At 38.4% G+C, this 72,089-nt stretch overlaps 1 non-coding gene across 1 annotated transcript; it reads right to left on the bottom strand.

Annotated features, from left to right (window-relative positions):
- Positions 1-40,749: 40,749 nt before the first annotated feature.
- On the bottom strand, positions 40,750-40,931 carry LOC149285902 (U2 spliceosomal RNA). Its single transcript, XR_016277748.1, has one exon. It is a non-coding gene; the product is annotated as a U2 spliceosomal RNA (small nuclear RNA).
- Positions 40,932-72,089: the final 31,158 nt, after the last annotated feature.

Raw genomic sequence — 72,089 nt, 5'->3', positions numbered from 1 at the left:
ATAACTAGGATGGAAGCTCGCTGTTTTCCCTACAATTATATTTCAAATCCCCGTGGCCCATTTATGAGCTGAAAATTAACTTGGATCAAAATGTCACTATTCTTGAAATATATTTATTCTTCAGGTAAAACAACAAAACCTTTTTTTTATTGCCGTATTACTTCCTAGGATGCGATGTGAAAGGGGAATTAACATTTTAAAACGAAAAGAAAATAAAAAGCCCACCAACCAACTAAATCCACACGCTATTAAATTCCACCCCCTTAGTGCTGCTTCAGTCTGTTCTGTACATACATGAAACATCTTTCTCTAGCCATAATTAATCTCACCGCAGGGGCTACCCTGGACGGACATTAAATAAATACTCGCTTTACAAACACTCTTTAGTTCCCTGCAATCTGAACAATTTGCACATTCTTTGTACTTTAGACTGGAGCAGTGGGCTTTTTTGCTAGAGAACTATTCATTTACTTGCACCATGCAATCACTATTCATAAAGAAAGCAAATGTTGTGACAGGTCCTATAGATTCCAGAGAATTGAACTTCTTCGCTAACCGAGCAAACTATTTGTCTATTAACTCTCTCGTTTCCGGGCGATATGCAGCAGTACATTTCTTCTCCCTGCATTGATGGGGAAAACTAGGTTATTGGTGAAAAAAAGGCTGTAAAATAAAAAAACTATTAGTTATGGGCTACATGTATTTTATTTTTAGTATAATGGAAATCTATACAGTGAGCCATAGCTCAAAGGTCAAAGTTGTAGATTAGATGTTGTATAAAAGGCTTCTTTGATATTTGAACATTTTAAAACATTGTTCATTATTTCCTTTTTTTAAACGTTAGATCATTATTAAATGTTACATAGTTATATAGGCTGACAAAAGACATGCGTCCATCAAGTTCAGCCTTTCCTATATCTGTTAATTTGTTGCTGTTGATCCAAAAGAAGGCAAAAAAACCCCAGTTTGGCTCTTTCCAATTTTGCACTAACCAGGGAAAAAATTCCTTCTTGACCCCAAAATGGCAGTCAGATTTCTCCTTGGATAAATAAGCTGTTTCCCCAGTCTGTTATTAAATGTTAACCTTGTCTGTGTTTGTGGAAGTATTTGTTCTGCAAGCAATTTAGTTAGCACAATGTATGGGTGAAATTTCATATCTAAAGTATAATAGTTTTTTAGAACTAGCATGTCCACGTTGGGTAATTTCCTACTTCTTAAAGGCTTTGGATCACCAACACTAAATTCGGTTACTCATATGGCGGTATATGGTTGTTTTTAATTAAAGCCCACACGTGTCTACAGTATATTTGGAATAGGAACCGCCAGAGAAAGTTTTTTGGATTATGAATGCAGTTAAAATGAAACAGATCTATGTGAGCAGAGAAGTCATAACCAATGAATTTAAATTGGATAGTCCCCAAACCAGATAAAGGTCAGACACAGTTTCAATCTATGTTCTGCAATGATTTTGAATGAGCTCCGTAAATTAAACTTGTTTGACAAGTTGGCCTTTGATCCTATCAAGATTTATAAAGCTCATCCAAGTGAATTTGACTGCTAAGTATTATATCTGTATTTTGTAGCCAACAATATTCTGAAATATTGATTAAGAACCGCAGTACATCTGATTAAACTTCAACATCCAGCTGCTTTTTGTAATAATCTCCACGGCATGCAATGGACTCAATCATATCCCTCACCTTTAAAAGGATTACTTAGTAAATAAAATCTATTTAAGAGTGATGGTAAGGGATGCTAATTATACAGTTGAAGTGAAAAAAGGCACACATTTTTTTTTAAAAAAAAAGATACATTTTGGTCTTGTAGACGTTCTGTATTTCATTTGGTAGATTGGTATGATCATAACATTGGCGTTCAGTGACAAAACGATGAGTTTGCTAGCGAGTTGTATATTTCAACTTGCCGACTTCACCCTTTTGGATGGGCTTCTCTTCCATGAAAGGCTTAAGTGGCCCTGAATAATGTATAGTCAATATCAGAGGATTTCAGTTATGTTTATACAGGGTCAACTCATGTAGAAAATGATCACTGGCTCTGCATAATACGTGGCAAAGTCTGGTAAACGGTTCTCCTTACCCCTACACATCTGGTTACGGAGTAAACGCACCCTCCCAATGAGTAGGGCATCGCGCACCAACCATCACAGAACAGCTTATTGCGGGAAAGACATACTTAGTCTGGCTCGAGACTTTACAACATGTGAAAATTGGTACAACATTACAGATGTTGTTCCTAACAGAGAGATCTTTCAGAGTTCACCTCAAGTATAAAGATCAGTCCAGATGTGAACCCCCTCACTCACTTTCAGGGATACTAACTATGCCTCACTGAGGGTGGGATCAGACTACCTTGAGATGCTCCTGAGTGGGAGTGCAGGATGCCATCTGTCCTTGCTTGAGTTGACTTTTGTGTCTGCTACTGATATATTTGGGATAATCATACTAGAGCTTTCATATAATGTGGTGAACGTTTATTCTGTTAAGTTAGCTGTAGTTTACCTACCTTCTCTGTTAAGCAGCCTGCGGTATACGTTTGATGGATTAAAATAAATATCTTTTAAATGTGATAATTAGATTTACATTTTTGTGATGACGGTCACTACTGTAAGAAGCTTTGAAAATTGTTCGGAATATCATTATTCTTGGGAGGGCAGATCAAATCTCATTTACAATAGAAACATTAATACAAGAACAAAGGGATTACCGCTATGTACACAGCCTTCCCTGCTGGCTTTTACAAATCTTAAATCAATCATTATTTTAATGAAAATACCCTTAAAAAAACTAATCAACATGAACTAGTTTGATAACAGCATATTTACATCGTTAAATGCTCTCTGCAGTCAGGTATATTAGAAAGAATTTCACAAGAAACCACAATAAAATTTCACAAATTGTGGAACCAACTTTTCATACGAAGAGCAAGGATATGGACGGAGCATAAGACCATGTTCAGGAACAGACTAATTAAATATAATTTGAATCATATCCTAAGAGTCTAATTGAGTTTACTTATCCTGTCCAATCTGTCACGTTAAGATTGTGGTGCTACCCAAATTATCGCCCGTATGCTTCCAATCCAAGATGATGTTTTGAAGAAATTGTCAGCCTAGAAAAGGAACCTAACATTTTTTGGATAGTAATAACATCAGTAGGGTTGTCATATCAGCCATTTTGTTTTAATTTTTATGTAATTTTTATATGCTCTTGACCACCAATCAAGTGCTGCCTTGCATTATGGTTGATGTTGATTAAGTGACCAATTCTGTTCTAGGTACTGCAAATGATAGATGTCCTTTAATAAATGGCCAACATGGCAACCATTGGCGAGACCCATGTAAATAGTGAGGCACTTCTATCCACAGCACAGCATTTATTTTATTACGTCAAGTCTGTAAGCTCCGCGGCCTAAGAACATACCCAATATATATATCAAATTTTGTGTAGTTTACCAAATATATCTTCTTCATCTCCACTTTTAATCAATGTCGTCCACACTACCTCACCAAGCAACTCACAGATATTGGACGCCTAATTGAAAAAATATGTAAAACATTACATTGTAATTCTTTATTGATAAGCCAACTATAACCATTTACAGGGGTCTGCGCTTAACCAAAACTGAAAAGGAAAGTGATCATTTTTCTAGACAAAAAGATTGTGAAATGAGTTAAATTTTCTAAGTGAATGTATGCTAAAAATAATACATCAAACCTACAGCATAAACACAAAAAGGTCCCAAAATGACCCTTACATTCCCAGTGATGCCCCCGCACATGACAGGCATATTACTTGAGCATCTGTTTGGATTTTTTTTTTTACGATAAAAACGTTTGTGATATTTCTGCCAAACAGCACAGCCATCTTCTGCCATGTGTTTCTTTTCAGTTAACACAGAAACATTGTTGTGTTGAAGAATGGTAGGATATGTCCGAGGGAAGACGATTAGGGTGAAAGCGTAACAATCTAGAAGAAATGCAGGGTATTATTGCCTTCAGGTGACTTGCGCTCCTCATCTTCGTATGCAGGTTACTTTAGGTATAGGCGGAATTCCCACAGGTACAAGGTCCCCGTCTGCCTTTACCCGTGATTTCTACCCTGCAAATAAAAGTTCTGGCACTGCTGAGATTCACAATAAGGGGCATAGTACTCCAGCTGTGATCAGATCATAACGGCCAGGATTCTCCATCACCTGGCATCACTATTATTAAAAGAGCAGAGCGCCATTTATTACTCCAGAATATGGCTATACTGTTCATTGCGCGGACTACAGACAGCAGCTCTGGATAACTGAAGTCATGAATATTTCATGGACAGATCCTTGCTATATTAAGCTCGCGGAGCTAATGGCCAACCACGTTTGATAGGGCAATTACAAAAGGCACGGGGGTAGCAATAAGCTGGGGTGGGAGATGACAGACCATCTCTTATCTCTGGAGTCTACTTCTGTTTACTGATCGTTAGATCAAACAGCCTCCATTAGAGGCTGCATTTGTTCCCCATTCATAATTTAAAATCGTATTAAAAGCAGCTGTTGCGGAGCAAGGTCAGCGTGTGAAGCCAAAACCGGGATTCAAATATTCAGGGCAAAAACCGCAAGCTCATATACATCTGCTGAAACTGTTACTAATTTAGGACTTTTTAGCTCAGAAGCCAGTGGCTTTGCAGGCATGAAATTAACTAAGAATATAGTGATTTTTGATTTATGTTAATATGCAGCTGTTGTTTTTCCAACTTGAAAGGAATTGTTTAATTTTTTTTCTTACTTTTGCCCCCCCCCCAAAAAAATACATCTTCATTTACATAACATTTTAAAAAATGGAACAATTCAAACTTTCATTTCAATCCAGAATTGTCGAAGGGTGAAATGTAAGAGGCCTTTGCGTATTTCCAGTTGCAGGGGTAAGGTGAGCATCCAGCCGCAGTATATTCCTGCGCCAGGGGTCAGTATACAAGGCTTGTGTTACGGTCCCCATTTATCCATGGAGGCCAATAAAAGACTTTCTTTCAATAAAACATATACTTGTGAATAGGAAGTGTTAGCAGATTATTCTAAGCTCGTTAAGAGTTAAAGGGAACAGTGTCATTACTTATCATAGTGCCTTGTGGTAAATAATGAAATTACTCAGTCTTAATCACCTAGAGGGACCCACATTGATGAGAGTAAAGGGCTACAATAGTATTGCCACAAAAAATCATCTTAGTTTAGGGTTTAAATCAACCAAATTACCCTTTAATATAATGGAGACTTAGAGTTCCCTAGAATGAAATAAAACACACTTTTCTTCAGTGCTAAATGTCATTAGGGTGTATAACACTTTATTAAAGGCTCAAAGAAAAAATATTTATTTTTCCACGAGACTTCCAGTTGAAGTTTTCACTTTTTCCGCACTTCCTATTCGTAATCGTGTCTTTAGCCGAGCATATGTCTTGTTTCCCTCTGAGATTCGGGAAAAACAGATGTGAGCCGCTTGGTTCAGCAGTGATCCCTGACCGCCCTCACTTCTCTCTGTTTCCTTGTGAATCAGCTCTTTCTTTAAAGCAAAAGAACAAAGCTTCATTGACATCTCTTGCTCTTTATATTCCATTTTTTTTCCATAGCATTTAACTTCCCATGATCTCTTTGGGGTCCACCCCAAGTGTAAAGGTGAGTCCAGATGTGGACCCCCTTGGATCCCACTGGTAAGGCCTGTGAAAGAAGAAATGTTTCAAAAGAAACTTGCCTCACATTTCAGTTCTCATGCCCACTCTCACTGAGTTGATCTCAAGCTTTTTTTGTATGGAATAATAATAATAATATTGAGAGTTGGCATCATAGCTTAACCTCTTTGGGGTTAAGAAGTCCATTAGGACATTTTGACTTTGTTGCAGCAGGAAGGAGACCTCCCTGTCAGTACGTGGGAAATCAGGGAGTCTGTTGACACAGATCTTTCACTGGTACATAAAGAATGCCCCTCCGGTAGGCGTCACTGGAGGACAGGGGAGACCCAGCAGGGTAAACAATACAGTGAGCTCATAAGATGTATGAAATATGCTCAATGGGATCTCTATCCATATCGTGCAAAATAAATTAATTTAGGAAAAAAATAAATAAATAAAATTAAAAAGCCCTGACATCCCATTGCCCTAGCACTACATGTAAAAGGTATAACCCCCCGTTCACTACACCCTAACACCTTGAGCCAGAACTAGAGGGCCACAAATAGAAATGAAAACACCTTGTTTCTGATAAAAAATCATGCTGTCTGTGTATATTGCATGAAATCACATAAATCATTTATTAATTAAACCCGAATATGGTAAAAATGGCAAAAAACATTTGATCTTTAGGGTACTAAAAATCTTTGGCACTAAAGGGGTTTTCAGGCAGCTCCCTTGTGTGTATCAGCTTACCTTGGACTTTTCAGACAGGCTACCTTCTTCTGGGTAGTGAGGGTTAGAAACCACTGGGGGGGGCATAGTTACTTGTACAATGAGTGGGACTAGTCACATACAATGGCAGGACTTGCCCCAGATAGCATTAAATGAGTTAGTGGGAGGGAAATTGGATGGTGGGTGGCTATAGCTATACGCCGCTCCCCTGCCCAGAGAAAGAGAAGAGCGACCCGGAGACCCAGGGAACCAGAGCTTCAGCCAGATACTCCAGGTGAAACCCAGAGAGTACTTTCCACCCAAATATGAATAAATTAACATAAAGAGAGCAATAACAATGTGTGAAGGCATAAACAGCACATATCTTACTGAAAAACATAAAAGAAGGGGAACTTAAGACAATTTTAGCTTCCTAGAAAAAAAAAACACTATATGCAGGCCCTGGAAAAATGGAAACAATGACTGCAACATCAGGGATGCAAACTATGTCCTGAATATATGTGGAAGGGTCTTCCTGGAAAGCTATATTAATAATCAATATCTGAACATAATATTAATATTAAAAAGATATTAAAATGCACAACATATATAATTCTGCGTTCAGTACTACTGTTCATAAATATTGCATAGCACTGTGAGCCAAAAAGCTCCAATTTGCCGTCAATGTATTTCTCAACGTGGCAACAAATTTATAGAATTTTAAATAAGGCTAATGCACTAAATATTGTTGAGTAGAACGTAAATGCTGTATTCTTCACCGCAGGTGCAATGAAAGTGCATGAGTTTGACTATACTACCATTAGCCCCCGCCGAGACAGAAACAAACTGGATTATAAAATGAAGTGCCTCATTAAGCAAGCTCATTTTTGTAAATACTGACTACTGGTTTTCATCATATTAATTCCGAAGTCATATTAAGATGTGAAACTGTAACATCACATTTAAAATAAATAAATAAATAAAAAAAGATACACGCTGTACAATGCAGCCTCACCAACAACAAAAAAATCCTTATTTAATTTATTTGCAAGAATTTTAAAATTAAAATGAAAACGGTCGCACCAAAATTAAACCCTTAAGTGAACCCAAGTGACATTTTCTGAAATTAACATTAAAATCCATGGTTAATAATAAATTAATGCAATTTTGGTGCAGATGGTACAAAAACTGCCATTTACACAATGCATACAGTAGGGACAGACATACATTGTGTCACAGTTTGCCTATATTAGAGTGAGTTACTTTTATTTATAACCCCCTACAGCAGCTCGATGGTTAATATATCATAGTTTTCTAAATTTCAATATTTTTCACTTAAGGATGTCATTGTCGCGTTCCTTTTGGACTAATGGGTTTTTTTACATCTGTTTTATAAAAAAAATCCTGATATATCCAAGAAAAACCTTAAGGTGTTACTCTGAGCTTCTCTGACAGCCCAATACACATAGAATTAGGTTATCACCCTTAGAATATTAATTCTACAATATGAAACGAAATATTCTAGAGGCAAGAAGGAGGTGTCACTAAATTGTATGACAGTAATAAATTCCTACCTAATTACAACTGCAGGTTATTTACGACTGTATTTTAATTAAAATTCCATAGAAGAAGGTTAATTAATAAAATTAAAACACTTTTTTATGATTTATTATTGAAAGACTCATGGACATGGTTTGCTGTGAAAGTGAAATATGATGTGACCATAGCAATTCCTGTCTGCCTAGAAAAAAAGGTTAGTTGGGTCTCAGATACACAACTCATCTATTTATTAATTATTCATTAAAGCTCCGTCACTAAAATCATTGTAAGAAAGAAAGTTTCTTCAGTGTGGAAAAAAAGAGTGTTTTATTTACCAATTTATAATACAATCTATAAGTAGCTCACTTTATGGTTCTTGTTTCTGAAATGGCCTCTTGTTTCTTAAATGTTAAATTAGTAGGGGCTACCTGTGCACATACCACAAAATACTATAATCTTCGTAGATCAGGAATTATCACTTTTGCTATAACCATACAGAATCATTGGCTAGAAACCATTCTAAGATTTACTTGCATGAGCCAGAGTAGCGAGGAAACCTTAAAAAATATATCAAAACAGCATTTTGTTCTTTTGGTGAAGATCAAGTGTAGCATCTCCCTTTGAGGGGGATCCTCTGGCTAGAAGCTTAGGGGGGGGTGGAATTTAAGATCCCCCCTAAAGTTTTGCCCTTACCTGATGGGGTGGATTGCGCTGCCATAGGGTAAGTGCGCTGTGAGTTGGTAGGGGAGGTAGGCAGTCATCTTGAGCTCCTACTTCCTACAATTTCAATGGATCACTTCTTTGTAGGAGGATCAAAACGAATCTGCCTTCCGGCAGACCTTTTGGTCTTTTGGAAGGAGTTGCACAGGAGTGTGGCCCAATAATATAAAAAAAATAATTCTTGGGCCATTGTGGCTCCTTATGAAGACTTTGTTTCACCCCCAGCCTTTTCACTTGAAATGAAAGAACTTCATAAGATTAGGCACCCGACCAAAACGTTTTATGACTTTATGTCACTTACCAAATACAGGGCTACCGAAAATATTCCCACAAATCAAGTGGTTTTATAGGCCATCCCAAAATGTATGGTCTATTTAAACAATGCACTACACATTAATTGCACCCTTCAACCTGGATTGAAATAATATGGTAGCTTCAGCTGATTTACAGTTTCTGTCACTCTATATAAACTCTCAAGCACCAAAGCATTATATATATTCCACTGTGTGCTGTCACACTTGAAACAATTATCCTTGACATTCCTAGTGTTGCATTTTACTCCATATCAGTAAATTGTCTGGAACATCATTTTACAGAGTACTTCACAAACAGTTGCAGGCGCAGAGTTTGCATGGAGCGATAAACTTGTCAGATCAATGTCCCCAAAGTGTCCTCAGATTGCCAGTACGATCTAGACAGAGCTAAGCATCAAGACTGCTACAACACAAGTAACATTCACACAAATACAAAAGTTCATTTCCTAGGGAATTGTACATGTCGAGTTTACAAAATATATAGCAGATCACTTTAGCTAAAAAAAAAAATAGCATTTTTAGGTGAGTAATAATGAACGTAACCTTACAAATGCTCTTTGGGCACAAATTTCCATGGACACACTCCAAAATCTCCCGGAAAGCCTTCCCAACTCCATATTAATGCCTTTTTGGAATGGGATGTCTAACAAGCTCATATAGGTGTGATGGTCGGTTGTTAACAAACTTTTAATCATATAGGGTAATTTGTATCCCCTGTGGCGTATTTACCCATAGGTAAAAACGAGGTCGGTGCTGCTACAGTTATACCTGCTCCTGCTTCCCTCCCATAGGTACAATGGTATGGACACTGTGTATTTGTTTCTAAATTATGGCTCCCAAGTCCCTTGCAATTCAAAAAAGAAAGTCTGTGCCAAGGCAGGAATTTACCTTCCTCCTCCACCCATGATAAGAGCCACTGGACACCCTCTCAACCATGGAGGTAAGAAGGGAGAGGTGAGAAAAGTAACACCAAAATATTGTTACCTTTCATGCCTTTCTGAATTGTATCATGTTATATTATACTATAAAAAAAAACAACGTTTAATTCAGATGTAAAAATAATAATTCATTATAAGGATCTCATTTCAGTGATCTCATTCAAGATGCTTAGAGACGTAACTCCAGATAATAATGGCCAAGGTTAAGTCACACATTACCATCTAGTACAAGCTAAGCGTAAGTAAATAAATAAGATACAGACTCTCGAACTCCTGGGATTTAATGAGATGAATGACTTGTCTGCTTCTAAGTATATTGTTTTTAATTGTATCCAAAATGATCACTCGCATTAGGGTTAAGTCAATATCTGGGCTTGATGCATATGTGGCTGCCTCTCACTTTATTTAAATCTCTCTTTACAATAAAAGAACGTTGGATGGAATGTCTGTATTCTTCATTTGTACGTTATGGCTACTTAAAGTTTATGTTTTATTCTATATTACTGACAGTGCTTCTGCTCACAATACAGTAAAAGAAAAACTATTTGCTTACCATTGAAATAGTATTGTTTGATGCTAATGTGGGTCTGTCACATTTCCCAAATCCTATATATTATAGTTCTATAAACTAACTAAATGTATATAATGATTGTGACAGATTAAAATCTATTTATCTATCTAAGTATCTATCTCATAAGAGACCTTACGTGTATATTATGTGAGCAGCTGTCTTTACTTATGGCAAGTCCATGTCAGACCAGCCCTGTTTTGGACCAGCCTGGGGTGCTCCTAGTTGGACCTATTTCAATGATGGGATACCAAGAAGAGAAATAATACCAGTCTTACTTACACGCTGCCTTTCTCTTTTATATTTTCAAGGAATGTGTGCCATGTGCTAACAAAAAAAAACTAGATATGTATTTCTGTATAAATTCTATGCATAATTAGCATAGAAAGGAATGAGAATGTGGTACTTGAATATTCATTAGATGGTTAATTATTCATTATCATACAGAAAATTAGATTCATTCATACCCATCAAATCTACCCCAATAGTATGGGAGAGTATGACAGGCAGTCAAGTGGAGCTAATAACAGATTCCCCTCACCTTTAGAATTAAAATGTTAACAATTAGTAATTATAAATTATCAGCTTTTCCATTTGTTTCAAAAAGACATATTTGGATGAGTTTAGTGTGGAACAACTTGACCGACGACTGCCAAAACCTCATCAAAGACCTTTGGGATGAACTGGAGAGGAGATTGCGAGCCGGGCGTCTTGTCTGACATGAGTGACTGACCTCACAAATACCCTACTGGATGAATGGGCAAGAATTCCCACAGAAACTCTCCAAAATCAGAAGAAGAGTGGAAGCTGTTATAACTGCAAAAGGGGGGCCGACTGCATATTAATGTCTATGTATTTAGAATGTGATGTCATAAAAGTCCCTGTTGTTGTAATGGTGAGATGTTCCAATACTTTTGTCCATATAGTGTATCTCCAGTCACAAGTACAAGACTGGTCGCACTCATAAATTACAAAGAAACTGCAATAAAATGCAGCGCAAATACTAATATATTAGTATAGTACAGTGTCAATTGTCTCATATCTTGTCCACACATACCACCAATGTTCAAATATGAAAAAAATGAATAAAAAAAGATAAAGATAATTAAATATTTTTATTAAAAAAAAACCTATCTTCTCATAATGTTCCTCCATTACCAGTATAACCCATAAAATAAGTTACACCTAAAATGTAGTGAAGGGAGAACCTCTTTGTGGGTCTTGTTGATGAGGCCCTGCTGGTATCTCTTCAGCCAAAGTGAGGCATTACTTTATACAAGGGCACCCTAATGCAACACCATTCCCACTGGGCTGGAAGATGCCAACCCTCTCCAACTGGAACATTAGCTTGGTTGCTATGGTAATAAGATCTTGTTGCACTAGAATCTCCATATGTACATATCTCCATCATGGCTTATTTTTTAAACATTAAAGGTCCAAAGACACTGTAAAAAAACATAAATATCACCAGTAAATTTTATTTTCTTTTGCCAAACTGTGGATGTCATGTATTTTCCTACTTTATAATGCGATTCACACATTTCTCTGGAAACAAGTTACAGGAAATTAAAATAAGTTCACGTTACTCATCTAACATTTTTTCAGGCGGATTCTTATAGTATTATTTTTTCTGCTTGTGAATAATTAATTGTAAAAATATTTAGAAATATTCTATTTTGTAACTACAGTCACATGTGAATCCTACTGTTTTCAAAAAAAAAAACTAAATGATTTGTGAAATAGCAAAAGAAAAAACAGTTTTTGAACTGTGCTTGTTTATATACATACAAGTACTGTATGTTTTTTATAGCTTTATTGATGTATCTTCTTAAGTTTAATTACCCATCGCCTACATTAATCTTAACTGAAGAGGGTGGAGCTAGCTAATTATGTATGGAGTAGATGGGAAAGTGGGTAGAGAGTGGGCGTGGCTAAACACCGCTATCCCTGCCCAGAAAAAGAGAGAAGTGACCCAGAGAGTTCCTAGGTATGAATAAAAGTACTATAGAAGGGATCATATAAGCCTTAATCTCATGGGATACATAGAGTTGGCAAGGAACAATAAAATAGTCATAACCATTGCTTACTGTGTCAAAAGGGGGGCAGCCTCCAATTTTAGAAAGGCTTATGCACGTAAAAATATATGGCTTTAAAGCAGTATATGAAACTCTGAAAAAACACCTGTCCTGTATGCTAGGTTGTAAATCCATTGTAAGCTATGAAATGTTTCCATTCCATAGTTCTTTAGTAGCCAAAAAAACAAATTATCAATTTTAAAGGCGGCCAAGTATGGTCTTTTGGTGTTTTGACTAAGGTAGCTTGACCAAAAACAAAATCTTGTTTCCCAGGCCTTAAAAGAATGAACAAAGAATCCAGATGCTTGGAACAAGATTACAGTTTGAAAGCAATCAATAACAGGAATGTACTATCCCACAGTCAATGCTATGCATACAAATTGCCAACATCTGAGACATATGGCTTTTATATACAATCAGGCTACGCCATTATGATATCACACTGCATATCTGCATGGTTGTGATGATGTTAATATACAAAACTCGAGTGAAAAAAGGGACAGTTAATGTCCCATGTAGCCTCACCAACACAGAATGCATATATTCATTATATACTTTATAATTATTATAGTGCAAGTTTACGTTAGCTAAAACTGGTGTTGCAATACAACATTGAGTATGGTATTAACAACACACATAAACAGATAAGAACAATTTATTCCAGCTCATCTGCCCATTTTTTTATGATTTTTTTTACTCAAGTCTTAATTAGTCCTTTTCAAACCGAATAAACTAATATGGCAGTAAACTTCCCATAATATCTCCTAGCTAATCTCCCTGGTTCCTTCCCCCCATACAAGTCACATACAAGTCAAGTCTTCGTAGCGTAACAGGGGTTAACGGGAACGAGAATCCGTAGGATCATGCCATGAGTTAATAGTCCGTAAGAGCGACTCTATTGGTCGCAGAAGGGCTCGTCTCGTCAACCAATGAAGAACAGCTTCCCTTCATTGGTTAATATCAGAGGAGCCCAATAGAGTCGCTCTAAGAGACCGTTAAAATCCTGGCCCCAAAGCTGCTGCTAACTGTTACAGCGTTAACCCCATATTAACCCCTGCTAGAAAACGAATAGAAAAACAAACACGAAGAACGTATACGAATATTCACCCAAAACGAACACGGGAATGGGCGAATATTCGTGAAATACGAAGGGTTTTTTTCCTCCAAAGAAACACAAAAAACACACCGAAGAAAGACTTCGAGTCTAATAATCATTATGTAAACTAATGCCACTGTATATATCCATATATATATATATATGGCACATAACAGAATTCACATGTATTCAAGAATCTCAAAGTAAAACATGTTGGAGTGGAATGTTGCTGTATGGTGCACATTTTGCTTCTGTTGAACAAAGAAAAGTTACAGAAGCTAAGAACTAATTGGAAATCACGTACAAAAACATAGTGAAGCACATTACAAAAACTCCATCAAGGAAACATTAGAACCGCTGAAAAGTTCGAAAATAGTGAGATATGAAATTGTTGGCAAACATCCCAGTATTGTAAAAGTGCATTAATGCCACATAAATAATAATTGGCCTCCAGCACATTTTTTTTCAATGTTTTTGTTTCTTATAAAGTTTTTAGGATTGTATTTATCATTTTTTATTCCACCGGGAATTTCCTTTGTTTTTATATTTAATTTTATAGTTTTTCCAGAATGCCTAAAGTTATGTGAAGCAGAAAATTAAAAGAGAAAATCCACTTAAGTCAATATGTTGGTACTGCAATAAAAATGAGATCACTCAATGCCATGAGGTTTGTCCCTTAAAGGAGAATTATCACATTTGAGATAAAACCTTAAATTAACTCTAAAAACAATATTTACCAATTATTGTATTCCTTTATTTCATGTTTTATATGCACTTTTATATATTCATATATATATTTTCCTTTGTAAAGTTATTTCCACAAACATCTGAAGGTTGGGCATCAAATATCAAATATACAGCATATACAACACAGAATAAAGGAGGTTCCCTAAGTGCCCCTCTTCGATACCCAAATCCCTCTCTCCCCCACTGCTGTTCTGGTTTGGAAATTATGCGCCACAACTTAAAGTTTTCATGTGTGTGTCCTATCTGTGATACACAGCATGGTACCCAATGAAGGGATTCTTTTTGTGAAAGTATGTTGACAAGTTGTTGTCAGTAGTTACCCCTTGCTTTCTCTAAGACGTGCCAAGTATGGAGTCTCTCAATTATTAGGTCACTAACGGAAAGAATGTTTCCATCGGTATATTACAGTGATCAAACCTTTGAAGACAAAGATACACCAAAAACACATATTAGCCTTTCTCCTTCCAAGAGAGCCAACATCGCCATTGGACGTTCTCGTATGGTATCACTAGGGATTAAGTAACGTATGAGTGACTACATGCCATGTAGCCACGTATATGTATAGCCGATGGCTGCATATCCAATGATGGGATCTGCCCCATGATAGGTAATAACGGCGAGAGATGCATTGGACACTGGCCTACTGGGTATTTTTCCAGTCTGCCCAGTTGCCATTCCCGGCCTGACCCTGCTATCTGTGTTGAACAAGTCAGTGTCTAGCTTTTTTAACTAAGTTGCATCAAACTTGACAATTTCTTATAATATCCCAGTGCAGACATAGTATCCTCATACATTCTCAACGAGAGCGTTCTGTTGCTTCGCTACATGATGAAGCTCGGGTGAAAAATAGAGAAAAGCACTTAACTAGAAAACGAAAGTTAGCGTTTAATAGCTCCATCCACAGAACATTATGTTTCTTACGTCCACTGACACATAAATAAGAAAACACATGAGGCAATCGCAAGCACAAAATAACAAGAATGGGGGGTGCAGTCTATGGCATTAGTAGAATGTAAGCTTGCAAGGGCAGGGCCCTCTTCTCGGATGTGCGTCAATAGTGTTGTCCATTTTGTATAATGTTAGTTTTGACTTTCCTTTTGTAGCAGCGCCGTCGGAGCCCTATAAATAAAACGTAATGTATTAATATAGCAGTCAATGGAATGTTCATGGTCCCCGCGACGGCTCTGGCATCCTTCGTGAGAATTTCGCTGTATCAAAAAAAAATATTGTCTCTAGCAAGTACAACAAACACACACCTCAGACCCTTGTGAGTTTATAATTAAATGAACAGCCACTCCTTCCTCCCCCTGCCCCCACTATGCTCCCAGTTTGCCAGCCTTCCCCCCTGCTGCCTGTCACTGTACAGCAAGCTGCAGCAGTTCAGATTTTATTGATTGTTTCCCTGGGTCTGCTTGCTGCATGGAATCAGGCAGGACTACCTGCCCTAGCTGGAGGAACTCTTTAGAGAGCCTCACTCCATCCTGCTGCCAGGGAGAAGAGGGGGGTCTTCTGCAGACTCTCTTCTAGGGCGAGGTTTGCATTGGCAGGAGAGCAGACATCAAACACTAAAGCAGAGGGAGAGACAAGCAACTTGGAATTGGGATCATCCTGTCCCCAGCCCTGTACTGCAGAATAACATTTCCATCTACATGGGAAAAGTGTGGAAGCAGCAGATGTACCCTCAGTATACCACCTACTACTACCTCCAGTATCTCCAGGCTAAGGTACTGTATGATGCACACTGCTGTCACATTTACCTACATCAGCCCTTAGTTTGTCTATAACAGTTAAATGGCCAGTCTTGGAAGAAGGAGAGGTTCTTACATTAATTAGCTGTGATTAACTCAAGCCTTCTCTGATCTAAAGGATTTGGATTTTTTTAACAAGGGGGTGGAGAGTTGATGGGATGAGCCAGGTTGCTGACATCATATAATGCATAGTTTTACCACAATGTTGCAAACATAGAATGTTGCCATGTGTGACTTGGTTACATGTCAATTGTTACTAATCTAATGGCTGTAATACAGAGGTGGGGGTACTGGGTCACTGCTGGTGAACATCTTGGGAGGGAGAAGATGTGTTCTTGATTTCAATGACAGTTACTGGCACATCTGGTTTTCACAGGGTTAATACAGAATATGCAAATCTGTGCTTGAGAAGTGACCTCACTCCATCTAGCACTGAAAGGGTTAAATAAAATAATAGCAGCGCTGTTTATCTTTTTTGTGAGAGTGGATGGTCACATTTGGGGACGATCTGGTGATCCAGATAATCCAATTGCCCCCCCAGAAGGACCCCAGTCCATTGTGATGTGGGGCAGTTTTTAACTCTGTATGTGTCAGTGATCTGAGATCACTAGCTGGCTTTACCCAGTGCCACTGGTCTGGTTCCAGTATAAGTGTGCCTTGGAAATCAACACTGACTGATGTTGGATTTAAAAAAAAAGAAAAGTTTCAAAAAAGCCTATTACTGCCAGGCGAGCTTTTCACCTTTATTTACTAGGTTGGATCTGTCACCAAAATGAGTCTATTTTTATTTCTTACATTTATTTGGTATTCTGTTGCATGATACATTTATTTTTTATTTTTTAATGGATGAGAAACTCTTCTGTCCCTGCTGGCCTGCCATCCCCCAAATTACATTATTCACAGAATGATGAATCAGGCTTTCCTGACCTTCAGCTAAGGCACATGATGAGCTTTGTGTTCACATCAGTGCCGGAATTAACCCAACTTCTGGCCATGGAAACCATGAAGATTCTGCTCATTTTATAAAGATAAAGTAGCTGATGGTATGTATATATATATATATATATATATATATATATATATATTTATATACACCATTCAAAAGTTTGGTGTCACTTAGAAATATCCTTATTTTTTAAAGAAATGCTAATTTTGTCCATTAAAATAACATAAAATGGGTTGGAAATACAGCACAGATGTTGTTAATGTTATAAATGACTATTGTAGCTGGAAACGGCTGATTTTGAATGGAGGCCCTTTATCACTCCCATCACTCCTGGGTTTCAATGGCCTTTTATCACTCCCATCACTCCTGTGTTCCAATGGCCTTTTATCACTCCCATCACTCCTGTGTTCCAATGGCACGTTGGGTTCGCTAATCCAGGTTTAAATTTAAAAGGCTGATTGATCGTTAGAAAACCCTTTTGCAATTATGTTACAGCCAAAAATGTATATAAATATATATATAATAAATACATTTAAATAGACAACTAGAACTTACTTTCGGTAGAGAGGGCCATGCTCACATGCTTACCACCTAGAAATATCCAAGTCTTTCAATTTGCAATGGAACCATTTGTACTTTACGTTTAATTTATTTTAAAAACAACCAGCCTTTTGAATTACCCTTTATGTATCAGGAAAAGGATGCAAACCTTTTTTTTAATTTCCAACAAATATATATAAACTTTGTAAATTTAGCCATTTTTCATAGATTTTTAATTTAATGATTAGCTGTGTGGCTGTCCAAGGTCAATTATTTTAAACTGTTTTTAAAATTTGTTTGCTCCTTATTTACATCATATTCCGATGATTTAATATTTTTCTTTTCGTATATCATTCTTCAAGCTTTACTTTGCTCATCATCCTAGAGAATGGATGGTTAAATGCAGCAGCTCCACTTTGAAATGCTTCAAATTTCTATAGCCACAATGACAAAAGATAATTAACGGAAAATGCGTCCTCCTTAAAGGATACAATCTGATCGGCAAAAAGCAGACGGAAATTTATCCAGTTCATATACACATATACACGTGTAATAGTATTCTAATCAATGCATCATGCTGAGAATGATGGGAGTTGCTTTTCGAAGCAGTGAAAGCCCATGCCTCACCAACTGCTTCTTTTGTGTAATGCTGTTGCAAGCTCCCTATATGAGAATATCTGTATGTGCATGGTGTTTGAGCATAATGGGAGTTGTAGTCCACTGTGGCCGCTGCACCAAAGATTGCTTGTATAGCCAATGTTATTTAATGTTTGGCCACAGGCTGTGTACGTCATACTGTTCTTGGTATGGGTACATTAGCATGCACATGTGGTCTTACAGAGATATCTACAGTTTTGCTGAGACTAGCAGAATGATTTTGGTTAGTATAGGAAGAAAACAGTATCTGATCCTTGCCTTTTTTTAATATTTCACCGACCTGCATGGGAAATTTCCAGCGCGCCTATTTCTGCATAAGAAATGGTAAATTCAATAACCGTCTTTCTGTTGAAGAGCATGTGTTCTTTCCCATATCGTAAAATCTTATTAATCATATCACAGTTAATAAAGCAGACAAGAGGATACAACGTCGCCCTTGGCATTTTATGTAATTGGATGTGTACTGGAGAAAAGTACAGGAAATGGGGAGAGTGTCTATAATTTATTGATATATCAGACAAGCACAGAAAACTGCAGAAACATTTGTTACATATATATATATATAATTATATTTTTTATATATATATATATATATATATATATTTCTCTCCCGTGTTCAAGCTTGTTGTTCCCGTTGACAATAATTGGGTATGGATTTGTGGAACCGTCACTTGTTTAAGTGATGAAGGTCCTTTAAAGGGCTAAGGCACACTGTGCCTATTAAAATTTGTAGTCCTAGGACGCAGTTTCAAATGCAGCAATGATCACTCATGCCATAGCGTCATCTGCACTCCCCCAGCATCCAGTTATTATAAGGGCCTGGCCTGATTTCCCTTAAGAGTAACTAGGCATTTACCTAGAGCGCCACCTTTTCAGGGGCATCGGAGAAGACATGAGTGTGGTCTTATAGTAACTCTGTCCACATTCACCATCTCCATGATAGAAGCCAACTCAAAAGTTCACATTAAATTGCAGTACATAAAGCCCCTTGAGATTTTTATTGTTGAGACTCTGTTAGTAATAGAATTGGGTGAAATATCAGAAATCTGCAGGAGTTGTTGATACAAAATGTCCCAAACCAGCACACATGATACTACCGTGTTTCCCCGAAAGTAAGACAGCGTCTTACTTTCTTTTTATCCCTAAAAGCCCCACTATGTCTTACTTTCGGGGTATGTCTTATATTGGGAAAAAATTTTCGAATTTAATGCTTTCCTACCTTTCCTTTCTTCTTTCAGCTTCTTTTCCTCCTCTTCGCCAGTTCTTGTCTCCTTCCGGGTCAGAGGGCACGGACAGCGGTGGGCGCGGCTTCAGTGTTGTGCGCCGGGATCTGACAAGAAACCCCGGCGCACAACAGCTGTTGCCGCGCAGATCACAAGGGAGCGGTATCGGAGGTCATTAACAGACCTCCGGCTCCCTTGAGTGATTTTAAGCCGGGTTGAACCCGGCTTAAAATCACTCAAGGGAGCCGGAGGTCTGTTAAAGACCTCCGATACCGCTCCCTTGCGAGCCTGCTCCTCCAGCGGCGGACATTACTGTCCGTCTCTGGAGGGGTGCCGGGTGCCGCAGGTTGGCACCCCCTGGAGTGTGGCGCCCTGTGCGGTCGCACACCCCAAAGGTCGGCCCTGCTCTAAGGGGCCGGCCTTAGGGGTCTGCGGCCGCACAGGGTTTAAATAAAAACATCGGGGGTTTTTTTCAACTTTATTTAACATCCTCCATGTTAAATAAAGTTAAAAAAACTTTATTTAACATCCTCCATGTTAAATAAAGTTTTTTTTAACTTTATTTAACATGGAGGATGTTAAATAAAGTTAAAAAAAAAACCCCGATGTTTTAATTTAAATCCTGTGCGGCCGCAGACACGTAAGGCCGGCCTTGGTGGGGACTTCCCGGCCCCTTAGAGTGGCGGACCCGGTCGCAGGTGCGGCGGGCCTAAGGGGCAGGCGCCCCTTATGCCCTGCGTTAATGCGGCCGTAGGCCGTAGGCAAATCCCCCGTGTTTCCCCGAAAGTAAGACATATGTCTTACTTTCGGGGTACGGCTTATATTAGCTGACCCCTCTGAAACTCCCGATACGTCTTACTATCGGGGGTGTCTTACTATCGGGGAAACACGGTACCACAAACGTCTTGTTTGTCGTGACATCACTAGCGGTTACGTTTGTGCCACAACACTCTGGAATTCAGACGTGGGAACAAGTTGTTTTTGCTGTGGGATTTTCTCCAGGGTGATTTTTTTTGTCTGGTTGTACTTAATGCGTATCGTATTCTTCTCTTTAACAGGTTTTTTTTTCCGGGTTAAAATAATTTTATGGGTGGAAATTTTTTTTTTCTAGATATGTTGATAGTAATTTCGAAAGAGGTTTGTATTGGTCGTCCTTGTAATCCACACTTACGGATTTGTACTTTTAACATTCATACTGGCTTTCCCTACAGAAAGTAAAATTCAGAGCCTTGGACGTCTGCCAGTTCTTCTTGGTCTGGGCTTAGGCTCGGCTTAATACAGTTTATTTGACTAGAAAAGAATCCCCATCAATTTTTCACTCCAAGCTCATATGTTAACACCTTTCTTGGAAGGACGCAGCATAACATTACTCAGCTTTCCCGTAACAAGGCTGAAAATGTCTTCATTCCTGAAACCAAGGAAAACAGAGCAATTTTCTTGCCATTTTAATTTTTTATACTTTTATTATTCTTTCATTTACTATGCATGTTTACTATCAAATATGAAAAGTCTTATTACATTGTAAAGTGGAACTGTCACCCGCAATGTTTTGTGATCATTACATTCATCCGCGTCCATAAATGGGGAAGAGTAAATTAATGTGGAGGAATATAATACTAATTCTGTGAATAGGAAGTTAAGATCGCTCCTCCTATGTATAGGTTTTAATACTTATATTTCTCATGTTAATCTGTGTACAAATTTACATATTTACTAAAATTACTGTAGACATACTACTGTTTTGGGTGATTTTATGTACCTGGATTCATTTCACAACATGTGGGCCAAGGACACCTTTCGGTGTTATAGTCAACAAAAGGTCTGCTTTGGATGTCAATCAAGTTTTACCTGTTATTGTACCGGGGAACTCCCCAGAGTAGACTCCCTGGAGCTCGCCTTCTTCTAAGGGAGGGGGTTTTATATGGAGACAGGGTTAGTCAGCAGTGTAGGCAGCGCTAACCGTGCATGGGGTGGGGCTGCCGGTCCATGTGAAGTGGTTCTAGCTCCGCACACTCTTATGTAGGTGGGGGTAAGAGGGGGAAATGGGTGTGGCTAAATGGCACCCCACTGATCGGAGAAAGAGAAAACAGATCCGGAGATCGGGGAAGCGGGGCTTCACCCGGAGACTCCGGGTCAAAATACCCTATCGATAAATACTGATAGAATTGCAAGATGAAACAACTTGGTCCAAGTCCGAAGCTAAAATGGTCAATTGACAGAAGTGTATTACTGTTTCAGTCTTTGTTTGTTGTTCCTAAAACTCAAGCCATTGCAAGAAATACGAATCTTACTAAATTTGGCAGGTTTTCACTTTTTTGTTTTCAATTCCTTAAATGGGCAATCAGTTGAACCTTTGAGTTAGTATTTCATTTTTATCGTATTTGGAATTATGACGATCACGTTTATAATCACTTTTATTTCAACTGCATGCTGTTTTAGATCAGAACTTCTTGGTAGTCACTCAAATTTTGTGGTTAGTCAAACCTATATAATCTATAATAATATTTATAATCAGACATGTGTAAAACTAAATGTCTAATACATAGACATTTAGAACATCCATCGTTTTTAGGCCTTCAGTCAATACCAACAATGGACCTCATCGTCCCCTTGTCTTTCATCCAAGTGTCTCGCACCATTATTATTTTGGTAATAGCCTATCACAGCTCCTTTAATCCCGAACAGGGGCACAGAACATTGATACCCCTCTGAATTAGACCCTGTATTTCTGTTATTTATTTCTGCACGCGCTGTACTGTTAAAGAAACACTAATACTGTGTGCGGATCTACATTATTATCGTAGGCTCTACACTCATAATATTAATTTTTTTCCTCTAATTTGGCTAACATTGTTTCGACGCTAAATATAGAACTCAATATTGTTAGAAGTCCCATAATAGGAAAAGCATGATACTTACTCTTTTGCACTTTTTTTTTCCACTACCTAATTTTATGTTTTTCTTTTTTCAAGCATCTCTATTGCCGTCGCGCAAAGCCGTACGATTGGCTATAAAGGTCAGCTTTGTGCCATAAAAACCCTCATGCAATGAATAATAAATAAAAATTCAGTTGCAAAGATATTTATACATACAAACATTTACCCTTTTTGTTGTTTTCCTCTGCAATTATCAAGACAGAAACCTTGTCCCCATCATTTAATATATATAATGCATTGGCACTTTGGGTGCGTAAATAATTTAAGAGGGAGATAAGCTGTAATAGCAGGCGCTGATAATGAGGGTAGGATCCACAGAAAGCTTTAACGGCCATTTCTGAAAGTCTACTTCCTCTGTAAACTATTTACTATTGATCTTTCTTACAGTCAATGACATTTTGAAAACTTATCTTGCACTTTTAGCTGTGCAATTAGGGCGGCTTAAATTACATTACTCCATATCCATGTTACAGCCGAAAAAGATTAACTAGTGTATAACTATATCCTTCAAGAGAACCTAATTTAATCAAAATATTAGTTATCTTATTCCGCTATCTCATTAAAGATAGGAACTTGTATGTCACGTCTGCGTAGGTTCATAGACTAAACCAAATATACATATGATACACGCACTATCCAAGTTCTTCTGCTTTTTTTTTAAGATGAACACAATCATTTATATTATTTGGTATTTGGGTTGTTTTGTTTCTCTGTTTTTTGTGCTTCTATTAAGACCGTTAAAATGGTTTTGTTGTAAAAGGGAACAGTCATACTCAGGACTTCAAGAATCATTTTACATTCCACCACTGCATTTCTGTGATATATGGCTTAGTAATGAACCCCGCTTCTTCTAGACTGTCAGGCTCCTAGGTCAGGGTATATGATGGGAAATGCTTAGGAATCTTCTTGACTCGAGATTTCCGAAGGTTCCAAACTTATTCTAGTTACAGTGGTCATAAGGCTAGTTTTGCTCAAAATCCATAACTGCCAAGAGTCACGGCTAGCCTCCCATCGAGGTGGATACTCGGTATTTCATAGATGGAACTTCTTGAGATATCACACCATTCAAGTATTGTGGATCAACCAGAGTAGGTATGGTTCGGCAGGTATGATGTGTCTCACTACCCCCCCCCCCCGGTTTTTATGTTAGAGGCTGAATCCGTCAACTAATTAAATTCATTAATTAAAACAACCTAATACTTGTTCTTTTGGAATTGTTTTTAGAGATCGTTTGAAGCTAATATCTGTGTTTGATTTACTCAGAAATGGAATGGATTTCAGCTGTGCTGTGCTGAGTTTAAATGTCTTGAATATTTGAGTTAATGGTTTTAATCCATTGGTTGTTATGGATTTTCAAATAACTAATATAACTCAGAAGTAAGCTCGCATCACTTAAGGTTTTTGTGATGGGCCTGTTATGATTTTCCCAATGATGGATAAAAAATAAATGTTCAATAATTTCTTGGGTAGACATTATGTTGTGCCTTGACTTTATGATTTTTTTTTCATAATGATATATCATCTTGACAAAAAGTCTTATGTTAGTGTTGGCTGCATAATATTTTATTAAACTGGAGTAGGTTTCCATTCACCTGGAAGAGAACAGAAGGATTTGCCTCTAAATCTTTCATCTTTCACCATGGCTGTAAGGTAGCTCTGTGTTGGACTTCTACTTGCAGGTCATTCTTCTAATAATGTCAGCATCCGCGCTGACCAAGAGAATCCTGCAGCAGGTCATACATCAAGTGCTCATGGTGGAAGCCTAATTTATGGCCGTTGTGCTAGCAGTGAGGCAGTGATAAATCTCTGCTTGTGTTTGGGGAGAAAGCAGGAAGGAGACTGCTTTCCAACATCCTTAACATGATTTGGACACCATATACCTGCCAAGCGCCCTTCCTGTAATCATCTGTTTTTCCTTTTACTGTAGTATCCCGCTATATATTTGTGGGATTTGAGTGTTGGGGAAATATTTCCATTCACATTATCATAAGTCGAGCTGCATAAAACATAATCCTAACAAGTCCATTTACTGCTTCCCTCATCTAGCCAAACACTTGCCAAATCATGCCAACCTAGGTCATGCCAATACCATATCATGAGTTTTAAATGCAACAAGGAACTTACATAGTTGTACATAGAAACATTACCCAACATGTGTTGGGTCCTAAATTTGTATGGGACTTGGTTTAGGTCGGTTGACTTTTGAAAACAGAAATCAATAGTATCAATACCACATCTCATGAATAGTTGCAATACCATACATACCAAGTGACCCTATTGGGAAGTGTCCCACTTTTGGACACAATACCACATATTTCCCTTTCTTCCACTTATGTCCTTCTTTTTAGGAGGACAGAATGTCTATGGGAAAGCCAGAATGTATGCAGGCAATATTCCCAGCTGTTATATTTGTGCATCAGTCACGTCTAATGAGACATAGGGGCCAGAGTATTAAAGACGTGATAGAGACCACATCTTTCAAAGGCTAATTTGAGAGCCTTTGTGAAATTACAATTTCAATATTTTTCTGTATGTATAGTGAACACTCCTTAACCCATTCCCATCACTGAAAATGCCCACTTTTGAAATAAAAGTTAATGTAAATAACCACACACGATGTGTTTTGCCTACAAGGGCTTACAGCTCAGCCCATACAAGTGATAGAGAGTTTGGGTTTCAGCATTGGATTCTATTTTTGGCTCTTTATTGGAGAATTTACTTGAGAAAACTACACCCATTACAAAAACAAAGCTGTTTACAAATATTGAAGCAACTGTAGAATAAAATACAGTGTTAGTGATATATAAAGTAATTTTAGGAATTTATCTACATTTGCAACACAGGAACATGCCAAAAGAGTTGTTAACAATAAGCCCATGGTTTCAAATTCAAAAACATACACGGTTAACGGAAAGCAATTTTTTGGCTAAAAAAAAAAATGAAACTGACGCTCCTGACCGAAAACGCCAGAACTGTTAAAAAAAACATGGCATGGCATGAAGCCAATTAAAATATAGACAAACTTGAAGAAGAAAATTACTGCCATCTGAACTTTCAGACATTCTTTGGCATGTTTCTAAAATTACTGCACGTCAAACAGAACAAAAAAAAAGGAGCGAGGAATTTATAAATAATTTCACATCAACGTGCAGAAGTGCGTCTTGCTTCCATAAGTCAAGAAACATAGCAAGAACGCATTACCATTAAACTGCTTCAACCCCTTTGTGTAAAGACAGTAAGCAGATCATGACAAGGACATTAAACACAGGCATGCCAAATCAAAATATATATTCCTTGTGTGAAAAAATAGCGCACTCCAAATACACAATTATTAATGGCTCTCACATATACGTGAAACTGTATACATCTGAAAGTGTCCTGTAACTGTATCAAAACTAATAGGGAAACTGACATCGTTTTCAGTGCTTAGTAGTTTACGTATAACCTTATGTTCCAAGTAATAGTATTTCAGTGTTTATTATTAGTATTTAGTACAGTATGAAGTGCAGGAAGATTCAGTCTAGATGTTGTCACAGTTTCTAATATCCTAGCTCCTACTGCCAGGACAACCGTGGGCATGAATTGTGATTCAAGAAATGCTTTGTGTGCTACTTTGTTATCCAGAATGTAGAATTGGAGATATTGCTGTCTGGGTGTCTCACCGCTCTACCGGCCTAACCAACCGCTCCTGCAGCTCTCTCCTTTCTTTGCCATATAACGGCTTTGACCTTTCACTTCTTGGCCTCTCTCTTCTCTCCTTACTTCTCATATCCTATCCGTTACCCTTGACCTCACTCTTTTTTAACACACCACTAATGTTATGTAACTCAGTGTTCATTGCCTTTCTATATATAAACCATTACTTTCCAGTAATATGATTTTTAGTGCTGTGTTGAAATAAAATTGGTATGTAAGCTGTTTGAATCTGGTTTTTGTAACGCATTTCTACATACATATTTTTAACACGCCAATGTTCATGTACAGATAGCAGAACTTTAAGATCAGAAATTCTTCGGCACTGATTGCAACCAGTAACATCATCCCCAGCCCCTGGACAACGTCTCTGGCTTCTAACTCCTTTCAAATTAGAGATTGAACGCCTTTGAATTAAGAATCAAAGGTATTTCTGGTTCTATTTTTGATGGACATAGCAAAGTGTAAAACAGAGAGAAGTTTTCTTCATCTAAAGGCTTTTCCGTATTTTACATATGAGCCATTTAAAGTACAATAATACCTGGGAACACTCGGTGTTTGGCTATGTCTGCTGCATACTCCCCACCCTTGGAGCTACCGCTGACCCTTCATGAAGCCAATCTCCCAGAAGTTGGAGTGCTCTGTGTGCTGGGTAGCCTACCCAGAGAAGTTCCCAGTTATGAGAATGGCCAATGGGTATTTGACATATATGATTATTTTGCTGTACGTTACAATTCGTTTTTAGATGTATGTATCCAATGATAAAGAAGATAACACCCCACATGAAAAATTTCATGAACATTTCGGAGGCTCCTACAAGAAGGTCAGATCAATACAATGGCTTTTCTCAAACACACAATGGGCAACCTTTTTAGAATTGCAACCAAAAAAAGTTCTACTGTACCTCTTTCCTCAACAGCTTTACCTATAATCTGCCGTGGTACCTCCATGGCACACTTTCTGCCACCTGTGTCCCTCCCACCATGTCTTTAACAGTCATCATTCCTTTTTTTTGTTAATCAATTTGATTCCTTGTGCTTGGCCACGGCCATGACTAAATGTGACAGTTCAATCTGGACTGTTACACATCTGAATCAACAACATAAAGAAAAATTCCTATTGATTTCCTTTAATTCTGTGTCAAGTATCACGTTACCTTTGACTTATGCTTGAAACATTTCCCTTGAACGGGACAATGATGTCGCTGGATTTGTTCTTCATCTTTCCATTCATTTGAAAGACTCCAAACAAGCTTCATGCTGTTTCTCCCTCTCTGTTTACTCTGAAACCTTTGGCACTGTCTCGATATACACATTAAAACATAAAAGGGATTCCCTTTTCCGTTGCCAGAAATGTAGCCGTTCTCATCCTTTGATAACTACGGTCTCCATAAAGCATCCTGTTTGGCAAGAAATCTGATTAAAAAATAACACTCTGTATAAATCATGTTCTCTGCATTTTTATGTATTATTCAGTAGGAAATGGTTTAACTCATCTCCTGCCAGACAATCCATATGGCACTAAATGAGCTAAACCCCCCCGAACCCTTGCTGGGATGAGCAAGGCATTTCACAACAGTGGGTCGCTTTACCACTCAGAAGCTCAAAGATTGCTCACTGTGCTGGTACCTACAGGGTTAATTTCTCTTTTTTTTTCACTTGAATCAATGTCACAGATATACCACAAAGCAACATCACAGGGAGAGCATCTGCTGAATCAAGCAGATGCGACATTTATTGAAGTCTGGGTCACTCCCAGATATAAGATGATACATTTTATTGCTTCGGAAACATAACCTCATATTAATTCAGAAACTCAAGCTGGCTGCTTTTTAACTGGGTGGAACAAATGAATATTCAAGCTACCAGAAGCTATTGTGCATCCAATGTAGCTTAGACTATGGCAGCAAATAAAATCCAGTTAGCTCATCCGGTCCGTCCATTATTTACTTATTTATTTATGAAAACCTATTTGTTTATTGGGTACAATCTTGAATGTTCTATTAGCGTTTGCCATACATCTAGCAGGAAAAAAAAGTGTTGCTTCTAACCCCTTTGTTAAACCTTTGTTTTATGAAGGCGTTCTATGTGTGTTCTGTACTCTTATGACTTCTGGAACTCTTGCACTTCATGGGAATTAGACTCAGATAAGCATCCTAAGTTATGAAAATCTCAGTAAGTAGCAGGCTGCGTTTCACGTAGATGCTACAGAAGGATTCATTTGATAACCTAACGATCAGCTGCCCTCTCATGTTGGCTTAAAATAGTTTTCAAAAATGGCCGCACTGACACACACCTATGCTAACACGAAATAATAACACACACTGATGCTAACACCATACACTAATGTCCCACTGCATCACTATGATGGTGTGGTCTCATGATCCACATTATGTGACCCCGCTGGGCACCTAAGTTACCAGGCACCTGGGTGCCATGCACCTGCAGCACCCACTTCATCGTGCCCCTGAGACCAAGCAGGGGGGTCCAACCTCCCTGCTCACTTAGAGGGTACTGGGTGTACCCCCTTGATGATGGTCCTGATTGTGAAATTACACACACACACTAACATGCTTACATAGATACTAATATATTTACACATCCACACACAGTAACATGCTAACCTACTTATAAACAGACTAACACACACAGTAACATACTTACACCCATGCTAACATGCTAACTTAAACACACACTAACACACACATTAAAATACTTACACAGACACTCACAGTAACATATTTGAAAACATACAGTACCATACAGACACTGACTTACTAAACACACAAACATACACGCTACTACCATACTTACATACACAAGCACCTATCCCCCACCCTCCTACCTCTGTTGTCCACCTGCCGGTGAGAGTTCTTCTGCGTCTACGTCTGAGTGCCAGGCAACGCGGGGGCTTCTGTTACACCTGTGCTTCATCTCCAACCTTTATCTTATTCCACTACTGATGATCAAATTAATATAATAAAAATTCATGTTTTAGTGAAAATGCTGTTTTAAAGGGATATAAGGATAAAGGTTAGTCTATGCGCAGTGGTAATTAGATGACCATGGAGTCTGAATGTCTGTTGCTTTTCATGCCACTCATCTTTTAGAAACCAAACATTTCCTCATCTTATTCCCCAATGTAAGTATTTGTTGGACATTGTGAGCAATTTGTGCAGCTTGCAAAACAGTAGGCATGATGTCCAACAGTGTTCAACTGGATTTCTCAATCAGCAGGCAACCAGCCAACTATGCAAGAGTTTCAACAGTTTGCTCTTTTACCCTGGTATAGAATTCAGCCCGGTAGAGTCTTGTGTGAGTATGACCATGAGCTACATTGAGTAGCGTGCCTGGAATAATTACAATTTGTTAAAAATGTTTCCTTTTAGTATACCAGACCAGCTTTAAAAATCCATTTTTGGTAATTCCGCACTTTTCTTCTAGTTTCAGAGGCAGAATGTGTAACTGTTAAGCCAAATGGCATTTTGGGATAAGTACATCAAATGCTTTTATTAATTGTGTTTTTAATATACTATCCACATGCTGCTTTGTATTCAGCGCTGCACATAGAATTTAATTTGAGGTCACCTATCCTGTGAGCCTGCAGATCAGGTTTCTATAAATTAGTTTATAAATGATCTGCTTACGGTTTTGCAATGAATCAGGAACTTAGATGGACACCAGGGCATAATATTTATCAGGCTCTGCTACTGACATATAACAGTGCTCAACTGGACTGGCCATCTGGCACATAGGGCAAATGCCCAGTGGGCTGCTGGCCAACAGCGTCCCATATTCACCCGATCTCTTCACTCCAGCGGCAGATCGGGTGCTCCAGTGTATGACGGCTCACTGGCTGTGCACAACTGCATGTTATATGAGCGTAAACACGTAATGCACTGTTGTATTTATCCAGCTAGCAGCCGCACATATGCCATCAGGCGGTTACTGGCCTTAAAGTGCCAGAGTTGCCTCGTCATCCGCAGTCCAGCCGTGGTGCTAATAGAATGAACAAATATTAAAAAAGCAAAATGGAAACTGTCAACCTCAAAAAGGGCATCCTTTTCACAATTTCACAATTAGCTCTAATGATCAGGTGTAGAGTATAGGTAAAGATCTCTGGCCAGCTATTCGTATTCCATGGCGTTTAAGTCATGGGCAATTTGTGCAAAGGATTTATAGTTTGCTGAATTAAAAAACACAGATGGCTTGGCATGACATGACGTCGTTCACACAGTTTTTGAAATCAGAAGAGATAGTAAATTTGAAACAAGTCAACCATTTGGCTGCTCTTCAGACAAATGTCAGGATAAAGTGAGCGATATCATCATGCAATATCCATAACATACAAACCCTATCAAGAACAGGTTCTTCTGCTAAGGCGTGTAGGTGTCAGTCTCCACTTCCCCTTAAAAAAGCCTCGGATATTTTGCTGACAAAAGCAAATAGTGAGTTTCAACACGGCTATGCTGGTTCTTCTCTTGACAGAGCTTACTGTGTTTACAATAAGGCTTGGACGGTTGCCTAGCAGTGGGGTATACACAATGAAACTGCGCCGCCAAAATGCTCTTTCAAGTCAGCATGATGCTAAGTAAACCCATGTTTCAATGTGGCTTGGAACCTTCGACATAAACAAACACATGGCCATACATTAGTAACTGTATCCCATTCTGTCTGAACCCGCAGACAAGGCCAGTTCTCACACTGAGGTTCAATCGTAGGCGGCTTCGAAACATAGATAGGTCTGGTAAACCCAGTCCAAGATTAGTTTTATATTTATTTGTTTTCGACACACATTTTATATCAATTTCATTGTGATGTTGGAATGTTAGTCTTATCTCTAACCTGTGTTGGGAACCTAAAGGTAGCTTAATATGTTTTCTCGTGGTTACCAAACACAGAACTGAACATGACGAGGTCAAATTAAAAGTATTAATATAAATTCTTGCTACATAACCCCTGGCATTTTAAGGATTATTAAGAATCTCGCGGAGAAGCGGGTATTGGATCTCCAGAGTTTGCCTTTTGAAATATTGTATTGATCTGGAGTGCTTCTTGCAGGTAACCAGAAGTACACTTTGGATTATGAAGTACGTGCCGTCACAGTTAGCATGACCTGTCTCCTTTTTTTTACATGCTTTAGCTGCATCACCAGTATGACATAATGAACAAGATATTAAGTAATAACAACTGCAAATTACAACAAGACTGAGTACAATTTAAAGCTAAACCGTGTGCCCATTGGGAGGGTGCTGCTTTCCCAATCTGTAATGACGAGAGGCGTGCTATTAAAGATATATGGTTTTGGTTGTTCTGTTCAATCATATCTCCAATTTGTAATGGTTAGAACTTAGAACCTTGTTATTAGTAGATCCAAGATTTACATTCTCTTTAGACTCCAAGGTAATTTGTCAGATATGTTCATCCTATGCAGAAGGCATGTGGCCACCACGCTCCATAGCTGATAATAAGATGGCAACGTATTTTGAGTAAATTTCCTCTACTCTATATTTTTGCACACAGCTAAAACCTGCAAGTCTGCATTTTATAATAAGGTTTCCTTTAGTCCATCAAGGTTTAATTGGTGTGGGAACGGATTAACCTGTGCATGTGAGCTCACAAGATTTAAAGCCAATCAAGCCAAATATGAAATACATTTTAAAAGTGACTATTGTAACCTTAAATCATCCCTTGACTGAAGGCTGAAAATAAGGACATGACCTGAGGTTTCTTTTAAAGACTTTCAAATTTAAACTCAGCTTAAATTTTACTTTTTGGAGCATTTGAATAATCACCCGATACATTCTGAGCATTACTATTTCCATGCCTACTTGTACATTAAAATGTACCCAACTGGCTTTTGGAAGACACACATTTAGATTGCTGTATTAGTTCCAGGGAAAATAGTCCTAAAAGTTCTGTGACACCCTAGCGGACCAACATTCATATAGTAAGTTGTGTTGTATTTCAGCCTCTAGTTCTTGCAACTTGGACGCCTCCTGGAGATGAGAACATTTGATCAATAAATATGATGTACTATTACCATAGCAAAAATAGCAACATGTATCTGTCTTTTCTGTACGATGCGTCTCAGGCTAGTATCATCCGTGAGTGTCTGAAGTCCAGCTAGTGAAGGCTGTGCAACTGTAGTGAACAATGTATATGACAATGCGTACACCAGGAATTAAAGAACACCCATGCAAAACCTGATGTTAAGTCTCTCTGTTCTTCTATTTCTAATAACAAATCCTTAAATAGCTCACAATGCTAGATACCCTACTGACAACATAAATATGACGCCTACAGAAAACAAAAAACAGCAAGAGTTCCCTTTTAAGTCTTGAAAGCTTATGAGACTCTACATGTTTCCCTTTGAAGAACAACATCGACAGGGTAGATTGTAAACGTTCTGCGCTACATACCATACCTAATGTATCGTATGTATGCTCACGTAGCGTGTGGCCAGGTATATACCACCGCCGTCCGACCGCTGCAGCACCGGATCTGTCTCTGGAGCAGTGGATCAGGTCAATGTGCGGAGCTGTCAGCCAGTGGCCCAAAAAGCATTTGCCTCGTGTGCCAGATGGCCAGTTTGTGACCTGATATAGCCTTATCCAGCCAGACAGCATAGAAATAAAGTTTCCTTCTGTGTTTTTTCAATCTGTCCTGTGGAACCAGGTTGTCAGTCATTATGACCTAAACCTGATAAAAGAAAAAGGAATCCTGCTATTGAATTAGAATATACAGTGTCTAACTACTACAATTTTGATTGCAATAATGAAATGCATAATGCACATTTGCCATTCCCCAAGTGTGAAGGTACAGTTCTAATAATAATCTTTTACTGTAGCATGGCTCTCACCTGTAGATTGTTGGTCTTATACTTGTGGTTGGGGCTGGGACCTAAAGATCAAACTCTGAGGTCTACGTGGTTTGTGTATGAGGCTTACCACTGCACCTTGCAGATTGCATGTGCTCTGTGTGTGAAAATATAAACCCCAAAATAAGCATTTACAATTTTTATGTGTATATTTAATAGTAACTTTTAAAAGTTTCATATTTATAACACAAATGTAGGAATTGATATCATGTTAGTTATATGTTATTTATATAAATATACTGAATAATTAGTACCAAGAGCAAAATCACCCCCCCCACACACACACCAAGATGGAAAAAACACATATAATACAAGACACATCCTTCAGAATCCCAATATTTAAGGGATACAAGGGATTATGTCTTTATTTTTTTAATCTTAACTGTATTGGTTGATACATATTATTAGCTGCAGAAATTTTGCTTAACATTTAACGCAGATGGAAACATAAAAAAGAACAAAAGATAAAAGTACTCACACTACTGGCTGTGTAATATTGGCTATAATGAGCTTCTGTTGTGGCAACAACATGTGCTAAATTCAATAGCAAGATTTTCATTGATTTTATTAGGTGCTCAGGGGTATAGATGTGGAATCTTCACATACTGAGCTTTGATTATGAAATACACTCTATAAATTTGAGCAGTTAAGGGTATTTTATTTTGGATTAGTGCCTGTTTATTTTTAAGTATGATTTTAGGATGCAGTCTTCAATTTTAGCAAAAGTCTTGTTTGCATAATCTGTTGGATTTACATAATATTGTAAGCTTTCAAGTAGGGTCCTTGTTCATCTTAGTCTGTAAATTCTATTTTATCATACCCTTTGTAAATATATCATAAGAAGCACTGCGAAAATTATTTAAATTAAAGTTAATAATATGCCCCTGATCTTACCTTGTCAGTAGTTGAATTGCTTATTTGAACATCTCTGTTAGAGTCCCTTACCATCTTTTCCCCTTGATTTAGAATAAACCTGCTACTTGAAGGTTGATACATTAATGTTTGAGAAGGATATGATGTGTTATATTTAGAAACACTAAGAACACTGCATTTATAGTATTTGTCATAGCTGAGAGTAGTTGCTGTTGCTCAATCAGTTTTCTCCCTCTCTGTAGTTCAATACAATTTAAAAGAAGATCAACTTCAGTTTAGTATTGCAATCATAGTTTTCCACGAAAGCAGTTATATAAAACAAAAATCAATATTTAACATAAAAAATACTCAGCCCTCGCGCAGCCTTCAGGGTTGTCTGTCAGTATTAACTGTGATATATGTATAAATATAGTGGTATTTATTTGGCCAATACAAAACCATAGTTTGGCAAGACAAATATAATGTATTTACCCTTTATTCGCCAAGTGATATACTTATCGCCAGTCAACTCCAGCACTGGCTTGGCAAGCGTTCTGTGGGGTCTAAGACTGTCCAGACCAGATCATGACTGTTGGCCATATGAGTGTATGATTTGTGATTGCACACTCTTATTCAGTAGACCAAATTCAGATTTTGCTACACATGTTGCAGCTTAATTTTCAAAGCTACTATGATGTGTCAGATGGCATGAAGAGTTACTACAGTAGTGAATAGCATCAGTGACTGTTGTTTAAGACATAGAGACTCCCACAGAGCATTAAACTCAGCTGCCTGGCTGTTAATTCTTGCAGAGCCAGAAAAGAGAAGTAGATTTCTGAATCAATGTTTTCCACGTCGTGTTTTACGAGATGTATCTGCCCGTTACTTTTTCACGTACTGTTATTTGGAGCGTGATTCCTAAGATGTTTCCTGGGTGAGGTTATGAAACGCTCTGGCACCGAATGTGTTACAGCCGTGAGCCCTATTTCCTGGGGCTGGCTATATGGACTAGAAGCGCAGCCTTTCATAACCTGAACAAACTGTACGTTATGCCTCATTTTAAATATTAACCTTACTGCCGGTAATCGTAGGCTATCCAAATATTTAGACAAATCAACCATGAACCCTAAAAATAACTGACTGCAAATTCTGTGCAAAACACATATACTAAATTAGGTGTTTCACTTAAAGTAGCGCAAAGCTTTATTGTGGATAAATTCCCCACTTATTACCCAATTTATGTTAGAAATTGACTTATCCCTCAATGAAATCAGAGACTTGTCATAAAAAGTAACGTCACTGAATTTCAAAATTTTTGCCACTTTCGTTTGAGGGACTATCGATAAGGGTTTATGTAAAAGGCTATATTTTGACATTTCAAATGTATTATTATTTTATGACAGTATGCGGTGTATGTTTTGGAAATGAAGAATTGGTTTTATTTGTTTATATAATAAATAGACTGTTAAATAATTTGCCTGAAACACAGTGTGAGCAGTAAGTGCTTTCTATGTAAATGCAGTGCGATATATGTCATTTTTAATTGACTTGTGAAATGAATTGAAAGGCATTAGCTCTTGCAGAAACTCTTGTGAGGCTTCGTGGGGCATGACATTCTGAAAATGGTTAATATATGTGATATTTTGCTGGGGGGTTTTCAATGTATTTGTATAGGCAGATCAGACCAACAATTTACTTTACTAGAAGCTTAGCTAAAAAATAAAAAACCTTTTCTAGTCTTCTCATACAGAGCCTTATGCTGCCTCTTCCCTCTGCAGAGCCTTTTGTTGCCTCTTCCCTCTGCAGAGCCTTGTGTTGCCTCTTTCCTCTGCAGAGTCTTGTGTTGCCTCTTTCCTCTGCAGAGTCTTGTGTTGCCTCTTCCCTCTGCAGAGATGTGCTGCCTCTTCCCTCTGCAGAGCCTTGTGTTGCCTCTTTCCTCTGCAGAGTCTTGTGTTGCCTCTTCCCTTTCTACAGTCTTGTGTTGCCTCCTTCCCTTTGCAGAGCCTTGTGTTGCCTCTTTCCTCTGCAGAGCCTTGTGTTGCCTCTTCCCACTACAGAGATGTGCTGCCTCTTCTCTCTGCAGAGCCTTGTGTTGCCTCTTTCCTCTGCAGAGTCTTGTGTTTCTATCTCTTCCCAACAGAGCCCATGCTCCGCTGCTACCTGCTATCATACACATGCATACATACAACCTTATATGCATAGGTTTTACATGAAAAAATATTTTGAATATATATTTTAACACATGTACTGTCTCCCTTTGATTGCTTGTCCAACGGCTATGTATACTGTAAGTAATATCTGGATTGGACTGTTTGTCTGGCGTGTGTCTGTGCTGATAGGAACATTAACAGCCTATGTGATCCCCAAATGCCTTCGTCAGATTGATATGCCCCCGTCGTTTTCTTCTTTTCATCCTCTCTATATGTGCCACTCTCCTAATACATTGCTACACATTTTGCATGATTTCATTAACAGAAGCATTCAATCATTGTTATAGATTACCAGCTCTAGGGGACAAGGCACTCTCCATCTTCATATGTTTAACGAGTAGCCTTCTTCTTCTACGGAGCTGTAGTGTTAAGTATATGACGATGATGACTCGGGTTGGTGATACTTATGGAGAGAAGCAGACAGCCCTTTATTTTGCTCTGCAGACCAGTTACACTAATGTTACCCGATGTCTTAATGCTGAGGAGGGCATTCTAAAAATTAAAATGTTTTTGCAAAGGGAGGTTTGGACCCTCTAGAGACAGACACTTGGGACGGTTGTCCCTGGTGGGCACCAGGCTAGGAAATTGTCCATTTTATGAGCAGATACAAAACTAAACTATATGGAATGGATGCATTGAACTAGTCACAGGTGTCAGGTGCCGATTATTAGTGGGACCTAATTTGTGGGAGAAATTCTAATTCTAAAATTATGTTGTTGTTTTTTTACATAATTTACAAAAAAACGTAGTATTAAGAGAAAACCCTATCTATGGATGAAAAAAACTATGTATAATTTGGGTGAGTGAGCTAAATATGGAAAAGGGGAGTCATGGCTGAACAAAGATATGCTAAAAATGGCAAAAAAAAGCTCAGATAAACACCTGTGTCACGAAGGGGTTAAACCACTCACAAAGTACTTTAATGTGCATTCTTTCTCAAATATCCTGCCTGGGACATTGGAGTTTCCCTTCCAATTCAGCAAATAAATGCTAATTTGCGCTAAAACGGTTTAGGTTTGTTTGCTGCAAAGGTTGTGTTAATTTCTTATACATGTAACTTGTTCAGGGTATAAAAGTATATGTCTTAAGTTTACGATTAACCATTTTAGTGCCAGCACGGTGCTACTGAACCATCTAACTCTCAAAGGACTCGAGTGGAACAACAGTCCTTCGTTTTCCAGTTGATTACTGTAACTGTTCACATCAGATCATTAATATCGATGTGATGTTTGTAACAGTCCACATTGAAGAAAATATTTAATTTCACGTATGCTGAATAACCAATAAGTCTGTTTCCTTCCTGTTCTCCCACAATCTGCTGCAAAGCATTACTCATGTGTTTGACTCACCACAGCTCTGCAGAAGTCTGCCTGTGGCCAGATCTACTCAAAGAAATGCTTTCCTTTCAGACTTTTAACAGAGAGTACTCCTCGCTTTCATTCTTTTTAGTTTTAGTTTTAGTTTTTCACTTTAGTTACTATTTGCAACCTTTTAAGGATGTCCTCTAACGCCGTTACTTACCAGGCTTTAATGTGCATGGAGGGTAATAGTGCTTGCGTTGGCGAGATTATTATTTTTGGCCGGCTGGTTGGAATAGTTGGCGAAATAGTGCCAGGAGGTAGAAAGTCAAAATCTCATGGCAATCTATTTAGGAAAGCTTGCTTGTGCTTATAAGATCAGCCTTTATGAATGATCTCACCTAGTTATACCTCCCAGAGATTTAACCCATAGGTGTGAATATTCACGATATAATGAGAAATTTACTTGGCCAAATCTTTCAATCCAACCCTCGAGTGTGGGCCTTGTGGAGAACTCCATGATTCAGTGTAATGATGTCCCCATGCTAGTTTAATCTGAAAAGCAATGGGGAATCAGCTGGCTTCCATTATGGTCAAAGCGCTTGAGGGTGAAAAATAGTAGAATGATGAGAAATATGTTAAAAAAAAAAAATGTCATCCGTGGTACTGAAAATTAATAGTTGTTAAGCCATTAGTGTTCTAGCTTTACATCAGTGTAACCTGTCAATGAATCTGCCCTGTAGGGTTGATGTTACCAGGGTTCATGGGTGTCTGCAGGGGGGGCATTTCTGACTTACTTTGCTTATCATTTGAAAATAGACAGGGGCCAGACCCATCTGAATATAAAACACACCATTTTTTAAACAATAAATTAGGAAAATACTTGAAACGTGTTTCTTACAATTGGTAGAAGATTCATCCAAATACAGCAATCCGGGGTTCCAAAAAATGTAGGCCACCCATTATACCTTTATGAACCTATGATGGCACAACCTAACCAGGACCTCATCTCATGTACCCAGGGGCACCCAACCACATACTCAATTTCCGCAAAATTCTCCTCTCTGAGCCGGTGCTAGGATTTGCAGGGCCAAGTGCAAGACAGTTTGTGCAACTATTTAAATTTTTTGTATATTTCATTATTTTTCATTCTTTTTTTTTTTTTTTTTAGGAGAGCTCTAGGCCCAGAGGAAGTTTTTTAAAGCAAGTCATTAATCTTCTTCTCTTAAGTTAATTTTTCTCTGCAACTTCGGTGTCTATTTTTGATGTCTGTTTTGCTGTGGAAGACTATGTTTAGGGGAAAGGGTCTCGTGTGCGGCAGATTATTAAGCGCTCATTACTGACACACATAGCAAAAAAAGACGCAAGCTGCAGAGAAGGTGAATTTCAGAATCCTCTGTCTTGGAAACAATGTATATTTGAGACAATGAGATTCACCAATAATATAACAGAAATGTAAGCTCTAAAATACTGTATATCTCTATGTCTACTTATTGACAGTTCCTTTCCTTATGTGGTTTTAGGTGATCTATAATAAAACATGAAGAACCAATCAAACTATTGCAATTGACTGTATTAACTCGGTGAACTTGACTGTTTTATCCGCATTCACCTTTTACTTTACTTTTCACCAAGCAAACTCTAAGCTCTCCTGCCATCATTGATTTCCCCACCAAGTGAGCGCCTTCAGCTTTATTCATATATCATACCCAGGACATCGCAGCTTGCAGTGCAAAAAAATGTTCCCAGATGTCCATGCAATGACACGAGAGCCAACTTATCACACTGAGCGCGGTTGTTAAACACAACACACGGTTTACGTGCAGCATTCTCTGCCTGTTAGTATTGGCAGCAACACAGAAGGACAATCTGTAAGAGAAACACAATGAGAATGAACAGCAGACATGCGGGAATAAGACCCAAATGAAGACCTAAAATGCAGCCAAGGCGACCAGAAACCACATCTTATCTGGGCGACTCTTATATTAAGAGTTATATTAAGAAATACATAATTATAATCTCCGTTCCTTCTTATTTTGTTATTAATTTAGCAAATTTACAGCCATGGGTGCTAACTCCAAAGTGTCCAGATGTGACTGGGATGGTGATGTCTTTTCAATAGGCGTTTTTTTTTTTTTTTTCTCCCCAACATACTAATATTTTGGCTTCACTAAAAACATTGTTTTCATACTTTCCAATTTATGCGTGAATATGCAGCTTTGTATACCTTAACTGTAGGATTCAACTACCGAATCCAGGGGAGTTTTTATGTTCTTTATCTTCTACCGCTAAGATAAAATTGGTACAAACAGAACTAGTAACATATTTCAATACTTTTTTTGATTTCTATGTGCGTTTGGCCCGATCCAGTATGTTTGCTTCCTAATTGCAGTTTTGGTTGTGCAGCTGTGTTAAACACTCCGATTTTCTGATTGCATTATGTGTTAGCTGGTGCACTGCAGAGGAGAACGCAATCATCGAGAATCTGTCATTCTGGCCACGTAGTGGATTCCCTAATCATAGAAGCTGAACGGAAAAAAAAAAATATATATATATATATATATATACATAATGCAATGTTTTGTCAGCATTTTACAGGCCTACAGGCCTACCGGTAGACAGGCCTTCTAGTTCACCAGGATTAGGAGAGATGTGCATTTGCTCATAATGCATTAATAGCATTACAGTATTGCTTATTAGAGGGGATAGATATGAGTTTGTGTCTCTCTCTCCTTTCAAACAGCCCTTTTTACTACTAATCCCTGCCTTTTTTTTATTTCCAAGAAAAAAATTCTAACTGGGACATCGAAACCTATTCGAGAAGCGAGTGTTTTCTACCCCAAGAAGTGCATTGTTCTAATTATTCTACAAGACCAACAAGTTTTATGAAGTTTTACCTAACTGGTCTTTTTCTTATTTTTTTTTTTTTTTTGGAAGCCCGAGGTGCGTGCTTCTTTGGGTGCCGCATTCTGTGCACAAGGCAGCAGAAGCCAGACTACGATACCGAGTTCCCTCAAGGAGAACTCGGACAAATTCCAACCCCCCCATGGGAGACTCCTTGCTGGTTTTGTGAAGAGAGGAAGGGGCCAGAAGGCTCCCAATCCTCCTCCAGCAAAGTCCAGGCTTCACTGCCTCTTAAAAAGAAAACAGTGTCCGAAAACGTGGGTACAAAATCGTGTGCCAAGAGTAGTGAGGGCCAAGCCGTGAATTTGGAAACCGTAAATTCAAAAGGGGGGCAAATTAATTGGCACTCGTGAAAACGAAGTGTATTATATAAATTAAAGAAAAATTATTTAAGGACAGACCATTGCTGGCCTGCCAGATTCAAAAATAAGAACTTAACCCCAGGACCAGAAGGTACCTAGGGAAAAGGTAGTGCTGATAGGCCGCCAGTGAGAACGTGCGCTCACCGTGTGCAGTGGCGTGTAATACCACACACGGTGACTCCAGCATTTCTGCCAGGGCAATTCCACCTCGGGCTCCATTTGCTATCCCGAACCCTAAGGCCAGAGGATCAGCATAGTCCCCCCCTTCCCAAAGAGGAACTACACTTGATCTTAGCCAAAAGGCCGAGAAGCGATAGTTTTACCTAACTGGTATCCTAATAACGAAAACACATGAAAGGATCAAACATTGTTTAGGGACAAAAACTTTGCTTTTTTTTTGTTTAAGAGAGGCATGCATAGTTGGGGAGAATTAAATGCCACTTGGGATTTCATTTTCATTTGTTTTTGGATAATTTGGATAATTGCTCTAAGCATACGTGACCATTTTTGCATATTTATCTAGACTTTTTAAGTGACTTTGTTAGCCAGCGATAGCTATTTTCTTAAAGCATTTAGAAGAATAATGTATTTTATTTACACAACTTTGTAAACATATATTATACTGTTTCTATGCTAATTATTGTGACACAGCCACCAAAACATTCTTCCAGAAAAGATGTATACTGTATGCAGTATTGCATATGTTTTTTTTTTATTTGTGTTTTGTTTTTGCTGTTAATTTCCCTCAAGTAAAATGATCTTCCCTTTTTTTAGGAGACAGAGAAAGACTGCATTAATGCACAAGTGGCCTTTTCATATTATTTCTTCAAAATTAACCTCTAATTTAAAGGGATTTTTTTTTCTCCACTGCTCTATACAATATAGAGCAAAGTATTGACAAAAAACCTTATTGTATTTTATTTTGTCCCAGTAAACTGTCTTTATCTGCAGACCTGGAGGCAGCCATTGTTGTCAGTCATGTGATATTTTGGATGACATTTCCTGTCCAAACACCACACTGAGCTGACGCTTTACGGCACTGCTAATGAAGTCTGTTCCTCCATAGACTTTTATTAGTCTGTGTGAATATGACTGAGCCATTATATGATTTACCACAGGCAATATTGAGTCAGGGTGTTTGTCTAGTGGATTGGGCTAAAATAACCCAGCTAAAATATGCCTAAAACATTTTATTATGCAAAAACCACTGTTTTAAAACCATATTTTTTAAAACACATTTTTAATCTGCTAATAATACATTTGGTAGAGCTTCTCCTTTTTGATTGTGTGTTATACATATTATGTGTTATATGCATTGTTAGGTGATGAAAATACTTGTTTTCTGGCGTTATAGCTGTTCCTATTACTTCGTAGTCTGTGTACGCAGTTTAAGGAAGACATGTTACACAACATTTTTTTTTCTGATGTGCACCATCTGTATCAAATATTTTGAGATAGATATTTGGCCCACACACTGAATTCACTCAGATCACAGATGTTAATGGATTTCATGGGCAAAACATGGTCAGAATCATCTGTAGTCTTTAGCGGTACACTGTTGAAATTATAAATAGAATTTCATAATTTCTAAAAAAAAAAAATTATTTAGCTGCTTTATTCAGTTTCACTTTTCTTCAATTCCAAATACATAGCTAGAAATAGTCCAAAAACAAGGATAGGACAATTTAGGTCAGCCATTCTCAATGAGTATCACAACATTCCAAAGTGCTTTTCTAAAAATACATATTTATTCATAAATATTACATAGTGCTGTTTATAGGGAGAACTTGTGTAGGGAATATGAAGCCTAAACTATAGAAAGGTTAGTTAATCAGGAATAGATGTGTTGTCTTTCAGTCAAAGACGCCAGCTATAGGTGTGGTCAGGTCTTCCATCTGGGATCATTTAGAGGTCAATTCCCAACATACTTCCAATGATGTGTTTTCGGCATCATCAAAAACCTCTTGTTCTTTCCAACCTCCCCCACCCCACGGCCATCACCAGTCCCTTTTTTTGGAAGGGAGAGCGCTAATTCCTGTGAGCCCTGGTGGGCTTGCAGGAGGGATGAGTGACTCAGATCTTCCTCCCTTTGCTCACAATTCTGGCTGCCCTTTAACAGTAAGAGGCAGTAGAAACAGGAGGAGAAATACATGCTGGAGTGGATCCAACTCAATGGCAGGGGGAGAAAAATATTCTGGAGCTGCTTGTCTAGCTCTGGGTCCCTTGGTCCTTTCCAGACACACATGAGACTCTACGTCAGCACTGGTGGAACTACACCAGAGCCACATGCCCAGGGGAGACCTGGCATCTTCTGATGGGGGAGAGCAAGCAAAACCAAGTCCTTTTTTTAAAAAAAAATCATATAAATTATTCATGTTGCAGACTTCCTTTTTATTCCTTGGATATTTATAACAATCATCAAATTCATTAATTGTGTTTTAAATTTTCCAAGGTACACACGGAATACAAATATACGTTTGCATTAATTTTTGGCAAGGCAGCTAAAGTTACCTTTATGGCAGAGATACCTTTCTTGTTACTAATTTTCTGGAATGATTATGTCTTTCCTTGATCTGACCGTGGTAGAAAGTGGACTAAAACAGGCTGAATGTTGGTGAAATTAAACACCCATTTTCCTCCTGGTGACCAAAAGTCTACCTAGGTGGCCCAGTAGCCAACTTCCATATGTGACCTCTCCGAGGCAGGTCCCAGGTATGATAGTGACCTATTACTTAATAATTAATATTACATTATGGGTAAAGCTTATTCTACAGAGGTTTGCATACAACATATTTAGAAAGTAGACGTGGAGTCTCATGCTCACTAGACACAATAGTCTGAAAGAGAAATTGATAAATAAGGATAGATAGTTCCTAAGGCTACTGGGGTTAGAAATGCACATATATATACAAAACATGACTCTCTGTAGTCTTGGAAGAGATTTTGTGTTGATTAACCTCTATGACATAAGTTGTTACCAGACTACAGCTCCATAGGTTGCCAGCTTCTAATCTACATAACTGCAGTACAACAGGGACATGCAGAAATTTTATAAAAAACAAGTTTATTTGGTTATATGATATTTTAGAGATGTATAGTGCTTCTTATCCATTTAGAGACTCCTAGCGGGGACTGCCGTGATTATGTTTAAGCAGAATTTTGCTTCTCTGCAGGTTTTGAATGTAAAATCAAAAACGTTTTGAGACCTTTGTTGTTTCATATGAAGAATTGCACACTGACTGAATTTCCTTCCAATAAACACCTTTAACGTGTCTTATTCCGATAGCAAAGCAAAGTAGAATTTTGTTTCATTATCCAATGTAGCCGGCACTAATCCCAGGATATGTCCAACAGAGTTAATAAAACATTTAATTTGCTAGTCTGATAAATACACACACCTAGATTCCTGAAGAGATTCATCGCATCGATCATTATAAAATGACTTTCCCAAGTAGTCCATTGTTAACTTCATCTTGCGTTAATCACTGCATACTTATATTTACTAATGACCGTGCAGGAGGAAAGGTTTTTATAGAGGAGAACCACTCAGCCCTTCTTATCAACCCTATTAAGAACACGTAGGAACTTTAGAAATCTTATAAAGTTTGCTGACCCTGAGACTCTTAAGCATTACATTTTTAATAGTCTACCATAAAGATTAATTGTATTGACCCACTAATAGTAACTACTCAACAACTATGTACAGCGCAGCGTAATACGAAGATGTTATATAAATCAATAAATAATAATAACTTCCAACCAGCAGCTATGTAGAGGCATCTGTGTGGGGGGTTTTGTGCAACCCCAGCTACATGGTTCAGGACTCCCCACCCCACCACAGCCCATATCACATAAGTTGGCATAATATCAAACGTTAACGGACTTAGTTTCTCTACATAAGCATAAGTGGGAACTTTACGGTTCCTGGAGCCCCCCTTGCAGGATGCGAACAGGAAGTCCTACTGATGTGACTGCTGTTTAAGAGGGAAATGGGCGGAGAGTGGGGCGTGTCAGAACGTCGCCTCCACAACCTAGAGTTTTCCGGTGGCGACCCGGAGAAGCAGCTCTTCTCCCGGAGTCTCCAGGCAAAACCCTGACTGTTCCCAGCAAAGCGTGTTTTAATAATTACATGATTAATCACATGATTTTCCTTTTAAAGTTAAAGCATATAATATTTAACTTCTAGTATCCTTTTGAGCTTCGAGCGGCAGGTGATCACAGAGACATCCTTATGTTAGAGCTAGTCGTATCACGACTATGCCACCACTTTTCCAAATGTAGTTTAGACAAAATCTGTGAGGTGAGCGATCTTGGTGAAACACCCCGTACGGGCCATCGCTTTCTTTAGCCAGTTTCTCCAAAAATGTGTGTTGCTAAGTCTGTCTCTCGTGGTTCTGATTACTTCCTGTGAGTTTAGCCGGTGGCATTTCCTCTGCAGAGGCCCCACTCCCTGCCATGGAATACCTCGCCATGTGGCTCATCGGAGTGGAATTAAAATGTATCCCTTAATAAAGCAGGACATGTAAAATAGTTATAACAATGCAAAAAAAAACAACCCATACTTTCCATAAAAGCTGCATTTCTAGTTATTGCCGAGAAATACCAAGAACCAGTCAGCCTTTAACAACCTTTTATTTAGAATAAGATGATAGCTCTGTTTACGTGATTGGGTATATTTTTTTTTTGTTATAAATACATTTGTTTTTTGCAAAGGGGGCTGTGATTCAGCAAAGAAAATTGGAACAATTTTGAAAATGAAATAAGACTCTATAATTGTAAAGCAGTTTTTGTATTATAAATGGGCAATATTTGAAACATATGCTCTGAAAAGCTGTCTTGGAACCTGCTTATAGTTGAGAAACCTTACAGTTACTGGGCAGAATTTTTTTTTGTGAATTTGGAGTTCTTGACCGAAATATAATTTACAACTTGGCTTTTTCTCATTTGTTCTAAACTATTTGTGGGCAGAATACTCCAATTATTTCTGCAAAATATTAAGGGAGCAGCAAACCTCAAACAAAATCTGTAATGGAGAAGTGAAATGAATCAGGAATGCTTGTTTTAAAATAATTTATGCGAATTTATAATGTGACAGAAAAAGCTGTGTTTACATATTTTTGATGAGAAATACTAAAACATAATAAAAAAGTAAACTGGATAAATTAAAAAAATAGCTTTAAAATCATCATGTATGTTATTGTGTTGTATTGTGATATTTCTGATCTTTTATGCGCATGTCCACAAGATCCTCTTCGTTGTATTATTGCCTACTTATTAAACGCATTTATGAGATGAATGTATAAAAGTTACATAATTTCATTTTACACACATATGATTTTAGGAAATAAATTATTCAACAAATTTCGATTAGATTTGGAAACATAATGGGGTTGGGGGTCTGTGGTCTATATTGGGTGTCACTCATTGGAATAATTGTCACTCATTGGAATAAGTCTGTCTTCCAGACAGTATTACTGTAGAGCCAAGTGGTTACTATATCTTAAACCTATGGTCTAAGTCCCTAGAAATGTGCCATTGCATACCATGGCTGGGTAAGTTAGCATTGACTTGAACCAGGCTTGACTCAAACACCGGACAGAGCTTCACTTGGGGTGAAGACGAACTTCTCCTCTTGTTTAGTATTTCTTTTTATGGACAGCCCTGACTTGTTTAGTTCCCCCAGCCTGCTTTTAAAAGCCAAGAGTCATTCTGATAGTGTTACAATCATCACATTGTTTTGTACAAGGAGTCCAGGGCTGGGTATTTATTGCAAAATAAAAGTACTTTTGATACATTTTTGTAAAGTAATGCTGGTAAAATGTGGCTGCTTTTGTTGTAAAGGATGAAACAAAAGTTAAAATTATGGAATTGAATTTTTTTTTATATTCCAACTCCAAATGCGCTGCCTGATTACAAAGCACCCACCCTGCTGAGTTAATTTCTTGTTAACAGTCCAGAATTAATTTCCGGAATTATTTTCTGAATTTGTAAGTTAACGTACCAGTTTCTGGCGGTTCTATCTGAACACATAAACATAAAATCTGGCAGTACTGTTTTACATTAATGTAATAAATAATCCAGTCAATTGAGATTTACTCATTCAGCACTGAGTATATTAGAGGGACAAACCAGCATGGAACAAGGCAGTGATCTATCCTGGCCTAGGGTCAAGTCCCCTGGTGTTCAGCCTCACAATGAGCCGGTTACAAGGGAGATCTTTGGTCTCGCCCAACTGGCCTACTTACACTATAGAGGCTGTTCCCACTCAGCACAGACTCCATAGATTCATTAAAAGGCATTGCATGTCTTTATGGCATGTCATGCAAGGATATGACATCATATCCCAACACCTTTTATTGTATTTGGGATTCTGACTGCGGAGGGTGGCGGCTTTATATAGTGTGCTATACATCTCTTGTAGAACGCTGAGCCAGCAAGTTAGCTGCATGGCAGTAAGTATACCACGTTGGCGCAGGTAGCAGGAGATGTTCAGCCACCTCTGCTGCAAGCCAAAGAGCTGGGGGAAAGAGAAAGAAGCAAATACTTCTGGGGCAATTCTACAGAATCTATCGACGCATTTGTACTGATTTGTACTCAGCTAGAGATGTCCATCTGTATCACAATACTAATGACCACATGTATTTTATTTTAATAAAAGGAAATCATTACCATTAATTTGAACACCAGGGAATATGGCCCAGAGGCAGGCTGGAAACATTAAAGGCTGGTAGACATCCCCAGTTAAGCGATTTAATATTATAATGCATTAAATAATAACATAATCTAAAATAAACAATCATTGTATTTCTCACGTAAAGACTAACACAAATTTGATACACATTGGCAATTCCTATCTGGTACAGACCGTAAAGAATGGTCTACAAAGAATGGACCGCAGGAAGTTGGGACTTGTAGCTTACTCTGGATGCCCCCTGTGGCTGTTTTTGGAATTGCAATAAATACATTCATAATAAATCCAATTTATCATAGCAGCCTGGAGAAAATATTACTGTTTTTTAAGCACTAACATATTCCACAGCTCTGTATAATTTAAATATGCATGGGTTAACAAATACACATATACATTTACACATATAGACACAATAGGAGTTGAGGACTCTGCCCCTGAGTTTGCCATCTAGCCTTATGACACTTTCATACAAAGTTCCTGGCAAAAATGGTGGGCTTATGGGGGCCGCTCATGAGCTTACAACCTAAAAGGAATTATAGTAGTAGTAATTGAGACCACAGTTGTAAAAAAAAAAAAAAAAGAGGGAGAAGTAGCTATCTTGTAGCAGTAATTTGTGATTTCAGGATACAAATGAGAATCTATAATTATAATGAACATGGTGGGTGCGTAAGAGCTTGAAATTGTCCCTTAGCTTCTCTTGCCAGTCTGTTTTAGCTTAAGCCAATAACTGTATGTAGAAGACATAATCTGTATCTTCTCAAGTTAAATACATTTGTTGTCATATTGTTTTTCTGTTTCATATCCAAACCTTAAAAGTCTACTGTATGGTGAGAAACCTTTTCTTTTGTTCTCATAATTGCAGCTGTCAATGGGAGACCATGTGCAGCTCTCTGTCCCTTGTAGTCTGTTATGAGCTGATACTTTGCCCAGACCCTACATTAACAGGTCTGCAGCTCTTAACTTGTTTCAATGCCCTCTTTGTGCTTAAGCAGCTCTCTCATGGGAACTGCCATGTTGACAAGTCTAAATTAACACCATTAATTATTTGTCCTGCTTAGGTTGTGTAGGTAAATATCATAAAAGGCCCATTTGGATTTGCATCATTGGGAAAAAGAATGATAATAGATGGGAAAAACTGCAGGGTTAACTCTGTATCATGTATATGTAATATAAACCCATAAAATCTAAAGTAATAAATCATATCCATATTTCATTAAAACTATGGCTTTAGTACAACTGTTCTGAAGGAACCAAATACTTATAAACAGATACTATGAACTATAAAAATTGAGAAAAAAAAACCAGTTTCTATCAATTGAAGAAAAAAAAAAAAAAAATAGCCTGTTGGTAGGGAAATAATCTTCTAGAAACCACGTAAAAAAATAATAGAGGTGATCTAAATAATTTGCAAAAAATCAACACAGTAAACATTTGGAAAAAGAAATGTTACATTCTTAAAGATGTATTATTATTATTTATTGTTTTATATAGCGCCATCAAATTCCATACCGCTGATTTAACTCTGCTGTTATGATTTTTTTTCCAGAAAATAATTTTCTTTTGAAAGTGATGGCTAGAGATAAAAAGGTTCTTGCATGTTGTAAGAGTCAGGATATAACTTCATGTACAGGCATTTTGTGTCTTAAAGGCGCACTATTTATGCACTCTACGGAGGCAGTAGCAGCGGGACACCAGGAGGCTTGATCGACCAAGAGGGCACTGCTGCCTCCTTGAAACGATCCTAGGCCCCGGGTCACCGTTGGGAAACACCAGGTCACGGGAGAGGTGTTGCAGCACGCCTCACTCTTCATTCACGCCCCACTCTTCATTCACTTCCCCATCAACAATAGCGTGTGTCCCGCAGCATCAGCAGGACCTCCCACTGACATCAGCGGGACCACCCACAACATCAGCGAGACCGCCTAACCAAAGTCAGCGGTACCTCCTACCCGCATCCCGCAAGGAGAGTTCCCAGGCATGTACATCACTGCTGTAGACTTTTGGTGATCTTCCATACTAGTGCATATCTACAGAGACATTAAAATAAGCCTGAACAAGTTAGGATCCCGTGAGCATCTTGGATGCCTTTGGCAAGGATGTTCGCAGCATCTTTTAATAAAATGTCAAGCTTTATTTACGGCATGGTGTAGACTACAAGCACACAGATTTTTTTAAGGGGCTTTATTTATTTTTATATTTAAAAATATGCAAATGCTTAAAGGTGCTGTTCCTCATAAGCTAATGCTTTAACAAATGTGTAACTAAATGCAGCTTTTATTAACAATAGTAATATTCAATACCCAAACCCTTTCTGGTAATAATTCTTCAACTTTGTAAAATGATGTTATATTCATATATATTTGTATTGCCGGGAACACTTAATTGCCATGTGACACAAAAGCAGGCACCTTTTAAGTTAAAATAAACCTTTAATTGTTTTGGGGTTTTTTTGCTGTTGCTTTTTGGTGCCGTAACATAAATTCTGGTATTAAAATGCTGAAATTGTTTAAAAAGGGGGATTTTTTTTGTGTTTTTGTACCATGTTTCAAGTGATTGATAATTAATCGAAATAGATATATTTTTTTCCAATTTAATTCATTAATGACACTCCAAGGACAAATATGCCAATGCAATTGTTTATTATGGATTTAGCCTAAAATTCTTCTGTATGTCTTAAGATGCCTCCCAAGTAGAACAGAGCATTTTTGTCATTCCTTGATTACATTTTTGAGGGCCAGTTTTTATAATGTCCGCCTGCATTCTTTCTTTCTTTTTTTCTCCCCATCACCCGCTTTGGTATTCCACTCCCCTTCCAGCTGGTATATACTAATTAAAGGGATGACATTCTGACCCCAGGCTGTTTAGAAGTCTCAAGCGGGGATAGAGCAAGAATAACAATAATCTCCCTGCAGGAGACTGTCTTACTAGAGAATATTCGAATCACCTGGAGCGTGTCCACTTAGGTGTTCTTATCCCCTTAAATGCCTGCGCTATTTACTACTATTGGATCATCAACACAATTTTAAGATGTCTGAAGCTAAAGTGTTTATTTTTCTTATCCACTAAAACCTAGTAATGTACTTCCTTATTGTTCTCCAAAGAACTAAAGATGCTCCTTGTCGTGATGTGACCCCCACTGCCAGCTGGCGCAATACAGATGTAAACTAGATCAGCGTATCGGGCAGGGCTGTCTTTAACGCGGGGCAAAAGGGGCAGCTGCTCCGTAAGCCCACAATAAACACGTTTGCAGGAGTCGCCACCTCAAAATATATATATCTGTATTATAGTGGGGTTCCCTTCAAAGTGCTGTTTGACATGAATCCCTTCCGGCGAGGTGGGTGTTCAAACACTTCTTTTGTGAAAGGGATGTTGTTACTAAAATTCTCTGTCATGTCATTCACTAGCATTAGTATTGATTTAGAGCAGGGTTTCATTGGGTCCATCTGCTAGCTTTAAGGTGAAACACCAAAACAGAGCCCATGGCCCCTTTCTTTGTATGGAATACAGAGACAGAGTACGTCCTGCTTCAGGCTTTGAAGGGTCTCGTCAATCCCTAAGTTTAATGCCCACCAAAGATCATTTTGCATGGACTCCAGTAATACATGAGTAAATGGGGGTTGACTTTGTAGTCTAAAGGAGCTCAACTCACATTATTAAGTAATATATTTGCTCGGTTATAAGATGGCCTCCAAAACTTTGGATCTTAATGAAAGGGAAAAAACTCCAAAAAGCCAGAATATAAGATGACCCTATTGGGGGAAAAATCAAACGCACTGTTTATGCCACCTGTTGGCACACTTCCTCAAACACCCCACATTCCGGTATAGGGTCTGGGCAAAGTATCAGCTCCGATTTCCCCTAAGAGCTGCTACTAGTCCAAAATCCCCACATTAGTTACTAAGTCATATAGCACCATTATATTCAACAGCGCTGTACAGTGGGTATAAACACAGTGCTGTGTATATAGTCAGATGTTTACTTTTTTCTGGGTATAAATGCGCATCTTTGTTTTGTTTCTTCTTCTCTCCAGAATTTCCAATATATTCTTCCTGCGTAAAATTATAAATAAATAAATGACCTGGCTGGTTCCTTGTCACTGTGTTTATTGATGAGGTGCCTCTAATGGCAGATCTGTGAAACCACAGAAATGACATCAGTTTTGGCCATTGAAATCAGAGCCACACAGTTTGTCTGTTTGGAATGTTGTTTTTTTACTTGAAGAACTAATTTTTTTTTCTCCAACAACCAAACACATGGTCTTAGGGGAAGCAAAATACTACTACATAATATATAAGTATTATTTGTCATTATTATTTTCATATTATAAAATGTCAAGATTAAGCACAAACTCTACAAATCTGTCACAGAAGCTAGAGGAGCTTTTTGATGTTTGGGCAAGGGGGTGAAAGCAGTACAGTATCCCATGCAGCCTTAAATTCCTGCACTTTTCTCTACCACTTTGGCTGCAAAGCCATTTCACTTATCTACTACCTTCTCAGCTATTTAAACCTTAACCCAAAAGGGTATGCTAAATGTTTTTTAGACGTGTCTTTTGCTGAAAAATTGTATGTGTATTGGGATGCTGCGTAAAGGCCCCTCCTGGTTTTCAGACCTTTGCTATTCCTGACCTTAATGTCTGCATAGGGCTTCTGTGTTCCCCCCACTGATTCCTAAAAGGGCTGGATTTTGTATTTTCGCACAAACAGCCAGATTATCCGAGCAACACTATCTTCTGTGATTTGGCCTCAACACCAATGCGTGCTGTCTGTATTAAACGCATGGATTTGGATCTCCACTAAAGAGGCAACATGCATCATGTCTGAGATAAATGTCTAGGTTTTTTCTGCAATGGTTCATCTCAGTAAGATGTTTTTAATCAAGGAAATGACTGAAGAGGAAGTTAGAAGGAACCGAAGCTTACACTACATTGTAAACTAAGGCTTGCGGCATTCTAGGAGGAATTTGTGAACTATGGAGACCACAAGAGTTTGCATAGCAGGTTGCATTGCTAACATAATGTTGCATTGTTACGTATGTGATTCATAGGTAACCAGGCATATAAGGTAACTGAAATGTAGACAAGCAGTTAGCATGTAAAAAAAAATCTGTTTTGAGATTTGCAGATGAATGAAATTTTTTTGTTTTGAGATTTGCATCCAGACAGAGAGTAACTTCGAAACGGCATATAAAGTCACCATATTTGTTATCTTATTATAAGAAAGGACCTTTCATGTAGACAATCTGTTCATTTGACGGCTTTAAGATTTGGACTTGTTGCTTGTGTTAATATTCAATGAATGCTTCCTAACTTTTCTGCATAGTTCACCTGTTACAAACAGAATTTGACGTCAGATAAGACTCATTTGGCCCATCTAGTCTGGACATTATTCATAATGTAACGGCCCAAACCATAATCAGTGTTTTCTTGGCCACCTCTCAGTTTTTACCTAACAAACAACATTTGATGTCACTTTAGCGTGGGCTCTACCCTCTTTCATGCTCTACCACCTGAAGCAGCTTTGGTGCCACTTTGATGTTGGTACTTATTATTGCACTTAACAATGTTACAGTGGGAAGCAGTTTTTAGTTATTGTGTGGCAAGTGTTGACCAAAGATTTCGATTGCAGCATAATATTAAACAAAGAGACTGCCGTTACATTTCTCCGACATCGTGAACTGTTGGAAGAGCCAACAAATACAGAGCTATGCTACCTTTGTAGAGCTACCATGGAGAAAAAAAGATGAAACAAAAAGGGAGAAGTCTTATGTTGTCCACGAAAAGGATGCCAAACTACACTATCAGTGAGAATTGGTTATGTGTTTTTCCATTACAAAGATTTAAATGGAAAGCTTTTCATTGCAACCTCAGTTCATGTGATATTTTACAACTTGTTTATATTTTCGTCTTGGAGATTCCCACAAATGTAGTGACTGACCTGACGGGAAAGTCACCATGACAGACTGGTTTAACTTGTGCAGGGAAGTTTGTACAGCTATAGTCTTTGTTAAAGCAAAGGGTCAAATGGTCAAAAACAAAGTACTTCCATTTCAAATAGATGAAGCCAGGTTTGCCGATCGATGGAAATACAATTGTGGGAGGACTTTAAGAAGTGATAAGGTGTCTTCGTCTGAAGGTGTGGTAATTAACAGGAACCATGGGGAAAACTGATGGGCCATGGGTGTTTTGGCAAAAACAGGAATCGGACTGCTGGTACTTCTACGTAGAACACTGTGACAGAGCGACGTTGGTTCCCATTATTGAAAGGGAGCAATAGGCTCCTGTAACACACTGAGATGAATGGCTGGCCAAAAGCAATTTAAATGCGAGAGGTTTCCGTTAATCCACTGTCAATCACCAGAAAAGTTACATCGACCCAAGAACAGGTGATCACATCCAGTCCATTGGCCGATCTTGGCTCTAGGCGAAAAATAAAATTTCAAGGAAAATGAGAAGTATAAGTCAACAACTCTTCCAATCGCATTTAGATCATTTGTGCTGGAAAATTGCAAGAAGTAGTCTAAGCGAAGATTTGTTCATTTCTGTTTTGAATAACATGAAAACAGTTTATCGTATTAAATGAGTTGGTCACATTTTGGTGTTTTTTGGTGCTGTTGAAACAAATAAATATGCAGTTCCAATGACACATGCATTTCATTGTGTACATTTTTCATGAATGAGCCAGTAGAGCACACGCTGAGCTGGCCGGTAGAACGCACACTAAAGTGGCAACCTACAAGCCCCTGTTACTAATCTAAAACATAGTTGCTTTGTACTAAAACAGATACCAAGGTCAGAATATCATAAATCATCAACACAAACCTTTCACTAGATGTTGTCACACTGCTCTTACGCTCATTATCGGAGTTGTTTGTGGTGGTAAAGTTGTTTTATGCATCGTGTATTTGGCGTGTCTCAACACATTCTGTTTGTTAACTTTGCATAGCTGGTACTGAAATGAAACGTTCGGTGACAACCACAACCATATGTTTGTTAGAAATCAAGGGTTGCTTCACGTGATGATAGTAGGCAATGACCCACTTTATTCGATAGCAGCCGCCATCATAACTCCATGTTCAGGTTTTGGATGTCAGTGTTAATGGATTCCTGGTGAAATGAGGATCGCTGCTGCTGTTCTTTCATACTCTTTCTGACAATATGTGGTTTGGGTGAATATATGGAAGTCTTCCAAGGCTCTATTTAGGTGGAAATGCCATGTAAAGCCAGAAACAGTATTTCTCTGGACCTGTTCAGCCAAGGGGGTGTGGATAGGACATGATGGCTCAAGACTAAAAATGATTAAATGTGAAAAAGAGCGTGTTAACATCTACAAGGAATTGGTCTATGTTGTAGGACTGGAAGTGTTTAACTACATTCAGCTTCATTATACACTGTTATCTTTAGCCCTTTTGGTGTGGTGGAAGGGGAGCCTTTTACGCAGAGCCATGAAATGCGGTCATTAAAGTATAAGGTATCCAGCTAAACTTGATCTTGCCTTAATCTGCCTTACTTATTGAGGTCTGCATCACATCAGTAAATATTCAGAAAGATTACAGAGGCGCTCTGTGAAAGTATTTGACGTGAACATTTTTTTCCACTGACATAATGTGTGCGATTCTCATACGAATCAAATTACAATCCCAATCCCTTTTGGTTGCAATTAGACCTTGGATGTGTAGTTTGATGTTCCTGTTACACTTAACACGCTGGGGCGTGCCTTGTCGTTTTAAAGGGTTAATAGTCGAAAGCAAAGCGTTTTATTTAATAAGTCATATGAACATATGATTCAAAAAGAAAATGTCTTATTCAGGTTAAATGATTTTGCAACAATATGCATGTGCCTTAAATATTTTTGAGGCTGTATACCCATTTCCCGGTGTTTTGGGTGTTCCTATGGGACATAAGATGTCCTGTGCGCGGTAGCCTTGGTTTGGCCGCGGGGTCATGTGACCCCCGAAACACTCCTGTCGCCCGGTGGGCACGGTCCAGGTCGAAAGGGCCCTTTCTAAACTATTTTGAACCGGCACGGGGCGACAGGAACTAAGGGCCCCCTGTAGTCACGCCAGTGTTTGCCAGTTAAAGTCGATCAGTCACCTAAAAAAATAATTACATCGATCCAAAGCAGGTCCAAACTAAACAGGGCTGCGTCGATGTCTCAAGTACCAGCCGTCTGTTTGTGAAACTGGTTGTACCGTGATGACAGTTTTGTTGTTCCCATTGCTTGAGGATGCGTTTTGGTTTTCAATACATTTCTTTCCTTTTGAAAGAGGCTCTGTTTGCAGATCAGTCATTTCCCTGTTCTGCAAAAATGTCAAATATATTTGGAGAGATAAGGACATTTTAAATCTGTGTTCCCCTGTCTGCAGTAGATGTCTGATATGGTATTGTCTGAAGATATGTGTCCAAAAACATAATTCGCACAAAGCAATGTTTGCATATTTCATATATAGGAGATGTATCCTGGCTCAAGTACAACCTATGGCAAACTTACAGCCAGGAAATCCCAGTAACAAAAATCAGACACCGATTGGTAGGATTTGGGCAGAAGAACCATATTTCTGATGTCAAGAGCTCTGGGATCAATCTTTTAAAAGTAGGGATGGCACTTATCTCTATCATGTCTCTGCCGAGCATCTACTCACCTCTATAAGAAAAGGAAAGGGCAGCAGTGATGCGGGTTGGTGTCTGAATTTTGGTCTCACATTCTCCCTTTGTTCTGCACTTCTAATACAAACTTTACCTTTGGTGCTGTAACTGTGCCTTGTACAAGTTGAAAGCCAGTCTTGCAAATGCTTCCAATGTGCCTCTGAGCCGTGGAGCTGGGTTCTAAGAGTCTCAACTTTCAGGGACAGTCCCTACACAGAGTAGTAATCACCCTACGGGATTTTTTCATTTTTTTCCTCTTCTAGTCTCCTTTTTTTTACTACAGAATATCGAATTAATTTAGCTCGCACTATTATATTTAAACTATAGATATTCTATGTTATGAGAAATCACTGAGGTTATCCCTCCTTGAAGAAGTTGGACAAACTTTTGTTCAATTACTTCCGAAGAAAAATTGCCACTAAATTGAACTACAGTTCACTCTAGCTACTTTCTGCCTTTTTTACCATTAGATATAAGAACGTAGCAACAGGCCACATAACAGACATTTTTACTATATACTCCATATGCACCAATGGGTGAAACCAGCATTAAATTGGTGTCCCCGTACAAATGCTTTTCCTACTCCTCTTTTTTCTGTCTATTCAAATACAAAGCTTTTGTGATGATATTGCTTGTAACGCGCTGTATATGCTGAGAGATCATTGATATCAATTTAATTTCTGTTAAACATTTAAGTTACTAGATTTTTTCAAGGTTAACATTATCTGCTTCTGTAAATCAGCTTTGTACAAATCGCATGGCAATATAAAAGCAGATAGTATTTGTCTACCGATTGATCCTAAATTGATATACACAGCATGATGTCAGTCATATAGCTGGGGGGGGCACTTATTTGGCAAAAAGGCAGGAAAAGTCTATATTATTAAATCTATATTATTTTCAATGACTTGGTGCCACAGCAGTCCAAAGCCTGTCCTGTATCAGCTATTGGGGGGCTATCATCAGCTGCTTCCGCGTTCCTCCAGATGTGATGCCAGATCCAGGATACAGTGAGGGATCAATAATTAATCGAGCCCGTGGGGGGGGGGGGCGAGGTGCCAAAAATCTATATTCCATATAGTTCTATTCGCCCGCTCCTCCTCTTAAATCGCATGTACTGAATCAGATCCCAATAAGCTTTATTACAATTATATTAAATGCTAACGCCACATTGTTACTCATATAGCATCGCTAAAGTCTAGAGAAGAAGGCTGGTTGGCGCTCTGTACAGTTACGTTGATCGCGCAAACTTAGCAAATATATTTAGTTTTATACCAAGTGACAGCCCTGCCTCCTTAGAGATAAATCATTTGTTTGACAATTAACTTGGCTCTTGAAAGTTACAAAAAAAACTGAACATCTGTGTTTAAACGTTTGCAACTTAAGTGGTAGTGAGCGGGACATCCGCAAGGCAGCTTCGCGGAGACTCTGATAGGAATGCTTGCAAGCTTGTGGCAGCTAAATGAATTGTGGAAAGCTATTTTTTGCCCCCTTGAAAAAAAGAAAAAAAAAAAAAAAAGTCTCTTCCCAGGCAACATCCTGTTCATACAAGAGTCCCGAGGGGCAGATGCAGCTGTGTTAGGAAACAGAACACAAAGTCAGCCACATAGTTTACACATATGGTATCATGCAAAGCGGGGAGAAGGTTCAGAAGCTTTGCTCAATTTTAAGAATTTGCCACATCTTATAAACGCGAGGCGTAGGATTGCTAGCAAACAATCAGTACTGAGAATTAGTCTAGATCAGAGCTAGACTAAAGATGTGTTGGACTATTATTCCTAGTACCCTCAGATGGTAACCAAGAAGTCAACGTGTTGCCCCTGGAGACGCAATGCATTAAGATATAAGCATACCTGACAATGTATCCTCTGGTATTGTCCAATGGATCGATTGGCCATGTTAGGACTAATCTTTTTGTTAACAAACGGGGGGGGGGGCGACGGACCTTAGTCTTAGAATGTACCACTTCTTGATAAACTATATTAGTAGCCTTTACATAAGGATCACTATAGTGTCCTTTGGCAGTCGCTATACGTGCCACACTGTCTCTAGAATGGGTTTCCATTACAGACAAATAGCGGCTCACGTGACATCTGCTAATTTCTTATTTCCGAGCATGGGACCTGTAATTATGTATTCTATTGGGGTCTTGTATTTAGTCTCGGCATGCTGGATGGGCCTCTGACGGCTCTTCTAGAGACATGTTATTAATGAAATGCTGGTGATCCTTACATGTGAATAATAACAGGAAACCATTATTAGATACATATATATATATGATTTTTAACATTTTACAAATAGGAAAACAGAAACTACTGGGTATTTGGGTCTGAAAATTGTCTATTTGTCCTATTTGGATTTAATTCTAAGATGTAACGAGGTCTGTTCAACTCTCACCTAGTCCTATCTGGCATCAGGCATAAAATAACAGAGGTCACTTCCAATTGGTGACCTTCTGCACAGAAAGGAAATCTCTGAGTTGTGAGGGAATTGCTTGAGTACTGATGCTTTCTTGTTTAACTTTATTTCCAGATGAGATCACACAGCAGTCTTGCCACGACCAGGAACACTCCGTTTTCAGATTATGAGAATGTATCATTTTACCAGGCATTGCAGTTATACATTGTCCAGAAGACTAAAGAATCTGATTTGTTATGTGTACATTTCCATTTTTAGAACGTCATAAATACTAAATAAATAATTCTTTCTTCATTTACTTATCTTTAAACGTAGAAATATATTATATAGCGCGAATAAGAAATTTCGCAATTTTATAGCGACTAAATTAAACTTTATTTCTGATATGAGACTCCACAAAGAGAATATTTTCTGTTCAATGTATTTATTGTGACATGAGACACTAGGATTGTCAAGGAAATGTTAGTAAGTGTTACTTTATGGCAGCAGAGTGTGAGTATATGGTGTTAGCATGTCAGATCGCATCTATTGTGATAAATTATATTCTAGGGTAACATACTTACAAGCAGAATAACAACTTAACCAAGAACAGACAATAACTTAATAGCCTGTTGTATCCTTGAGGCGACTAAAGATTCAGCTGATATATATATATAATATAAAATATATTAGTCTCAGCCTGCCCCATTAGGTAGTCACAAACCAAAACGCAAAGCAAAATTTCTGAGGACAAAAGACCCAACTCTTCAGCTCCCCTGGGCTTCCTCAGAGGCATGCAGTTGGTATCTTTCTGGGCACAAGTAAGCAAGAAGGCCTACATCCAGACTTACCTTCACACTTGGCATGAACACCAAGAGAACCCTAATAAGTGAAATGACATAACAAGAATCATGAGAACAACTCAACCAAGAATGGGCAGCAATTTACGAGCTGACTTAAATTTATCTTGATCGGTCTCCAATCAGTATTAACTGCAATGGTGCATTATACATTATATTGTGTTAGGTTTTTTTTAGCAATACTCAAAGCCATGTATAAAGTAGCAGGCATAAGGAAATGAGGGAGCCACGTAAGAGTATATAAGAAATCAAAAGTGTCTGTCTTTGTTTGCATGTCTCCACATAGAATTCCTAGAGCACTTTAGAAACTATGTCTATTTAAATTAAGAGCAGGACGGGTTTTAAACATGCTCATTATGGCAAAAGCGTATTTTATTTTTCTTGAAATATTAGTTTTGGCCCTAATGAAAATGAAAAATCTATATTTCAAAGAACTTTAAGAAGTATTCTGTTCTCCTTACCTAATATGACTTCAAAAATCCAGCAAGGTTCCAGCTATCAGACTTGAATTCACAACAATTAAGCAGTCACAGCATCTTCTTTGGGGTTTAGAAATGTGCTCAAATAAAAAGACACAAAGACATAAACAGGTTGTACAGTATACATGGGTTTGGTATAAATTCTAGATAGATTTAAGTTGGACTAAGTCAAGTCTAACTCCAATCTAATCTTGAATTGTATATGCAAATTATAACCTTGAACTGAGCTCACCTCTTGCGATGTTTTATTTTTTGGGGGGTTGAGAGATTTTTTAAATGTCCTACCTATCTTTGCCCAAGTGAGTCGCTTTGTCCCAACAGTAATCAGCAATAGGGAGGATTGTTGATTTAGGGTATTGCTCTTGTTCCTCCTCAATTGGGCCAGATTATCACTTTGATATTCCCAGGACAAAATCTGGTTTAAATTAGAGGTATTCCTAGTTCTGTGTTGCTCCTTTTGCCCATATTAAGCCAAGGTGAATAAAATATTGGGTCTGGAACATGTACATCCGTATTGAACATCAACCTGCACCTACCAGGTGTATATCTCTTGGACCGAGGGTTTTTAGTTGTTTGCCATACCTTTTAGTATGCCACTGCATTCACAGCATCTGATTCATACGCACGTACTTTTTCAAATAACAAACATATCTAAAAGCGCATTTACAAGGGCAAAGGTATAATATGCATTTCAAACCCTCTAAGTGCTGATAGCAGTCAGCTGTTCAGGTGCTTGCTGCTTTTAAGGTTCAAGAGTCTGAACGATGTCCAACATTAATATCCGCTGACTATGCCGCACTGTTACAAAAATAAAATATGATCTCTTTGTGACGGAGAAGCTAGTTATCCTATCCATTGTAAAGTGTCTAACACTGCTAATTATAGCATACTGTCTGTGGATCATCCTTTCGTTTAGAAAACTTTGTAGCATACTTTTCCGCCACAGGCGGTTTGGTGAGTATTCAGATTTTACAGATTGTATCTTACAAAGGTGCATGAAGAGCTTTCTTCTTACAGTACAGAGAAGGAGCTAATGCATCAAGTGAGCGCCTGTGAGAGTGGGGTAGAGGTTGGTCCTCTGGCCTTAAGACTGGGATAGCCTAAAGCCCTGAGGTTACTTTCGTCACCTCAGACTCGTTCCAAGATCTGGGCGAGTGTCATCATAGGTGTAATTGTGTACTTAGCTACAGCACCCTATACAGTGCAGCTACTCCAATGTGCCTAGTAGAAGTGTGGCAGCTGATTAACATTGGGGGCCCCTAGGCGTGTGCCTATAATACCTAATAGATTTGGACTATTTAATGTCAGCAGAGCTAGGTTGAGTGGCCGATCTCATCATCCTGACAACTGATTTTGTGTTGAGAAGTTGTCTTTTCTTTCCTTATAACACTCATAGGCTGCCAGAAACCAGGTTCCACCAGGGATAGGCAAAGTGTCCGTACAAGGACACCATTGTCTGCGGCAAGGTTTGTGAAGGTCCATAGAAGGTCCAGCACAGAAGCCAGTAAATGTCCACCATGAGCAATGTTGTTGCCCACCCCTGGGTCCCACCCAAGGATAGAAATAATATATTGATTAGTTACATTTATATGTATAAGTCTGCAACCAAGAAGCGAACATAGCTATTCTCATGGCATACACATAAGGTAGGATTCTAATTCTTGTATATTGATTTCTATAAACCCCATAACATAGTGTGCCGAACTGGAAAATGTAGGATTTGTTGAATTACAGACCTGCTTTAATTGTATTATTATAGTTTTTACAAAAATATTTGCTACACGATAGTAGCACTCATCTTTCAAAATATGTATCCATTTCTCCCTCAACACTACTTAATTTTATATTTCTAGATTACTATGTCGCTCTACATACAAATGTGCATTCTAATTACACAGTGTTTATATTTACAGAGAACAGTATCTGTTCGTCTTCTAGCCATTTTTAGGTGCCAGCGTTTCTTCTCAGTGCCTGGATAGCAATAAAGCCCTTTGCATAGCTGAAATACAAATTCCAGTTCTAAATTTAAATTCTATTATGGAGGTGGCTTTGTGACTGATGTGAGGTTCTATTTGAAGAGCTCAATACTGTCGCTTTGGTCTTTTGTACATTTTTAAAAGGGGCTTTTAAAAAAAAGTATCTAAGAGGGTGACCGAGAGGAACACTCACTTCCACAATTGAATCATTTGGCAGCTCTCCTGGACCAATTGAAACAAGTGTTTAGATTACGGATTTCCTTCCTATTAACGCTCGTGTGAATTTAATTTGAAGAAGGCATCTAATACAATCTTTTGTGTTAAGATCCGGTCCCAACAGGACATTAGCATATTGGAGTATCTTGACCATTTTAATTGCGATTATGAATGCACCTGTCTTCAAGCATTACTATTTTATTGGACCTTGGCATTTATGTTTTCAATTACATTTTACAGACTCCATAGTTAGACACAAATGTTGGTTGTGTCTCCATCCTTTGGCACCCATTAATTCTTTTTTGTTTAACCCCTTAAGGACAATGGGTTGTCCTTAAACCCATTAAAAAACAATGCATTGAGAGCCCGTACATGTACAGGCTTTGTCATTAAGGGGTTAATGAACACTAACAGTTGGGGTTTCACACAGCCCTATCCTCACATCACCAATTTTTAGTAACCTTTGCTTTTTTTTGTTTTTTTTTTCATTTCGTGTTATGCCGCTTCTCCATCCCTTAAGTATTATTTCTTAAACAAAAATGCACGGCGGTGATATTGTTGAAACAGCATGAGCTGGAAAGAAAACTCCTCTGAGAAGGGAATAACATTATCTCTAAGGAATTGCAGCTAAACTTAGCGGCCACTAATTGTAAGGTGAGTTAACACAGTCAAACCCTCTTGTGAGCTGTTACATCAGCCTTCAATGGGAGTTGATTGTTCGGCGATTATATATCCTAGTTTAAAAAAATAATTTATTACGCAAAGAGATCTCATTCAAATATGGAGTTGGGTCTTGTTTAAAGAATACAACATTTCTTACATAGTGTTTAAGGGTGCAGGGGTCAGCTACGGAATTTGATGGCGCTATATAAAACAATGAATAATAATAATAATAATATACGTTTTTTCACCAGCGATGGTTGCTGGGATAACCGAATATACGATTGGTATCCAGGAACTCTACTATGGAATAATACACCACTAGGTGCATGTCATACCGTGCAGTTTGGCAGCAACAAGTGTGGTTTGCCTTGCAGATGTAGTCAAAAATACTAGAATTTAAAGCGACACTCCTGCCATCATGCTCTTTAATGAATTTGATAGACGAGAGGTCCCTTTAAATTTTTGCAAATGCATAGAAGGATTCTGCAGAATGCCCCATATCCATTTGCCCCTTTCCCTACCCCTCCCCAGCTATTTACCATCCAGGAGATGTATTGTGCCAAACATATCTCTTGCCACGTGAAATCTGAAGTCACCAGCAGTCAGCTCCAGTGCTGGCTCAGTGAGGTTTTGAGGGTAGGGGTCTTCCAGGAATATTGATTTCAATGGGAGCTCTGTGCTGCCATTGATTGGCTGCCTCAAACAGCCAATCAGTGGCATGCAACGTTGTACCATGCAGAAGGTATTCCGCTGCAGCTTCTCCTAAAACCAAGTGATTTATTCTTTATAACCTTAATATCTTTTGTTTCGTGAGGATCCTACCCTAGGACACTGGAGTGTCCCTTTAATCCTGTTGGAAATTCACCCATGTTTTGTCTAACAAATGCCCTTCATGTTTCATACAAAATTCTATATAGCAAGTGTGTCAACAGAAGAGACTGTCCAAAAATCCAGGAATGTTGTTACTCATGCCCTAGTTACTGCAATGTACAAATGGATTTAGTAAGGAACAGTCAATGTAATATAAGCGACGCTGCCAGCTGCTGACCAAGAATAATGTGCTTTCTGGAACATACGTAAGGTTGATAAATGTGTTGGACCAAACTAAGGGAGTCTGTGGGTTTAATTTTTACCCAGACCACTAAGGCTGTGGGCTTTGTTTTAGTTTAATTCATTTTACCCAATTGAAAGAGCTCAGAGCTTTAGTCCAAGGCTGCTGTGGAGCTGGAAGATTAATGGCTGCAAACAGATTTTCTTTTCGCATACAAAACCGCAGTTATTTTTATTACCATATTATTAATATCTGACTGTGTGTGCCCATACCATACTCGTCAAATCTTGCCGTATTGAAAGTAATCTAATTTCCAGCTTCACTGACCTTATAGGCTCCAGTGGTCTTGTTCACCAGCCTCATCCATTGTATTATTTTTTGTCTGGTAGATGTACAAACATGTAATTTGATATAATTTTAACTCTTAAATCATTAAATAACAGAGAGATATGTGTTATATTAGGTTCATTTTGCAACGTATCGCACAGTAACCAGGTAATTATCCTCTGAGTTCCAATGGAAAGCAATATGGACTCTTTTGTTGCAATCATCTACTAGAATGTTGCCAGGTTCCATGAATTTTTTTCTATGTGGAAACAAAATTATTTGTCATTCATCCTCACTCATTCTCTCACACTCTCACTCACGCTCTCTCATGCTGTCTCTCAACATTCCCCTACCTTCTCCACCGACCGCTTCCTGGATAACGATAACCAAATAACGTTTTGAGTTTTTCAACAGGTAGCAAATTTGTTAGACTAAATAGGACAATAATAACTTATTTCCCATCAAAATAATACTTGGGGGGTCCATCTAATCACTCACCAAAGGCTAAAAGGGGTTTCCTTAATGGCCCTGAAATATATATATATATACACATACAAATGACAGCAAAACCAAAAATGATTATTTTTATGTATTATATGGATAATGTAAAGCGGAAAGCCGTTTTATTCTTACCTAAAATTTTCTGTGCAGTTACCTTTTCTGATTTGGAAACCCTTTTATCTGATATATAAGCGCTATAAGTCTCCCTGGAGGACTTACTTTTTCTTTACCATAGAAATGCCCTAACAGCCTAAACAAGGTAGAACTCTATGATCATTTTTTCAGGCATTAACTAACCCCACCGGGGTAAGTCAGAGTCCCAGCCATGATGCAGGAGGTAGCAACACAGATGGGTTTTTACCTACATAACCGTAGCAGAAAGGGTAAGATCATCGTGTTTTTTTTTTATAGGATGGTAAGAAAAAAAACATAACTTTTTTCATTTGAAACTTAATTAAAATCCACAAGATAATTTCTCTTATTTTTCTATGTAAAAATTTAAATATTTATATTTTTTTAACACAAAAAATATATGATTGAAACGCCTGTTGGGTGAAAGAAAAGTCTTGTACTCTATGAGGCTAAGGAATAAAGGTTCCTTTACTCTGCTTTAAATCGTATTTGTAAATGTGAATACATATGTAGCAGCCCTGTTTGCGCAACTAACTAACAAGCTTACCTTAATTGCCCAAACACACAAAAATTTTAAAAATATACACACTTGCATGCTTATTCACTAAATTGGGAGCTTACTGATCAGCCGGACAATTCAGTTCACCGACCTCATTATCCATCATGAAGGGCCATCTGTGAGCTTCTGTTGCAAGAAGTGCTGAGCCGGCCCCGCAAAATGCATAGTCAAACAATTGAGATGATTTCCAGGAAATCTGCCTCGTTTAAAGGGACGCACCAGCCATCGTATGCACTTTAATGCCCCCTTTGAATTATTTTATCTCTCTTGCAAGTAAATGTCGGGATTTATCAGAATCCCACTTATGCATTTTAACTCCGTCTCTGCCCCCAGCTCCCTTGATTACAGGAGATGCAGTAAGCCAAACATATGTCCTTTTTGTCAGTGTGAGTATGTGTGTATGTGAAATACTCACCGGAAGCTAGTGCCGGTTTGTGCTAGAGACTCCTCCGCGTGCATGCACAGAACGTGCTCTATTCATCCCAATAGGAGCACTTTCCTGACAGTGATTGGAGGATATGAAATATATAACAGGGATTAAGGTCAGTCATCACATATAACACAGATTGAGGCTATAACATGAAACTGGTATACCTAGAATGGGTGATATTATATGCTTTCTGTATGATTGGTGAAAAAATGCCTGTATGCGTGCCAAGCGTAAATATCTGTGTTTGTACAAAACATCCCTCCCAGCGTTTCAGGAAGAATTTTGGTTTTTATTTACATAATTGAATTTATAAATACATTTTTGGCTGTTTCTATACACATGATTATGATTCTTAGGGTTGTAGATCCCTGTGATACCCTCGTACCCATCAAACATTCTGAGCTCCTAGAAAAGAGGGACTGTCCCTGGTAACAAGGGAAATCTGAGAGGTATGACAGGATGATTTTAACTTTTTGTTAATACTTTAGTAACACTACAAATCGTTATACGGCATGCCCCCCGTTTTAATTTTTGGCCTGGTATTTGGTACTTTACCATAGGCGTGTGTGTGAACAAACAGAATACCAGTAGCGTGACCAGAGACACGGAGAGGGGATACCGAGCGTACCTGCCAGTATTTCAAATGGCCAAAGAGGGCTTTTGTTTTGAAGGCTGCGGGTAAAGGTATCACTAGGGGCAGAGCATTAATGTGACTTCGTCACCTAGCGATAGCTATTTATAAATAAGGCATTTAGAAGACAATGCTTTTACCCAATTTAATTTCTATACCCATTTCCTATTGTTTTTATACTCCTAATATGACTTTTTGGGCTGTAGAACACTGCGATACGCTCATTCCCAGAAAACATTCAGAGCTCCTAGAACAGAAGGACATCAGGGAAGTTAAGTGGAACAAAGTGATTTGGGCCACAGAGGGACTGTCCTTTCTAGATAAGGACACTTGGGTGCTATGGTGCAGGGTTGCATTTGAATCATTGCTGCCCTGGAATCGTGTATTTTCTTTTGTACTTGCCCTCACATCAACAGGAACAAGCCACTTGGACACCCCCTGGCCAATACTGATCCCCAAGAGGTTTTGCAGCAGCTGAGTCCCCATATGATAACCTTTTTTTATTAATAAGCTTTCTCATTTACGTAGTGCGGCGAGTGGATTTATACTTGGGGCTTTTAGATGAATTCTGGTACCAGTTTAAATGCTAGTGACTAGCCCCCAGTAATTGCCCCCTGCCTTTCCACCCTCCCATGTAGCCCCTAGCATTCACTGCTCTTTGCTGCTGGCTGCCTACAGGAAGGAGGTGATGGCTACACTGTGGAATGTGTGGTATGCCTGCCGGAGCCAACCATTCCTGTCATGGGGGTGTATGAAGCGGGCCTTGGCGAGCTCCTTTCACGATAACCGGGCAGGGTAGAGCGTAGCGTCCTCGGTGTCACTCTGAAGGGTTTTTACCATCTTGCGGTAATATATCAATTTGTGTTAAAGGTTGGAAGCGGCGGAAAGAGAGCCCGAATTGTCACAGTGACTCCCCTATTTCTGTGTTGGTACAGCCCGAGGTAGGTGGGGTTGGTTCTGCGGGGAAGTCTCTGGCAGATCAATGAGTTCGCTTTGATGGAAGGGTCGGACAATTGAGCTGAGAGCCAGGGGTAAGGGAAAAAAATAGGGGCTTCCATTAGTCACCCCGCCGAGCTGTGGACATTGTATACCGGGAGATCTGGGTGGTGGCCGCCGTATACCCGAACACAGGAGCTCCGCACTCGCTGCCCGTAGCCGCCCGCACTTGGGAAACTTAGATACAAAGTTGCCTTTATTCTATCCGGTGGATACACACGGACACGGGGACGCTTCTCCTTCCAAGCACGGATCGGGAATGATTTTTCCAAGCAGCAGTAACCCTGTGAGAACCCCGTATCGGAAGCAGGTAAGTTCAGTCTGGTTGTGCCCTCTGGGAGCCCCGTATGGGGGAGGTGGGGGTATGTGTCCTGGCTGTAGGGGCATTGTGGCTATTGCTGCTGGGTGACCTTGTCTTCTGCTGGAGTGGAGGGTCTCCTTGTTTAACCCTTTAGGGGTAATCCCTGACAGGGGGTGGGATAATGGGCACCCACACCACCCCTAGATTGCCCCCCTGCTGCAGCCCTGCCAGCTGTAAATACCCTCCTACATGGTAAAACCAGGCAGGATTTGCCCCACACGTAGAATTTTGAGCGATCGTACATTCATTCCCATTCTACTGCGCCAAGCCTTGGGTCCCTGTGCAATTTCTAATCCCTGATTGATACAATATTAATGTGTCTGCCGAAAAGTGCAATTATATATAATTCCCTACATCAGTCATATCAGATGTACATATATGCCTTATATAAACAATCCTGTGTGTGTATATATGTTGTAACAAGAATGGATACAACACTTTGTTGTAACAGGCAAAACTGACCATTGCAGAATTGTTATACAAATATTATAATTCTAAATATTAATATAATAAAAACATTATTTTCTAGAATTACATGTGTGGGTATCATCTTACTATTAAATAAAATCCCTAACCCAATATTCTACATGTCTTAAGGTCTAGTAATTGTCACAGTCAATCAGAGTTCACTAAACCTATGCATTTTTTTTTTTAATCTTTTATTTTTTTACATTTTCTTTATTTTTTTAAATATGTTTGATGACTTGTGTCACTTTGTTTCTGTTTAGATAGGTGAATGGATTAATTGTCAGGGACAAAATGCTTAGTTGACAAAATAAAGATATTGTCACAGCTGTTCCTCACAAAGCAGGGGGCATGTTTTTCAGTGCTTATCAGAGAAACCCTTTTAGCTTTATTTTGCCTATCCTATAAAAAAAAATCACTTTACAATTAGTATTTTTTTTTTTTTTTTTTTTAAATGTATGCGTCAAATTAGGCAGTTTAAGGTATTTCCTTAAAGACGCCTCCCTTTAGGATGGGAGTACATCTGTGTTTTTTATTATATTATTTAACTTTTTTTTTTTTTAAACCGCCACCGAAGCAGCTCATCAAACTCCATTGTTCATTTAACACGCCCTTCGCTCTTGTACCAAAAGCCAATGTAATTATTCTTAGAATATTTTCTTGTTCTCCCTGTAACTGTAAAAGTTATAGCGTCTTATGGGTGCTGTGTGTTTCGGTTGTGTGTTTGTGTGTTTCATTTGTCACAGCACCATAGGGTGTTAGCAGGCCAGATGCAAAAAAAAAAAAAAACTCTATAGAGGGCGAGGCCTTTTACTGGAAGGGCTGTTTATTATGTGTGCGGATGTGACTCTGGTGCCTAGTCTGGAGCTCTCAGATAAGATGCTTCGCTTGCTGCATACCTCTTTCATTCAAAATCCTAAAAAGCATTGAGAATCGGCCACAAAAAGCAGACTTTTCATTATATACCGTAAGCTGAAAAATGCATAGGCTTTATCCTGACATAAGACTCCGTTACTGGTGGTATTTGTCTAAAAAAGCCTTCTTTTGTTAGCGTTTGGCTGGCAGTTGGATGAGCACTTATTACACAAGGAGGATGTCACCAGCCGGGCATCTATAAGCAGTTTTGCCAATGCCAGGATCAACGTTCAGTCTTCCAAAGTGGCTTCAGCTCACCTGAACCTGATCGTTGTGGAGTTGTTGTCTTGTACTTGTATAGTATGTTAAAAAAAATATATATTATATTAAAAAAAAATAATAAGTTCATCCTTATATATTTTACATTTTGGAATCAAGGTTTATTTTTTTAATTCTTTTTAGATTTGATGTTTTCAGGTAATTTTTTGTATTTTAGGGAATTTTTTCCATGCCTTTTTCTTAAATTTTTTTAATTTTTTTGTATTTGTTTTTTTTTTTTAAACTTTACAGAGCAACAAAATCATGTATTTTGAATTATGTATTTTTGAAATTTGCGCATGTGGCTGTCGTCTCATCTAATAAAGACGTATAAATGAAAGCTATCATTATTGGTTGTTTTAGACTTATAATTTAAGTCTGTGGGTGTATTTCATCATTCTGGGATAATGTGACGTTTTTCGTGGTAAGTGAAGTCTGTTAAGGTAAGCTCGGAATCTCGGGGCGTAGTGGTCCTCTGGGAGTTAGTTCCTGTGACAATATTACAGATGTGCAGCTTTCAACTTTAAATTATCTCCTTTATGTGTTTGTTTTCATGCGCAGCTCACATTTTACATACATGCCTATGTGCTGATGTAACTATTGCAGCTTAATCCACACCTGTCAGCATCTTATTGGAGCAGAACATCCAGATATATATAATATAAATAAAATGAAAAAAATTTATACATATAATAACTTTTAATCATTTAAATTATGGAAATTTAAAATTTTGATCCTATGTAGAATATTTTGTGCCTTGAAAATATTTGCCCCCTGTTTAGTCTGCCAAAATAAAGGTTATTAGAGCGCATTTTTCCTCCCTGATGTGACACTCTACACTTAAAAGGTATTGGTTTTCCCATCTTGTATACCACTGCGAAGTGTCACATTTCAAAGGACTATTTTTTTCTTTTATGATTCACTAGATAGGTTGGTCCAAAAGAGCCGGGCATAAGATAAATACACTCTTCCCCCCCCCCCCCCGAGAACTGCTACTTATGCACGTATAATGATGACCCAAAACAAACCAAAAACACACGTTGTTAAAAAGGAATTTGGGGATTAATTCATTTTTATATAGCGCCATCATATTCCGTAGCGCTGTATAATTGGTATAACAAAATTAAACAAACAAAGGTTAAGAAGGGCCCTGCACCAAAGGAGCTTACAATTTAATAGAAGAAAAAAAATCCAGGGCAGTTTAGTCTTAGGTCTGATTTAATTTACCATTTTGCCTCTTAAAATTCTTGTGTATCACAGAAAAAGTCCCTGAGTTTTTTAGATTATATTAGAGAAAAAATGACTTTTTTTTTTTTTTTTTTTTTTTGCTGATTGGTCATTTTTAACTTGGCAGAAACCCCAAAAAGGCAGCTTGTGATCCCATCAGGAAACTGTTGCCTGTTACAGTCTGTTGAAGGCACTTATACTCGCCTGTCGGAGAGCAGATTTCAACGGGAACAGCCCCATTCCTTTCTTGGGAATGCTCTTCCTAACAGCGAGTCTCGGCCCCTGAAGTCCTTAGCAGTCATCTGGATTTCCTGACTGATAACGTGCATATCCTTCCAAACACCCCCCCCTTCAAAATACCCATCCCGTCAATGCAAGGGTTAACCCGTTAAATGAATGGGGCGATAAAAAAGGGTCTCCTTTTAACAACCCTTGCTTCTTGGCAACACATTAAATACATGTACATGTAGTTTGAAAGAAACATTATATATTATATTTTATTAGTTTATGAGCCTTCAAATAAAGTTTTTGTTTTAACCCTATGTGTACTAGAGCACATGTATTGCATTGTCGTCACCTTAGAGCTAGATCAACAAGTAGACGGTAGGGCAATGTTTTAGACGATATTTAGGTCCACCTCTGTATATAAAATAGTATGCATATAGTAAGTCGAGTTGCTTCCAGGCTGTGAAGTTGATGTTTTATGTCCACTTTTTTGATTGCGGGAAAATAAATGAGGCTTAATTACCAGTAGGCAGTCCAGATAAGATCTAGTTCAACCACACCTCCTATTTATACTTCCTACTGTGAGCCCCATACAGCTCTGAACTGTTTTCAGTCGAGATGTCATTATTTCTATAGTTTCTGTGTTTTCTTTGTTTGCCGGAAGGATGTGCATTCCATTTTCCAGTGGCGTATATGCCCACCCCGCGTATAGACCCCCCACGATGCTTTGTCTGGATCATCTACCTTGCTGTCAATAAAATCATTTTGAATTTAAAGTGTTAATGGATTGTGTACTTCTCAAGATTTTAGGACTTAAAAAAAAAATAAAAAAAAGTTTTTTTTCCCATTGATTAATGTTACAGAAGACATCTTAGTCTTTACTCTGTTTATTTAGGTGATAGACCCCCCAAAAACCGGAGAGCTCAGCAGATGTTAAATGGTTTCCTAATTATGGATAAAGTAACATATGTTGCCCTAAACAGGACAATTGGCAAATTTTGATGCCAAAGCCTACATGTTGAGGAAATCTTGCCCATGATAAAAAGTTAGAAAGGAGAAAAAAAATATCATTATATTATATATGTTCTGGACCTTTTCTCGTCTATTTTGCATTTTGATTGGTTCTAAGGGTTTATCTCCGGAGTCGATTTACATACTTTCAAGTAGATTAACCGGGTGTTACCCGCACCGCACGTGAGAAATTTGGCAGCATTTCAAGTGTTTTGGTCTGGCTTTGAAACTCTTGAATTAACCCCTTCACGCACGTTCGTTCCGGCGTTTCAGTCCATTCACTGTGGCCTCTTAATACACGGCGCGCTGTTTTGGGGCAAATAGTAAACTTTTCAGTTAACGTCTCGCTTTATCATCCCTCCTCTGAATGGAGTTTTTGGAGGAAGAAGCCGGAAGGCCTTAACGCTTACAATAACACTAAGTAATTTTACATGAAGTGGGAGAAAAACTCTTTTAAT

This window comes from Sceloporus occidentalis, unplaced genomic scaffold (assembly GCF_023333645.1).
Source record: "Sceloporus occidentalis isolate IW3139 unplaced genomic scaffold, rSceOcc1.0.p SCAF_74, whole genome shotgun sequence".
In the NCBI taxonomy this organism is placed as follows: domain Eukaryota; kingdom Metazoa; phylum Chordata; class Lepidosauria; order Squamata; family Phrynosomatidae; genus Sceloporus; species Sceloporus occidentalis.
This window is presented reverse-complemented; position numbering and strand designations above follow the sequence as displayed.